Source organism: Hemiscyllium ocellatum, chromosome 5 (assembly GCF_020745735.1).
Source record: "Hemiscyllium ocellatum isolate sHemOce1 chromosome 5, sHemOce1.pat.X.cur, whole genome shotgun sequence".
NCBI classification, from domain to species: domain Eukaryota; kingdom Metazoa; phylum Chordata; class Chondrichthyes; order Orectolobiformes; family Hemiscylliidae; genus Hemiscyllium; species Hemiscyllium ocellatum.
In genome coordinates, this window is record NC_083405.1 from 39,435,658 (window position 1) to 39,502,280 (window position 66,623).

The window sequence follows — 66,623 nt, forward strand, 5'->3', positions numbered from 1 at the left end:
TGACAGCCCACAAGAAACATGGCTGTTAAAGTGGATGTAGTGCCTGGGGACTGGGCCAATAAAAGCCCAGGTATGGGGTGAAATTGACAGGGGGCAAAAAGTGGCCGATAAAAGCCAGGGGAAGTTGTGGCTGATGCAGGTGAACTAGTATCTGAAAAGAACAGACAAATTACTCATTCAGGTGCAGAGTCTGCTTCAAAACACTACTTTCCCTTTTACCTTTGGATATTTTTCTCCAATTTTCCCATTATTCCTTCCCCATAACTTCTTCAGCTGTAGGAGAGATAATTTCTTATTGCTATTAACCACCAGGGATTTGCCTCTGATTGAATGTGAATAACAGTACAGGCCCAAAGATTAAACTCCTTTCTAAAAACTGCAACCTGGCAATATTTTTGGCACATTTGTTTGTCCTGAAGATATTTATGCCAACCAATATTATCATGGTAAAAATGCTTTAAAAAATCTGTTCTTCAGAAATAACTGTGCAGACATTGCTAAGCAATGGACACGTTTCATTTCCAAGATGTTTATTTGTAGGAGGATGACAATTTTTAAAGGTACATATATTCATGAAGTTCACTATAACCATTTTCAAGTCATAAACTGATGACAATGAAAGTTTGAAATGTCAGGTGCAAGTAGAATGGTGTAGTGACATCAATAATTTATCTGATGGACTTGATAAATGGAAAGACATTTAAATACATGTATGTTCTTTGGACTTTCAGTGTTTTGGCGGTCTTGATGGTTTTGGCACTTGTGAAGTTTCACCTTTAGACGCAGGAATTTTTTTCTGTCCCTTAGCAGCAGCCTTTTCCATCTTAAGCTAAAATAAAATATTGTGTGTTAACTATCATAATAAATGTTTTATTTCAAAAACTGTGTTAAATTAATGTGCATGAATGTAATAAGATCACTACTGTAACACAGACAATTAATGAAAATCTAATCATATGCTTGATTGCTAACTACTTTGAGGTCAATAAAGGATCACAGAATTGTTATGGTGCAAACGAAGACGAATTGATTGTGTACCACCTCTCTGATTGAATATTTTGACTCAGTGCTATTCTCCTGCCTTTTCCTTATAACCCGGAATATTGTTTCTATTTATATATTCAGTTAATGCCCCCTTGAACATCTCAGTTGACTGGGTTTCCACTACACTTTCAGGCAGTGTGTTCCTGACCTGGACCACTTGCTGTGTGAAATGTTTTTATCATGCTACATTTGTTTCTTTTACAGATGTCACTTCAAATCTGTGTCTTCTTGTTCTCAATCCTATTATGGCAAGGAACAATTTTTCCCTATCTATCTAGACCCTTAATGATTTTGAAAAATTCAATAAAATCTCCTCTTAGCCTTGTCTTCTTAAAGGAAAACGGTCCCAATTTCTCCTATCTGTCTCAATTATTGAAGTTTTGCATATAACCCCACCTATTAACCTCTTCCTTCCCAAAGTGTGATAACCAGAAATGTACACAGCACCTCAGCTAAAGTCTAACTAGTAGTTTATACAAGTTTAGCATAACTTGCTTGCTTCTTTACTCTATGGCAGTGTTATTAAAGCTTCAGATACTGTATGCTTTATGAAGTGCTCACTCTGCCTGGCCTGCCATCTTCAGGGAATCAAGCATATATAGATATATATGCAGATCTCTGTTTCTGCACATCCTTTAACATTACACTGTGTATCCATATTCTTTCTCCCAAAATGTAAGACCTCACACTTCTCTGCATTGAAAGTTATGTGCCCCCTGTCCATCAATTTGTTCATGTCCTTCCATAATTTTACACAGGCTTTCTCACGATTTACAATGCTTCTTAGTTTTGTACCATCTGAAAACTTGGAAATTGTCCCCTGCACACCAAGATACAGATGGTGACCATACATCAAGATAAGCAAGGATCCCAAAACCGAACCTTGGAGAACTCCATTAGAAATACTCCTTTAGTCAGAAAAATATCCAACCATCCATCAGCCAATTTTGAATCCAAATTTATTCCACGAACTATCATGTTCTCTGAAGTCTCTTCTGTGGCACTGTAGTGAATACCATTTCTTACACAAAATATTCATGAACACCTCAGCTACGCTTCCTGCCTCCATGTATAGATCGCCCTTATTATTCCTACTCAGCTCTCTCCTCTTTTAACACGTTTTACTGATAATGCACCTATAGAATTCCCTTTTTGTTATCTTCTGGTTCGTACTCCCTTTTTACTACACTAACTGGTGTTTTCACCACCCGCCTTCTGAATTCAGCTTTTTTCACAATTATATTTTCTACCTGACATCTGCCATAGGCTTACTATTCTTTATTTGCTTTAATCTTTATCTCCTTTTTTCGAGAGGAAACCCTGGGTTTATTTGCCCTATTTTTACACTTTGAGGAAATATATCTTAACTACGCCCAAACGATCTAATCTGAGGCAGCGCAGATGCTGTTTTTCTCAAGTCTTTTTTTCCAGTCCATCCTGCATACCTGTGCTCTTGCCCTACAGGAGTCAGCTCTCCTCATTTAATTATTCTTACTGCAAGGTTTGTAGCTCAGGTTGAGATTTAAGGTGTAGGTTTGCTCGCTGAGCTGTAGGTTTGATATCCAGATGTTTCATTACCTGGCTAGGTAACATCATCAGTGGCGACCTCCAAGTGAAGCAAAGCTGTTGTCTCCTACTTTCTATTTATATCTTTCTCCTGGATGGGGTTCCTGGGGTTTGTGGTGATGTCATTTCCTGTTCATTTTCTGAGGGGTTGATAGATGGCATCTAGATCTATGTGTTTGTTTATGACGTTGTGGTTGGAGTGCCAGGCCTCTAGGAATTCTCTGGCATGTCTTTACTTAGTCTGTCCCAGGATAGATGTGTTGTCCCAGTCGAAATGGTGGGTTTTTTTTCATCCGTGTGTAGGACTACGAGGGAGAGAGGGTCGTGTCTTTTTGTGGCTAGCTGGTGTTCGTGTATCCCGGTGGCTAACTTTCTTCCTGTTTGTCCTACATAGTGTTTGTGGCAGTCCTTGCATGGAATTTTGTACAACACCAGCTAGCCACAAAAAGACACAACCCTCTCTCCCTCGTAGCTCTACACATGGATGAAAAAACCCACCATTTCGACTGGGACAACACATCTATCCTGGGACAGGCTAAGCAAAGACATGCCAGAGAATTCCTAGAGGCCTGGCACTCCAACCACAACGTCATAAACAAACACATAGATCTAGATGCCATTTATCAACCCCTCAGAAAACGAACAGGAAATGACATCACCACAAACCCCAGGAACCCCATCCAGGAGAAAGATATAAATAGAAAGTAGGAGACAATAGCTTCACTTCACTTGGAGGTCGCCACTGATGATGTTACCTAGCCAGGTAATGAAACATTTGGATATCAAACCTACAGCTCAGGAAGCAAACCTACACCCTAATCCTCAACCTGAGCTACAAACCTTCACAAACCTTGCAAAAACCTATGAGCGCAACATGCTACAACTTGCCCAAAGATGGGAAAGGAATGCCATCCGAGAGAGTTCCACCTGCAAACAACTGTATTTCCTGCATGAATGTTTAAGAAAACAGGTACTGCCAAAATGTCTCCAATATAAACCGCTGATAAAAACAACTCAAGCCAGAAGTTTAACAGAACAAAATGGCCGCAGAATGCTCCGAGAACTAATCAATGACGTCCACCACAGACTCTGAAAATACAACCGGGAAATTGCTCGCCAAAAACCGTTATTTGAACAAGCAACAAATCAAGAATGGACAGACGCAGTAGAATGAGCCATAAACACCAAACAACGACAAACACAGATAAAGAAAAATCGGGACCTGAAGAAAAATCTTGACAAACTCACAAAAAAGACAAAACCGATAATACAGAGGCATGAATATAGAACTTATCAGACCGGACCCTATCAGACACAGAAAAAGTGGTACTAGTAAAAGGATTAAATTTCAGTTACTGAGACACTGACAAGAAGGATTTCCTAGCGGCATTAGAAACCACATTGAAGGACAACAATCTCACGGAAGAAACACAACAAACGATCAGACAGACAGTTGCACCTACTCTGAGCTGAAAGAGGGAAGGAAACAAGCTGAACACAAGAAAAGAAAGCCCTAGAAAACCTCAAAAAAGACAAAAACATTATTATATTACCTACAGACAAAGATCAGCTCACAGTCATCCTGAATCAGAAGGGACTACATAGAGAAAGCCAATGCACTACTCGCAGACACCAACACATACCAACAGGTGGTGCTAGAACCAACTCCACAACTAGGAAACAAAATTACATATCTCCTAAGAAAATTACACAATTCCGGACAATTAAACAAGACGGAATTCCAGAAAATGAAACCTGACGGGACCAACACCCCACGATTCTATGGACTACCAAAAATCCATAAACCAGGAGCCCCCCTCAGACCTATAGTCTCACTACCCGGAACACCAACTTACAGACTGGCCAAAGAACTACACACAAGACTGAAATACCTAGTAGAAGAGTCACAGCACTCCATCCACTCCACCCGGGAATTCCTAAAAATCATCAAAAACACCAAAATAGAGAAAGACGAAGCAGTGATCTCATTCAACGTAACAGTACTCTTCACCTCCATCAGCATTGACCTAACAAAGGAAATACTTGCCACACTTTTGGAAGAGACCATCACACACACACACACCAACCACCATCAATCACATTATCAACAAAAACATCATGAAGCTAGTGGACCTGTGCCTCACCACCCACTTCACTTTCAACAACATAATCTACAAACAAACCAACGGCACACCCATGGGATCTCCGCTATCAGGATTCATAGCAGAAGCGGTAATGCAAAGACTAGAATAATCAGCCCGACCAACCATCAAACCAAAAATCTTGGTCTGCTATGTAGATGACACCTTTGTCATCACAAAACGAAACAAGATAGAAGAGACATTTAACATCATCAACAACACCCTCACAGGCATAACGTTCACCAAGGAGGAAGAAACCGACAACAAGCTCACATTTCTGGACGTCACAGTCGAAAGAAAGGACAACGGAGAACTACAAACCTGCGTATACAGAAAACCGACAAACACTGACTGAATACTTAACTCCGCAAAGACCGTTCCCTCCGTGACTACCTGGTCAGGTCCACGCCCCCCTACGACCCACCCTCCCATCCTGGCACTGTCCCCTGCCGCCGCAGGAACTGTAAAACCTATGCCCACACCTCCTCCCTCACCTCTATCCAAGGCCCTAAAGGAGCCTTCCACATCCATCAAAGTTTTACTTGCACATCCACTAATATCATTTATTGTATCCGTTGCGCCCGATGCGGTCTCCTCTACATTGGGGAGACTGGACGCCTCCTAGCAGAGCGCTTTAGGGAACATCTCCGAGATACCCGCACCAATCAACCACACCGCCCCATGGCCCAACATTTCAACTCCCCCTCCCACTCTGCCGAGGACATGGAGGTCCTGGGCCTCCTTCACCGCCGCTCCCTCGCCACCAGACGCCTGGAGGAAGAACGCCTCATCTTCCGCCTCGGAACACTTCAACCCTAGGGCATCAATGTGGACTTCAACAGCTGCCTCATTTCCCCTTCCCCCACCTCATCCTAGTTTCAAACTTCCAGTTCAGCACTCTCCCCATGAACTGTCCGGACTTGTCCGACCTGCTTCTCTTCTTTTCCACCTATCCACTCCACCCTCTCCTCCCTGACCTATCACCGTCATCTCCTCCCCCACTCACCCATTGTACTCTATGCTACTCTCTCCCCACCCCACCCTCCTCTAGCTTATCTCTCCATGCTTCCAGCTCACTGCCTTTATTCCTGATGAAGGTCTTTTGCCCGAAACGTCGATTTCGCTGCTTGTTGGATGCTGCCTGAACTGCTGTGCTCTTCCAGCACCACTGATCCAGAATCTGGTTTCCAGCATCTGCAGTCATTGTTTTTACAGAATATTTAATTACACCAGCAACCGTCCCAACACACACAAACAAAGCTGCATCAGAACACTATTCCAACGAGCCACCACACACTGCAGCACAGACGAACTTCGGAAAACAGAGGAGAACCACCTATACAATGTATTCAAGAAGAACGGATACTCAAAAAAATACAATGCGCAGATTCCTCAAGAACAAACCACAACAAGCAGATCAAACACAGCCAGAAACCCTAACCACCTTACCATACACCAAAGAGGTTTCAGAAATGACAACCAGACTACTAAGACCCCTCAAATCCTAGTAGCACACAAACCCACCAACACTCTCAAACAGAAACTAACAAACTTAAAAGACCCAGTATAGCCCATGGACAAAACCAACGTCATCTACAAAATTCCATGCAAGGACTGCCACAAACACTACGTAGGACAAACAGGAAGAAAGTTAGCCACCAGGATACACTAACACCAGCTAGCCACAAAAAGACACGACCCTCTCTCCCTCGTAGCCCTACACATGGATGAAAAAAAAAACACTATTACGACTGGAACAACACATCTATCCTGGGACAGGCTAAGCAAAGACATGCCAGAGAATTCCTAGAGGCCTGGCACTCCAACCACAACGTTATAAACAAACACATAGATCTAGATGCCATCTATCAACCCCTCAGAAAATGAACAGGAAATGACATCACCACAAACCCCAGGAACCCCATCCAGGAGAAAGATATAAATAGAAAGCAGGAGACAACAGCTTCACTTCACTTGGAGGTCGCCACTGATGAGGTTACCTAGCCAGTTAATGAAACGTCTGGATATCAAACCTTCAGCTCAGCGAGCAAACCTACACCCTAATTATTCTTACTCTGAATTATCCATTATCCTTTTCACTGTTATCTTAAACCTTATGAAACAATGGTCACTGTTGCCTAAGTGTTTTCCAAGTGACACTTGCTCCACTTGGCAAACTTTGTTTCCAAGAATCAGGTCTTGTAGTGCCTCCTTTTCTGTTGGACTGCACATATACTGCTGTAGAAAATTCTCCTGAACACAATTTACAAATGCTTGCCCCTTGCTACTGTTTATTCTACCAATATCCCAGTCTATATCCAGGTGATTGAAGTATCCTATTATAAATATTCTAAGAGATTTACACCCCTCCATAATTTCTCTCCAGATTTGTTCCTCTACATCCTGCCAATATTTGATGGTCTGTAGACTACACCAAACAATGTAATTGCACCCATTTTGGCCTTAGTTCTAGCTAAATCAACTGTCCTTCAACTTTCTGGATAGCTTCTTTCTGCAGCACTAAAATGCTCTGCTTAACAAATACTGCCATCTCTCCTTTGTTCCTTTCCTATCTTTCTTGAACACCATTTTACCAGCAATATTTAACATCCTGCCTGGTCTTTCTTTGAGTAAGACTCTGTTACAGCCACAACATCATAATTCCATATGGCAATCTGCACCTGTAATTCACCAATCTTACTGATTAAACTCATTGCATTCACATATATGCAGTGAATCTCCTAATTAGAGTCATAGAGATGTACAGCATGGAAACAGATCCTTCGGCCCAACTTGTCCATGCTGACCAGATATCCCAATATAATCTAGTCCCACCCGCCAGCATTTGGCCCTTATTGCGCCAAACCCTTGCTATTCATATACCCATCCAGATACCTTTAAATTTTGCAATTGTGCTAGCCTCCACCATTTCCTCTGCCACTCATTCCAAACATGTACTAGCCTCTGCATGAAAACGTTGGTGTCATCTGCAAACTAACTAACTATAACTCTCACGGTCACATCCAAATCATTTATATGAATGATGAAAAGTAGTAGATGCAGCACCGATCCTTGTGGCACTCCACTGGTCACAGGCCTCCAGTCTGAAAAACAACCCTCTACGACTGCCCTCTTCTTGAACTGCTGCAGTCTATGTGCTGGAGGTTGAACCATAACGCCATTACGAAGAGAATTCCAGAATTCTGACCAGCAACAGTGAAGGAACAGTGGTATATTTCCAAGTCAGGATGGTGAGTGATTGGAAGGGAACTAGCAAGTAATGATATTCCCATGTAACTGCAGCCCTGTCCTTCTAGATGGAAGTGATTATTGGTTTGGAAGGTGCAGTCTAAGGATCAGTGATGAATGTCTACAGTGCATCTTGTTATTACTACCACAAAACACTTTTGAAATATTGTTAAATTATTTGCAAGTTTTCTTTCAAATGTCCTGTTTTGTAACTTGGTTTGTCAATGTTACCTACACTTTATCTCAAGAAAATCTTTTAATTTTAGAAAAGTTAAGAGTTAAAAAAAATTGCTGCTCCATGAAATATTTCATAGCTTATTTTCACATTTGCTGCACTAAGGTTACCATACCCGTTCTTGATACTGGCTTTCAAAGTAAGCCATGTCTCGCTCTTCAGCTGTGGGAAGGTGAGCAAATCGACTTAAACCATAAACATCTGCAGAGATATCATGGAATTTATTAAATAGTTATTCATCCACATACTCTACAATAGGAATAGTTAATTTAACTTATACAAATTTCATATTGGGTATATATATTTAAATATTTTCCAATGGTGCAGAATAATATGAATTTGAAAACCACATATATCTTCCAATAATCAGAAAATTTGTATTTCAGAGGAAAAAAGTGACTCAATTATAGCTGTTCAGAAATGTTTGCTTCAGATTATTACCATGTGTGGCATGGTAATTTCTTATTGAGAGAACCAGGAATTTGCAGTTAATTGAGTGATAGAAATTGACTAACTTTTTTTCTAAGAAAATATCTTTGATTTTTTTTTACAGATAAATATTTATATTGACATCTTTCTAATATTACCCATGTGCTTTTATTATCATATACCTTCAAGAACACCAGTGCAACACTTGTCTACATTCCAGCTGTTTGAAAAACTATATCATACAGTTATTACACTTAACTAGCCAATAATTAGAGAACTGAAAAGTATAGGAATTAGAGGAAACAATACTATGAAATTTAGGATAAAAAATGGTAGACTAACGCCATGGCCTGAATATTAACAGCTGTGTCGAGAGGGTGGTGCTGGAAAAGCACAGCAGGTCAGGCAGCATTCGAGGAATAGGAGAATCCATGTTTTGGGCATAAGCCCTTCATCAGGAATGAGGATTGTGGGCTGGGGGTCTGACAGATAAATGGGACGAAGGTGGGGTCGGGGGGCGTGGGGATAGCTGAGAATACCATAGGTAAATGATGGTGAGGGAGAAGGTGATAGGTCGGAGGGTGGAGCAGATAGATGGGAAAGGTGATGGACAGGTCAGGAGGGTGGTGCCAAGTTAGAGCCTTGAGACTGGGATAATGTGGTAGAGGGGAAATCCACATTGATCCCGGGTGGTTGCAGAGTCCCAAAGCAGAATATGAGGTGTTTTTCCACCAGGCTTCGGGTGGTAAGGGTTTGGCGATGCAGGCCCAGGACCTACATGTTAGATTAGATTCCCAACTTCAGCCCAACCAGTCCATACCGACCCTCTGAAGAGTAACCCACCCAGACCCATTTCCCTCTGACTAAAGCACCTCACACTTTGGGCAATTTAGCACAGCCAGTTCACCTAACATGTATATTTTTGGACTGTGGGAGGAAACCGGAGCACCCGGAGGAAACCCATGCAGACATGGGGAGAATGTATAAATTTCACACAGACAGTTGCCCGAAGCCGGAATCGAACCTGGGACCCTGGTGCTGTGAGGCAGCTGTGCTAACCACTGAGACATCCTGCAAAACTAAAAGATACATTTGGATTAATTCTTGCTCACTTGTACATATGAATTCCTATAAGTGTGTAACGCAAAGATTATTTTGTGTAACTCAATAGAAAGAATGCAATGGTCTATAATTAGAATAATTTGAAGTGCTACAATTATGCCTTTTAATTTATTTCTTACCATCTGGAGAGTGTCCAGCATTTATTGCATCCATTTGTGGTCCATAAGCTCTCAGAAAAGGATGATCCATTGAAGTAGAAGGTGCATCAAGAATTTCATCGCTTGGTGCCCCTGAAATAAATAATAAATCCTTTTGTGGATAAAGACTCCAATACATATTCGGAGGGTCAATTGGGTAAGACCTGAAAACTGTTTCTGGAGTCACAATGTGGAATTAACCAACTGTGTAAAGCAGTATATTAAATTTATACTTCCCAATGTTTTATATGATCGCTGCATGTCAACAAATGGACAATGATTTGCTGTCAACAAATGGACAATGATTTTCCTGGTTGCTTGGATCAGCAAAGGTCTGATATTATGAGCAAATAACACTACTTAAATGCAGCCTGCACCTTTGAAAGAGACAGGGTAGGATGCTTGCATAAAGAGTTGAAAGCGGTGCTGGAAAAGCACATCTGGTCAGGTAGCATTCAAGGAGCAGGAGAATCAACATTTTAGGCATAAGCCCTTCATCCCGATTCGCGATTCTCCTGACGTTTAAACGATATTTGGATAGATACATAAATTGCAAAGGTTTGGAGGGATAGGGGCCAGGAGCAGGTAGGTGGGATTAGTTTAATTTGGGATTATGTTCAGCATGGATTGGTTGGACCGAATGGTCTATTTCCATGCTGTATGACTCTATGACACTCTAGCAGGCACTACTAGCTTAATGTTAGCCCACACACTTGTGTCTGATGAATGCAAAGTTTGTACATAACAATTAGCTGTAATAAATATCCGTTGAATTCTGTAACATTACAATACCCACAATCAGTTTCTTTTTATCTTACAGGCACATTAGATAGAATACTCTGCTGGAAATAAGTGATAGACATCTAAAAAATGCAAGAATATCTTTGTGGCAAATATTTGGAAAACTAATTCTGGGAAACAAACCAGACAAGAGCTTTGGACAAAGTAACAGCTTCTTACCTCTCAAGTGCATTGATTGTTTTGAGAACAGAAAGCTGTACAGATTTGTAGATAGGGCATGAACTACCAATAAAACAAAGCTAATTTCTGTTGATTGTAATTTATGTTCTTTGATGATAATATAACTTTTTAAAAAGTTATATTAATTTAAGGAAGGGAAGAAAAGGATACATTATTGAACAACACCACAAAGTCAGTGCAATGCCATACAGAAGGTGGAGGCTAATACAATTGGTTCCAAGCATTTGACACATAAGTTAACCTTCTTAGAACAGCAGCAGCTACAAAGGCTTCGCCTTAAAGAAGAAGCAAGTTTCTAATCACAGTGATAGATAATTACGAATGTAAGGCTTAAAGGGTTGCAGTTAAGGCAGAAAGAACAATGGACTGCAGAAACCTCATTGTGGATTGGACAATATCCAGTAATACCCTTGCTGAATTACACCTGTTCAAATGACTATTCATTTCTAGACGTCAAACAATAAACGATCCTGAAAAAAATCTCTAAACATCTTGCACACTACTGGCAAGGAGAAGTTTCAAGGAATTAACACATCCAGTCCTTTTGTGGATGATCAGAAAAATCCATAAAATATCTGGAGAGTTCTTGAAGACCAACTCAAAATAAGAATTGACCTCAAGATTAAAGCCTTCAGGTGTTATAGTCAGACAGCAACTCCTAGAGTCGATTGATCAGTCTGTCAGAAGATGTTGCTGCAAATCACAAAATGTATCTTTTCTGACTGTTAGAGAGGCTCATTGAGTTAGTTATTTTACTTCTACATCAAATAAAACATTTAGGAAGGAATAATCTTTTGGGTGAGAAAAACAGCCAAATCATTGATGCATTGCTTGAAGATAGATTTAACCATAAAGCAATAGTAGCAGATGAATAACAATTACGTTGGGTATAGCCAACACTATTGCTACAAAGTGCACCCAAGATAACAAAATCTATAACAAATGTGATATGTTGTTTCTACCTAAAAGCTGTGCTGAATATCGTAAAAGGCAAGTTGGACCCCACAACAAGACGCTACATCAGCACAACACTGACAGCAAGGAAAATGTTATGAAAGTGCACAAGTGCAAACACATCAGTGAGATTCAGAGGGAAATAAAAGAATGGCAAATTTCAGAAGATGACCAAGGTTTCAACACAGTCAATTTTGAACACTATGCCGCACACATTTTTATACAGCAATCATAAGTTTTTAACAATATAATACAGTACCATATGTCCTGAAAGGTCAATACACACTAAGAACTAAACTGGTGCAAGAGCTGACAACAAATTACAACAACACATCCTGAAGGACATGCTCATCAGTAAAGGGTGCTTCTTAGTGGTACAGCATATGAGAGATCATATAACAGCATATAATGAATCAACAACTCCATGCATTGGTAGAATCACATTGCAATGCCAGTACACAAACTTATCTCGGTTTCCTGAAATTTTCTATCAACTGTTCAACAGCGGACAGACTAATATGTACAGATCTTAGTCAGTCAGAGATGCACAACACATAAACAGACCCTTCGGTCCAACTTGTCCATGCCGACCAGATATCCGAACCTAATCCAGTCCCATTTGCCAGCACTTGGCTCAAAGCCCTTTTAACCCTTCCTATTCATATACACATCCAGATGCCTTTTTAAATGTTTAATTGCGTTAGCTTCCACCACTTCCTCTAGCAGCTCATTCCATCCACACACCACTCTCTGCGTGAAAATGTTGCCCCTTAGGTCCCTTTTATATCTTTTACCTGGTCACCCTGAAACTATGCCCTCCAGCTCTGGACTCCCCCATCCCAGGGAAAAGACTTTGTTTGTTTATCTTATCCATGCCCCTCATGATTTTATAAACATCTATAAGGTCACCCCTCAGCCTCTGACACTCCAAGGAAAACAGCCCCAGCCTATTCAGCTTCTTCCCACAGCTCAAATCCTCCAACCCTGGCAACATCCTTGTAAATCTTTTCTGAACTCTTTCAAGTTTGACAACATTCTTCTGACAGGAGGGAGACCAGAATTGAACACAATATTCCAAAAGTGGCCTAACCAATGTCTTGTACCATCGCAAATGACCTCTCATCTCCTATACCTAATGCACTGATCAGGAAAGCATACCAAACACGTTCTTCACTATCCTATCAAACTGTGACTCCACTTACAAGGAACTATGAACCTGCACTCCATGGTCCTTTGTTCAGCAACACTCCCCAGGACCTTACCATAAAGTGCATAGGTCCTGCCCTGATTTACCTTTCCAAAATGCAGCACTTCAAATTTATCTAAATTAAACTCCATCTACCACTCCACAGCCCATTGGCCCATCTGATCAAGATCCCGTTATTCTGAGGTAACCTCTTTGCAGTCCACTCCACCCCCAATTTTGGTGTCATTTGCAAACTTACAAACTATACCTCCTACATTCACATCCAAATCATTTATATAAAGGACGAAAAGCAGTGGATCAAGCACAGATCCTTATGGCACACCAATGGTCATAGGCCTCCAGTCTAAAAAGCAATCCTTTACCACAACCCTCTGTCTTCTACCTTCAAGTAAGTTCTGTATTCAAATGGTTAGTTCTCCCTGTGTTTCATGAGATCTAACCTTACTAAACAGCCGTCCGTGAGAAACCTTGTTGACCGCCTTAAAGAAATTCATATTGATCATCTCCACTGCTCTGCCCTCATCAATCCTCTTTGTTATTTCTTCAAAAAACTCAGTCAAATCAATGAGACATGATTTCCCAAATCAGTCTGTGCCTTTCCAAATACATGAAAATCCTGTCCCTCAGGATTCCTTCCAACAATTTGCCCACCACCAATGTCAGGTTCACCAATCTATAATTCCCTGGTGTTTCCATACCACCTTTCTTAAATAGTGGTACCACATTAGCCAATCTCTAGCCTTCTTCACCTCACCTGTGACTATCAATCAACGATACAAATACCAACCAAGGAGCCCAGCAATCACTTCCCAAGCTTCCCACTGAGGTCTAGGGTACAGCAGATCAGGTCTTGGGGATTTATATCCTTTAAGATATCCGGCACCACCTCCTCTATTTTTCCCCACATTCTATATCTTCCAAGCCTTTGTCCGCAGTGAATACTCTTGCAAAATATTAATTTAGTATCTTTCCATCTCTTCTGGTTCCACACATAGACTGCCTTGCTGATCTTTAAGGGGCTCTATTCCCTCCCGAGTTACTCTTTTATCCTTAATGTAAAGATAAAATCCCTTCGGAAATCTTTTTAACCTAATTTACCAAGGTTACCACATGTCCCCTTTTTGACCTCCTGATTTTCCTTTTAAGTATAATCCTACTGCCTTTAGATTAGATTAGATTACATTACATTAGACTCCCTACAGTGTGGAAACAGTCCCTTCAGCCCAACCAGTCCACACCGACCCTCCAAAAAGTGACCCATTTCCCTCTGACTAATGCACCTAACACTATGGTCAATTTAGCATAGCCAATTCACCTGGCCTGCACATCTTTGGACTGTGGGAGAAAACCAGAACACCCAGAGGAAAACCACACAGACTCTAAGGATTCACTCGATCTCTGATGTCTGTACCTGACAAATGCTTCCTTATTTTATTGACCAAAACCTGAATTTCTCTAGTCATCCAGCATTCCCTAAACCGACCAACCTTGCCTTTCAGCCTAACAGAAACATACTGTCTCTGGACTCTCATTATCTCATTTTCCAGCCCTTCTCTTACCTGTGAACATCCACACCCAATCAACTGTTGAAAGTTCTTGCCTAATACTGTCAAAAAATCGCCTTCCTCTAATTTAGAACTTCAACTTTTAGATGAGGTTTACTCTTTTCCATCACTACTTTAAAACTAATAGAAGTATGGTCGCTTGCCACAAAGTGCTCCTCCACTGACACCACCTGCCCTACCTTATTCTCCAAGATTGGGTCAAGTTTTACACCTTCTCTAGTAGGTATATCCACATACTGAATCAGAAAATTTTCTTGTGCACATTTAACAAGTTCCTCTCCAGCTAAATCCTTAACAATATGATAGTCCCAGTCTATGTGCACTGGGCAGAGAATACAATTTAGAAATTCAAATCCTAATACCTGAATACCAGCAAAGATTTCTAAAATATGCATCCAGCACATACAATGTCATTGTTGATCATTGTGCCTGAATAGAAGCCAGAAATTAAAGCTAGGTCAATCCAATGTAGAGCACTCCAATCATGTTTGAAGAGAGTGAGGAAGAACATACCAATGTGATGATTGTGTGGCAATGTTAAGTAATAATAACTAGCAGAAAGGCAACCAAGTTTTCATGCAAATGCAACAGAGAACAATGCCACATATCTCCAGATGGGTACATGGTTACCAGATCAAGATGAGTTGTTAAACCTCCAAGAGCTGAAGTTAGAAATGTTAGCCTTTTAAACTTTGTTTTACCTGTTAGTATAACGACTGATTTGACAGGACAAGCCAATGGTATGATCATATATGTCTTTTTGCGATTAAGTTTTTAACTTGGGATAAATGGGATGTTGCGTTATGTTTGATGACGCAGTCATGCACCTTTGAAGTAAATGCTCTTGATATCATCACTGTGTCATAACATGTGACTTTTAAGTATAAAGTCTCATACCTCATCTTGTCCTGGATCAGGTGAGGCCATTGCACTCTGCTGGACACATGCTGCCCTGTTGTAAATGGCAAAATTAATGATATGTGCTGCTGGAAAAAGCACAGTAGATCAGGCAGCATCTGAGGCGCAAGAGTGATGACGTTTCGGGCATAATCCTTCATCAGGGTTATGCTCGAAACATCGACTCTCTTACTCCTCAGATGCTGCCTGACCTGCTGTGCATTTTCCAGCACCACACTTTATCAACTCTGAGTTCTCCAGCAACTGCAATTCTCAATAGCTCCTAAAATTAATGCTGTCCAGACACTATGTGCCTGATGAATGTAATGTCTTTTCAATTCTTTATGATATCTACACACAGTTTCTTGTGTTATGGGAGATAACAAATATGCTGTATCAGGTAAAACACCCTGCTGGAGGCAAAATCACACTACTTAGATGGGGATGAAATACGTGAAGAAGGTTAAATGATATCATGTGAGTTGTCAAGTTGGATGAGTTCATCTTTCAATGGTTCTGCTGCATACTAGGCCAGCATTTATTAACCAGCCCTTGTTGGTCTTGAGAAGGTGGTAAGCTGTCTTCTTGAGCCACTGCTGTTCATGTCTTGTAAGTATGCCTACAATGCCATGAAGGTGGGAATTCCAGAATGACCATATATTTCCAAATCAAGAAACTGCTGAGGAGGTGCACAAAGGCATGAAGTTAGGTAGTATCATTGACTTCAGAGCAGACTCCTGTCCCTATGTTTTCAATGTTCTATATTCCTTAGGGTATAGAAGACAAACATTTTCACTTCCTGTGGACAAGGTGAAAACAAGTACAGAAAGGAAGGTTGAAACCTTTTTGTTTAAGTTTCTCACAGCATTATTTTTGTCACTTTGCACCCAGGTATGATAAACACTCAACTAACTACATGCAGCCATCTCTCAACATTTATCCTCATTCAGCTTGCATCTTTGCTTTAATTGATGAAATGATTTCTACACAAAAAAGTATCACTATTCTTAACCTCATATCATGCAACAAAGGCTCTAAGTCTGTGCAGTTTGCTTTCCCCACTGCTTTTGTCACAAATATTTTAAAATGTTAATTGCTACACTAATACAATGCTTCTTAGCTACCATACCCTGTACTGTAGATGGTGAAATGAGAACAGCACACTTCTTCAATAACCAGCAACAGCTCTGAAGTAGTTGCTGGCTTCCCCAAAAGCATATCACCCTTCACTGCAAACCTATTCAATGCATGGAACTGATAGGGATTTACTTTACAAAATTCAGCAAGTCCAGTGTTCCCTGTTGATAGTGCAGTTAAGCCCAGATCACTAACCAACAGTCCTAATTTTGCCAGACACACTATGTTGAGGTAAAAACAATGACTGCAGATGCTGGAAACCAGATTCTGGATTAGTGGGGCTGGAAGAGCACAGCAGTTCAGGCAGCATCCGAGGAGCAGTAAAATTGACGTTTCGGGCAAAAGCCCTTCATCAGGAATAAAGGCAGAGAGCCTGAAGGGTGGAGAGATAAGCTAGAGGAGGGTGGGGGTGGGGAGAAAGTAGCATAGAGTACAATAGGTGAGTGGGGGAGGGGATGAAGGTGATAGGTCAGGGGGGAGATTGGAGTGGATAGGTGGAAAGGAAGATAGGCAGTTAGGACAAGTCATGGGGACAGTGCTGAGCTGGAAGTTTGGAACTAGGGTGAGGTGGGGGAAAGGGAAATGAGGAAACTGTTGAAGTCCACATTGATGTCCTGGGATTGAAGTGTTCTGAGGCGGAAGATGAGGCGTTCTTTCCCCAGGTGTATGGTGGTGAGGGAGCAGTGGTGAAGGAGGCCCAGGACCTCCATGTCCTCGGCAGAGTGGGAGGGGGAGTTGAAATGTTGGGCCACGGGGCGGTGTGGTTGATTGGTGCAAGTGTCCAGGAGATGTTCCCTAAAGCGCTCTGCTAGGAGGAGTCCAGTCTCCCCAATGTAAAGGAGACCGCATCGGGAACAATGGATACAATAAATGATATTGGTGGATGTGCAGGTAAAACTTTGATGGATGTGAAAGGCTCCTTTAGGGCCTTGGGTGGAGGTGAGGGAGGAGGTGTGGACGCAGGTTTTGCAATTCCTGCGGTGGCAGGGGAAGGTGCCAGGATGGGAGGGTGGGTTGTAGGGGGGCGTGGACCTGACCAGGTAGTCACGGAGGGAACGGTCTTTGCGAAAGGCGGAAAGGGGTGGGGAGGGAAATATATCCCTGGTGGTGGGATCTTTTTGGAGGCGGCAGAAATGTTGGCGGATGATTTGGTTTATGCGAAGTTGGTAGGGTGGAAGGTGAGCACCAGGGGCGTTCTGTCCTTGTTACGGTTGGAGGGGTGAGGTCTGAGGGCGGAGTTGTGGGATGTGGACGAGATGCGTTGGAGGGCATCTTTAACCACGTGGGAAGGGAAATTGCGGTCTCTAAAGAAGGAGGCCATCTGGTGTGTTCTGTGGTGGAAGTGGTCCTCCTAGGAGCAGATACAGTGGAGGCGGAGGATTGGGAATACGGGATGGCATTTTTGCAAGAGGTAGGGTGGGAAGAGGTGTAATCCAGGTCCCTGTGGGAGTTGGTGGGTTTGTAAAAAATATCAATGTCAAGTCAGTCATCATTAATGAAGATGGAGAGGTCCAGGAAGGGGAGGAAGGTTATAATTCCAATTTGCCTTGTAATCTTTTCTAAAAAAACATTACTAAAGAGTATAACAGTATGGCCTTGACACATTGCTTTGTAGATTTCAAACTGATTTCTTATTTTAAAAAAAACACATCCGGGGGGGATCCAAGATGGCGGCGACCCAGCAAGACTGAGTCCACAGTGCTCTACCCAAAACTTGGGAAAAGTGGGCTATCCACCCCCACCACACTCACTAAACCATTTATAATAGTTGTTAACCTTAAATAGTTACCTATTAGTACATTTAAATAGTCTAATACTAGCTGGAAAATGAGTAAAGGGAAGGGAACAGGCGGCTCTAAGAAAGCAGGGACCCCTCCCCCACCCTCTCCCTCTTCAGCTGCAACAAAGGTGACTTCAGCTACTCCAGGAGATTTACCAATGAAGATGAGCTTTGAGGAGATGTTTGCCAGGTGGGAGGCGAAGATTGATGCTTTTATCGATGAGTCTCGGCAGAGCAGAGAAGCACTATCAGCCGAGCTGCAGAAGCAGGGCAGAGACATTCAGGAATTGGAGTGCCGAGTCAGAGAGGTGGAGTCGAAGGCCGCAGCCTCAGAGACTGGGATAAAATCAACAGCCGACCACATCCGTTTTCTCGAGAATCGAGTCCAGAACCTAGAAAACCACATTGATGACCTCGAAAATCGATGTCGTAGAAAAAATATTCGGTTGGTGGGCCTGCCCGAGCAGGAAGAGGGAGGTCAGCTGACAGCATTCTTAGAGCATTGGCTGCCACAACTTTTAAATCTGCATAATGGATCAGGCCAGGTAAGGATAGAATGGGCCTACCGGGTCACAGTACGTGGGCCCGGCTCAACCTAGCGCCCACGCCCGGTCCTGTTCCAGCTGCAGAGCTAAAGGGAGAGGCAGATGCTCCTGGAAGCCTCAAGAAATCTGGGAAAAGATCCCCAAGCTATGACCCACAAAGGATCCAGGATCATGCTGTTCCAGGACTTCTCCCCAGCTTTGGTCCGAAAGAGGAAGGCATTCGATGAGGCGAAGAAGCGTTTAAGGGACTTAAATATCCAGTACTCCTTACGATATCCAGCGACGCTACGCCTTAGCCACGAAGGATCCATATATAACTTCGGATCACCGGAGAAGGCTAAGGAATTCTTGGACTCTCTTAAATAAACTGTAAGAGATTGTGGACGCTGGTCTGCCTTTCCCATTATTTTGGTTTACATCCCTTCATCTTTTCTTATCTTTCCCCCTATGTGTGTATGTATATATATATATGTTGGGGCGTTTGGTTAATGTTGATGGGGAGAGGTGGTTACCTTATTCTATTTTACTTCTGTTTTTAGGAGCGGGGTTGTTTTTCTTTCCCCTGTTATTTTGTGGTATTATATTTAAGTATTACATGTTGAGATTGTAATCTTATAGTTATATATGGTATTAATATTCCCAAATATATTTAGATGTGGGTGTGGGTGGGGGTGGGGTGTTCACTGTTAACTCTAGCTTTATATTATATTTGAATTCTCCTCATTTTATTGAGGAACACCTGGGTCAAGGGTGGGGCACTGGTTGGAAGAGGGTAAGATGGACTGTGGGAGAGGAAGTGACGCTCCCTGGGAACAAGGGAGAAAATCTCCAATTCGGAATGTTTTATATTTTTTATACTTAGAAAGAGTTTTTTGTTATATTGTTTTGAGTGTATCAGAGAGTCTTTACTTTTGTAAATCTTGTATGCTCCATGCTCGGGATGTTCTAGATAGGGTTTCCCCTCCCGAGGGGTCTCGGATCTGTCCAGATGATTATGGCTGAACAGTCGGTTAAGTGGTGCACCTGGAATGTCAGGGGGAGTAATTCGCCAGTTAAAAGGAAGAAAATATTATCAAATCTTAAGAAGGAGAGAGTTGATATAGCTCTCCTACAGGAGACACACCTGTCGGATAAAGAACACTTAAAATTACGACAGGGCGGATTTGATCAGGCCTTTTTTTCCTCTTTTAATTCAAAAAGCAGGGGAGTCGTTATCCTTGTCCGGAAGAACTTCCCTTTGAAAATTCTAAATCAGATAAAAGACGAATCTGGACGATATATTTTGATTAAAGCCCTCATAAATGGAGAGGAATATGGGATCTTAAATGTATACTGCCCCCCGGCACACCCCTTTAAATTCATAACGGAAGCTTTTTCAAAACTGATGGCCTTTGGTGCCCGTCATACAATTATAGGGGGAGACTTTAATTGTATTATGGATCCGGAAATAGACAGGATTCCCAAGAGTGCCGCTGGAGTATCTCCCAGATCTAGACAACTGGCGGACCTGAATAAAGAATTAGGATTGGTAGATGTATGGAGATGTCTCCATCCACAGGGTAGAGATTTTTCTTTCTACTCTAATCCACATAAATGTCACACAAGAATTGATATGTTTTTTGCCCCATCGATTTTTCTAAACTCTATAGCAACCTGTAAAATAGGTACTATAGCAATCTCTGACCATGCCGCTGTATACATGGAAACTAAGGTAAAGAACAATGGGACATCTGCTCGGCATTGGCGTATGGACCCCTTCCTGATAAAAGATAGCAAATTTTTAAAGTACTTCTCCCAAGAACTTAAAACTTTTTTAGAAATTAATACTGGTACGGCTAGCAATCCGTCAATGATGTGGGAGACCATCAAAGCTTATGCACGAGGTTTGATCATCTCCTATTCAGCGACCCAGAGGAAAATGAAGGGAGAGCAACAGCGTCTGCTCGAAGCTCGCCTAAAAGCAGCCGAAACAGCATACGCTGATAGACCTTCTATCACAAAATTGCAGAGGATTACAGCTCTTAGGACAGCTTTAAACACCGCGCTTACTCAAACGGCTAAAAGGGAAATATTATTTGCGAAACAAAGATTATATGAATATGGCGACAAACCGGGTAGATACTTAGCATTTCTTGCAAAGAAAAAGAAAGCCCCTCAAACTATTCCGACCATCAAGGAAAGTACAGGTACCCTGACTCATGATCATAAAAAGATCAATGCGACCTTTAAAGAATTTTATTCTGAACTATATAGATCGCAGGATTGTGAAGATAGGATTAGGAGGATGCAGTCATTTTTAAAAAATTTGACCTTCCCGGGCCTGACTCCGGAACAGGTGTCGGCCCTAAATACCCCTTTAACAGTCCAAGAAATACTTGAGGCAATTAGGCAACTTCAGAGCGGAAAAGCACCGGGCCCGGATGGTTTTCAAGCTGAATTCTATAAAGAATTTACAGGAATATTGGTTGACCCACTTATGGATATGTATAATTTTGCGCATAGTCAGGTCTGTCTCCCGCCCACGCTGAAAGAAGCAAATATTTCTCTTATCCTCAAAAAAGGAAAAGACCCAGAAGATTGTGCATCTTACAGACCAATATCCTTACTAAATGTAGACTTTAAAATTCTCTCAAAAATGTTAGCACTAAGACTAGAAAGGGTACTGCCATATATTATAAAGGAGGACCAGACGGGATTTATTAAGGGCCGCAGATCATCCAATAATATCAGAAGGGTCTTGAATATGATCCAAGCCTGTCATCAGGGAAAGATACCAGGAGTAGTAATTTCATTGGATGCGGAAAAGGCATTTGATAGGGTTGAATGGTTATATTTATTTTACACATTGGAAAGGTTTGGCGTTGGACAGGTGTTTACCAAATGGGTTTCAACATTGTATAATGACCCCAAAGCAGCTGTTATTACTAATGGGTTAAGATCGGATGGCTTCAGTGTGGGTAGGGGCTGCCGTCAAGGATGTCCTCTCTCACCATTGTTGTTTACACTGATAATCGAACCATTAGCGGAAGCCATCCGGACTGATCCTAATATAACGGCCCCGAGGATTGGTACAGGTAAACACAAAATTACCCTCTATGCAGATGACGTTCTCTTATTCCTCAGTAATCCTTTAATGTCAGTGCCTCGTCTAATTCAAGTTATTAATACATTTAGTGCATTCTCAGGCTATAAAATTAATTTTTCAAAATCGGAAGCCATGCCAATGGGTGGTCTGGCTATGATACCCCACTTAATGGACGGATCCCCTTTTCCCTTCCGTTGGTCCCTGGAGGGCTTCTTATATTTAGGTATTTTTATCACGCCAGTATTTGATCAGCTGTATAGGGCTAATTTTGTACAATTAATGGAAAGGATAAGGCAGGACCTCCAGCGATGGAGAGACCTTCCGACTCCCTGGCTAGGGAGAATAGCATTAATTAAAATGAATGTTCTGCCCCGTCTCTTATATCCTATGAGAATGCTCCCGCTGATGCTGCCAAGGCTAGCCCTACGTAAATTATATGGCTGGTTGGGCTCCTTTATTTGGAACCATAGACGGCCCCTTATTAAGCTGAAGAAGCTACAGCTTCCACAGGCAAGGGGAGGACTGGACTTCCCAGACTTTAGGAAATATCAGTTAAGCTCCCTACTAAGTTACATAGCTGATTGGGTTTCATCTGATCCACAATCAATTTGGCTGGATATCGAAGCCTCCCAAGTAAAATACCCACTTATTAACCTTTTATTTTCAGATAAGAGGAAAATCATTACAGACCACTGTAAAAATCCCATAATATTAAACACAATTAAAGCCTGGAATATAATGCGGCAAAATGAGGGTAACTCACATAAAACATCCCCCCATGCACTAATAGTAGGCTCATGGGGATTCCAACCGGGGATTACAGATGCCACCTTTAAACTCTGGAGATCCAGGGGCATCTCATGCTTAGGGGACCTATTTAAAGATGGGATCCTGATGTCCTTTGAGCAGCTGCGTCTGAAATTCGGAATACCTAATGGGGATCTCTTTCGATACTTCCAAGTTCGAGATTATATACAGAGGAAGACTACATTAATAGATAGTCTTTATAAATCAGACAGAGAACGTAATGTCTTACGACCAGCGGGGGCATCCTCCGTTAGTACTATATACCATTTGCTACATGATGGAGTCTCAGGAGACATGGATGACCTGCTTAAAACATGGGAGCAGGACTTGGGGCTAGAAATCTCTGAGGATATGTGGAATGACATTTGGGAAAATGCTAGAAGAATTGCTATCTGTAACAGAACTCAGGCTATCCAACTAAAGATACTTCATACGGCCCATATAGCTCCGGCTCGACTGGCAAAATTTAAGGCAGGAGCATCTCCAATGTGTCCCAAATGCAAAATAGAGGTGGGTACTCTTGCACATTGTCTGTGGACTTGTCAGAAAATCTGCAGATACTGGACTAAAGTGGCAAATACCCTGACAGAAATTTTAGGAATGGAAATTAGGGTGGACCCTGTATCTCTCCTTTTGGGCTTTTCGAACCTCTCATCTCTGGATATGCATGGGAAGAGACTATTTTCTATTCTCTCTTTCTGTGCAAGGAAAAATATTTTGGTGAACTGGGTGGCTGAGGGCCCCCCTGGACTTTCAAATTGGCACAGATTAATTATGGAATATATCCCCCTTGACTTCCTCACAAATATGGTGCACCGAAAGACTGAATTATTTTATAAAATATGGCAGCCCTTTTTGAATTATATAAATGCAGATATTTCGGCTATCCTAACAAGGGCTTTTATTTAGTGAAGATTTCAGACCAGGCTGCTCCGGGGCCCCTTGGGAGAGGAATCCTGCGCAAATACGGGTTTATTATATTTGATGTTTATACATTCCGAGCATGTAAGAGACTTAGGTATACACTCTGGTTAGTTATAGGTTAGATTAGTAGAAAGTTGAGTTTTTTTTTCTTTCTTTTTTCGTTTCTTTTTTTTCTTTTTTGTTTTCTTTCTTTCTCTTTTCTTTGTTAAATTATGACTATTGTATATATGATTTAATTGTACATCAATGTTTGTATTTGAGAGTTTTGTTTATTTTTGTAAATTTGCAAAAAAGTTAAATTTCAATAAAAATATCTACAAAAAAAAAACACATCCATCGTTACTTGCAAAATGTAGAATATTTGTGGAAATATGATTTGTGACATGGACAATTTCCCTTTCTTACATGAAAACAGATACTGCAGCACTAATCAATGTAATTGGATCAATATTTTACTTTGCCCTGTATTTGATAAGCAAATACTTCTGGAGAAAACAAACCTCTATTATTATTATTGATCTTGTCAGCAGGTGGAAATTTCATTTTCTTCTTAATTTTCTATTATTGTAATTTTGTACGGAGTTTTTCTTGTCTTTATCAGTTATCCAATCGTTTGGACTTATAGAGGTTCTGAATGTATTTTAAAAGTCAGTTGCTTATCTTCATTTTTTTTTAACATAACTTCTAATTACATTGGCTCCATTGCCATTTTTACAAATTTGTCATTGATACTTGATTAAAGGATTCCTGGCAGTACCTTAAATCATTCATAGTCTACCAATGTAGATTATCAAACCATTGTAGTATTGCAATGAGGTCGTACAAAACCCTTCCTTCGAAGCTTACTCTTTTTTTCTATTTATGCACCTGTGTACTTTATCCATACTGTCCTGAGCAGTTAATTTAAAATGTTACTTTGATTATCACTCCATTATATGTGCTTTATTCAACATGCTTAAAGATCAGATTGAGAATAACCTCCAATCACATAGATGGCTTAACAGCTGAGTTAGTTAGCATCTACCAAACATATGTTATTCCATCAGATTTCTATCTCCTCCTTTCTCAGTCAACATGTGGCTAACTCAAATCCTCTAAAACATTGTTATCACATTTTTACAGCCTTCCCTTACTATCTATAATAACATTCAACGAATGATTTATTTTCCTGATCTCAATCTAAATTGTATTTGTTGCGATCACCAAGGTGGTTGGTTTATTTTTTCCTGAGGATGCAGTATCCTGGTTCAGAAAAGTTTCAGTTATTCAGCTTTACTTGGCACCTTTCCTGCAAGTTTCCAATTCTGCAAATGTGTTTTACTGTTCCTAAGATGTAATCAAAACTCTAAACATCCATCTTTTGTATTTAGAAAATTCAACCGAATAAGCCATTTCAAATTTAGCTACTATATATTTAAGGTAGTTATTCATAAATTGGTAGATAAAATGGAATTTTATCAAGCAAATCACAGTTAGCAACAAACAAGTAAAATAAAATACCGCATTGTATCTTTTAAACCATAAAATATCACTTAACTGAAGTGGTATTATAAACCACTAGACGTATCTGTCAAGTTGACAGAAATTTTTAAATGACCTCAGAATTGAGACCAATACAATTTGCTCTTAGCAAAGTCCTAGTTGCAATTGATAATACATTCTGAATTATTTTAATTTTGTTTAAAAACATTATGTTCAACATATTCCGGGAAAAGCATTCATTAACCTGATGTTATTAGGTTTGGAAGCTTAGGTTAGATCTATATATTTGCAGAAAAAAAATACAGGTTTGGTGCTGACAGCCAGCTTCAGTTTGCAAAAAAGCATTTAAAAAATGCTTAGAAATCCTTTGAAAACTGCCAGAATGCTAACAGAAGTTACTGAACTGTGGAACAGTACAGTGAAGGATGAGTGCCCTGGCAATTGGCACTCAGAGGGCTGCTAGAGACCAGGCACTTGCTTAGTTCCCAGTAGGATCTCAGCTTTGTCAACATACACAGGGAGAAGTAGGAGCTGCAGCAGGAATATGGGACACAATGGGCCTAAATGCCCAAAAGCTGCAGCAATGCAATGAATCATGTGACTGTTTCCACAGACTGCTTGGAGGCTGACATGGATAGACAAGTCCAGCTCTCTGCTCTGACCTGCATTCTATCACTTATGTGGGAGGCTGCCCGCGACTAAATGTGTTGGACACCCTGACTGGTGGGTGCCTCCATGACTTCATCAAGGATACTTCTGTAAGACACTGGGATAAGGCCAACACTTGCTGCAGGTGCTATTTGTTTAGCATGAAATCTGACACATCATACAAATGTGGTATTGATGTGGCACACTGCCATAAGATAACATGTATGTGTCCTTATCTGAGAATGACTAAGCCACGGCTGCTGCGTTATTGTGAGACTGCACCAACTTGCAAGGTGCAGCGCAGCAAGGAATACAATCTGTAAGTATGATACTATGTGCTGAATGAATGAATGCTCAAACAGTAATCGAGCAGTCCTAATAGGAGGCCTGGCCCAAGACTTGGGCAGGGTTCCTATCCATGCAGTAACTGTACCCAATACAGAACTGCTGGCGATGCCTGGGCTTTCAGGGTGCACTGCCACTATATTAGATAGGTGCCAGGTGGGTGGCAAGTATTCCACATTCCTGATGAAGAGCTCATGCTCAAAACATCGACTCTCCTGCTCTTTGGACGCTCCTGACTTGCTGTGCTTTTCCAGTACCACACATTTCACTCTAAGTCCAGCATTTGCAGTGCTCACTTTCTCCTAGTAAAATATCAAATATCCGTCGAGAAAGGGTATATGTGGCTAGTGTCACCTATTGACTTGTTTTGAGCTTTCATTTCTTCCTACAAGTTGTTCTGCTACAACATGTGTTTCATTAACACAAATTTGCTCAAACATGGTTGATGAATTGGAGAGACTGTTTCTAAAGTGCAAAGTTTTAGAGCGTGCATTGGTTAGAATGTGATTCCGGCCCCATTAGTTTAAATGATGCTGCCATTACACAATTTTTTTATAACATGGGATTGCACCAGAATGGATCTACCACTTTATAGCATTGCTCCTCACCTCTTTTCTGAAAGCCTTTCCTTATTATGTTGAAATACAGCTTGACATATGTCAATATCATAGATTGCAATCTATGGTGGTATTACTCCATTATAGCTTGCTTCAAAGTAATCCTAATCTTGTCCTATACAGAGCTACATGAAAGTTTTCTTACTAATGAGTAAGATAAGATTCTTAACTCGAACAGATTATTTCCCTTGTTAGTGTAGGACTGCTATAGTTGATCTGTGCATGTTAATGATTATTTCAGCTAACCAAGAACAGATTCAGCATCAAACTGAGACTTCTCTGTACAGCATCACACATTGTGCAATGCAATTAGCAAGTAGATAATCATGTACGTGCAGTGTTAACCATCACTGCATACAACACCCTAAGAATCAGTCAGTCAAAATACAATCTTGCAGTTTTCTCCATTTATAGTAACCACTATTCTATTTTTACTATATGCAAAGCACTGAAACCACGAACCTATTCCACTTGAATCTAGTCGCATATATCCTTCTGCCAATGCATTAAATCCAGTGAGCCCTCCCATAGCAGCATAGGGAACATCTGGTCCTACTGATCGTCCTCTAGCCAAGCGTTCTTCTTTGGTCTCGACAATCATTGTATGAGCATATGTTGGGTGGGTACACCCACAGGTAAAGGAGCTGTGAAACCCAGCACATCCTATACCTACAGGAAAGAAATGATAGGTTTTGCATGCAATATAAAGTATAAAAGTACATGTGAAGAGGACAAGAACTTTTAAAATAGTACAGCTACACAAATTTTGTATTAAAAATAAATAACTGCATTGAATTTCAACCATTATCCTGCCACACTGCATATTACATCGGGTAAAGGGACACACAAATGATCAAACTAAAACAAGATAGGAAGCAATCAACATGTAGGTATAGTAACAAAGTTATTACGTTTGTTTTAGGCTTGTGAATTGCATTGCATCAAGTTTCTAATTTCAACCAACCATCATGGAAGATATTATTGGAGATTCCTTCCAGGTGCAACAACAGAAAATCTGTTATTTACATTTTCTGCCTCAGTTACTCAATATCAGCAATGCAGACTTAGCAACAGGTCATTAGTCTGACCTAACAGCGTGTGGAAAAGTAAAATTAATTAGAATACATAGTTATTATAAATGGAATACGTGGCTTTTATAGTCGACTGAATCTGGTTTTTTCAGCTCTGTGACAACACTGAAAATGTATTGCTTGCTGGTTAATTAATTATTTTCTATTTATACCAAATGTAAGGATACACTAAAACTGACATTGGGTAGTAGTAATATTGTGGCAACATCAGACAAAGAGATCATAAAGGCAAAGGCTGACAGTCCCAAGGAATTGCTTCTAATCCACAGTAGTTACTTTGCTGGTAGTGTTACGGAACTCAAATAAATGATAAATCCCCAGGGCCTGAGTCTACATCCCACACCACTTAAGAAACAGCCCTGAAAATAGTGATCATCTTTCAAGATTTTTTAGACTATGGAACTGTTCCTACAGATTGGAGGGTAGCTAACGTAATCCTATTAAATGAAAAGGGAGGTAGCGAGAAACCAAGGAATTATGAACCTGTGAGTATGATGTCTGTAGTGGGGAAGATGTGAGAGTCCATTACTAAAAGCATTTAGAAAACAGAGCATTTATGGCAAAGCATTTAGAAAACAGTGGTAGAATCAGAAATTGCTCTTGTGGCTAAATGGAACAAGGGATAGGCAGGAGGGCAAGGTTAGGGTGTTGTGCTTGATGATCAGGGGTGGCACAGTGGCTCAGTGGTTAGCACTGCCTCCTCACAGTACCAGGGACCCGGGTCCAATTCCTGCCTCAGGTGACTGTCTGTGTGGAGTTTGAACATTCTTCCTATGTCTGTGTAGGTTTCCTCTGGGTGCTCTGGTTTCCTCCCACAGTTCAAAGATGTGCAGGTTAGGTGAATTGGCCAAGCTAAATTGACTGCAGTGTCTAGGGATGTGTAGGTTAGGTGGATTAGCCATAGGAAATGCTAAGGTACAGGAATAGGGTAGGCAGGTGAGTTTGGTTGGGATGCTTTTCCGACAGTCGATGTGGATTTGTTCGGCCATCCATACATTTTATATTAAATGTGGTTTTCTATCAGTTCTGATCATGTGAATGGTAGAGCAGCCTTCTATCTTCTACATTACTATGTTAATCATAATTCCAGTCATACAAAAGTAAAATTTATTGAAATGCTTCAAGGATTCAGGGGAGTGGCATCGAGGACTGGATGTGGTTTATTTGGACTTCCACAAGTACCACATAAAAGATTCATGCGTAAAAATTAATTTGTAAACAAAGCTTAAGAGTGCATTGTGCTGGAAAGAAAATTGGTTATCAGACAGGAAACAGAATTGGAATAAATTGATCTTTTTCTGAATGGCTGGCAATAAGTAGTGGGATACCATAGGGATCAGTATTAGAAAGCTAGCTATTCACAATATATGTCAATGATTTAGATGAGGGAATCAAATATAAGGTCTCGACATTTGCAGATGCCACAAAACTGGGTAGAAGGGTGAGCTGTGAGGAGGATGCAGGGATATTGCAGTGTGATTTAGACAAGCTAAGTGAGTGGGCGAATGCATGACAGATGCAGTGTAATATAGATAAACAGGAGGTTGTCCACTTTGGTAGCAAAAATACGAAGGCAGATTGTTATTTAAATGTCTGTAAATTGACAGAGGGAAATATTCAATGAGACTTTAGTGTTGTCTTGCACCAATCGCTGAAAGTAAGTATGCAGGTGAAGTAAGTCATAAGGAAGGCAAACTGCATTTTGGCTTTCATGGTGAGAGAGTTTGAATACAGGAACAATGATATGTTGCTGCAATTATACAGGGAATTAGTGAGGCCACACTTGGAACATTGCATGTGGTTTTGGTCTCCTTATCTGAGGGAGGATGTTCTTGCAATTGAGGGAGCTCAGCAAAGGTTTACTGAATTGATTCCTGGAATGGCAGGACTAATAAATGAGGAGAGATTGAGTCAGTTAGGATTGTATTCACTGGAATTTACAAGAATAAGGGGATCTTGCAGAAGTCAATAAATTTCTAACAGGATTAGACAGGTTTGATGTCGGAAGGATTCATGAAGTGGGGGAGCCCAGAACTAGGGTTCATAGTTTAAGAGTTTAATAGGGTAAACCTATTAGGTCTGAGAGGAGAAATTTCTTCACCCAGAGAATAGTGAGCCTATGGAGTTCACTACCACAGAAAATAGTTGAGTCCAAAACACTATTTCAAGGAGGCATATTTAGCTCTTGTGGCTAAATTGATTAAGGGGTATGGGGAGGGTGGGGTTAGGGCATTGAGCTCAATGTCCAGCCATGATCATATGTGAATGACAAAGTAGGCTCCTAACTTCTACGTTTCCATGTCAATCATAATTCCAGTCATACTATTGTGGTACAGCTGGAGCAACTGTGGGAAATCCAGCATCTTTATGACTACTGAATGGGATTGCTGGGTACAATGTGTGGCTTAAATCCTGATCCCTCAACACCTCTCCACAATCTGCAACTTTGGTTGGTATGTTACACAATAAATGCCAGGATGGATATTGAACCTAGGAGCTCAGACACTACTTAAGTGGTTTGCTTTCTCTCAATTGGTGTTGAGTTTTACAGAAATTGCATCAATTGGGCAATTGGACAAGTGGGCATTTTATCACATTCTGACTTAGCTGGGATTTTACTGCCTCCAAGAAGCATGCTTGAATCTGATAGAAAGGGGATGTAAAATTGAATGGGATGGCATGGTGGTGATATGTTTGCCACCTTTGCATCAATGCTGTCATTTTAAACAACCACACACCTTTAGGCCAATTGTGCTCCTTGTGACATTACCACTATGTCACTGCCTCCCACAAAGTAGTGCATGGACGGAAAGCTGGCATCTTGCGGTCTAAGTAATTTGGGCAAACATTGAATCTCCTTCACCAATTAGATTGAACAATTAAGAGTCCAAGGGTTAAGAAGGAAGTGTAAATTAGAGTGTGTGAATTCAATATTAAATCAAGCACAGAAGGAAAATAAAGTGAAGGAAAGAACTATTAAACTAAAGAAGGGACTAAAAAGTAAAACGTTTAAAAATAACATTATAAACTTTACATCTTTCAAATATTTGACAATTAATTCCCAAAGGAATGACAGTCCATATTTGAGGGGATCAATTTTGAATGTCAGGGGCTGGTTGGCAATAAATAAGCCTTATCACATTAATGAAAGGGCACTTGCACTGGAATGTAATTTTCAAAAGCAAGTTTAGATCATAACCACAATCCTCATCAATTTCCCAATCTTACATATTTGCCTCTGAAAAATCTAATCCCAATTCATTTATAACTGCACTTTCAAAACCTTAAAAATCCAGTCTCATGTCCATCATTCACTCTAACATTTCTGCAGCTAAAATTTGTTCAACTTCTCCCTCACTTCATCTTTGATACCAGAGCTCCCATTATTCTTTCTTCCAACCTGGCCATTACTCTCATTGCTTTTGCTTCAAGTTCAAGGGACATAGAATGGAACAGATATGACAGACACTAGTTTAGCCCTCACCACCAGACCCACTTTGACCATATAAAGCATTATTAGGCCCTGTTCCTATATGCTAGAACTGTTTAAATATTCCAAGATCATCCTTAAATGCAGAGATGATCCCTAAGCTTCTTTGTTTCTGTAGCATACTGACCCGTCTTCCCTGTCATATCCAATCTTGCTTCCAACAATAAGTGTAAAGACTTCATGGACATCTTTATGCTAAGAATGAAAACAATTCACTAGTTGGTTCACTCCCTTTCCCTCGTCCACTGGATTAAGGTTTTGCTAAATCTTCCCATTATCCTGTCCCAGAGATCCTAACTCCCTCTACATCCTTTTTATCAACACCCCCATACCTTCCTGGAACTCAACCTCTCTATAAGGCTCGCCTCTACTCTCCTGGTATTATTCACATAAAACTAATGACCATCCAACTTCCCTTCCTGGTATCCATGTTAATTGACATCATTCTGTCTTAACATGATCAACAAGTTTCTCAAAAACCAAAACCCTCAATCAACCATCCTTGCCAACTACATCCCAAAGTACCTTTCTCTCCAAAGCCATATGTTGCTACTTCCCAAATCCAAATCCTTTGTAAAACTCCATGTAAAAATTCTTCTCATCAAGTTTTTGCCTGAATCGCAGTACTGAAATGGCCCTTTACAATGTCACAAATGACATTCTATTTGACTGGTGCAAAAGTATCTTATTACTCTTTGTACTTCTCTCCCTCTGCAGGTTTTGACATAGTTGATCATCTCATGTTCCTCCAATAGCTCTCTACCATCATCCAGCTGGGTGAGATTGCATTCACCTCATTCCATTCACATCTATCCAACCAGAGTAATATCTGCAATAATTTTACCTTTATCTCTAATATATTTGCTTCTAATATTCCTCAAGGATCTATTCTTGACCCTTACTATTTCTTAGCTCTCTATTGCCCTTCAGTGACATATTCAAAATAATTTACCTCAAAAGACAAGATTATAATTAAAGAAGAAATAAGAATTGAAGGAAACTTAGAATAGCTTTAACCAGATACAAAATTATTTTTAATATAGAACTATAATACAAACACTCACATTTTTGGCATTTATATGGTGTCATTTCATTATGATCATCTGCAAAGTGTTTGCACCTGCAACGAATTGGCTGAGTTCCATTCAGTGGTACATAATTGTAGGAGATACACCGGCAACCTGTTACTCTGCAGGGGAGCAAGATTGGACGCTCTGTTGGAATTTCTTTGAAATCTGTCTTGTGCTGTTTATATCTGTTGGAACCAAATGGGGCATATTTCAAAAAAGATGTTTATGTGCACATTTATAAGACGAATATATTCTATAAAGTTTCATTACATGGTTTCAGAATTATTTGGTTTAAAAATTTGGATTACACAGCTCAGTTCTACACTTACTGCAACATACTTCCTATGTTCACATGTCCAACCATTTACCAACATAACTAAAGAAATCTTGGATCTGTGCACATTTTTTTGTCAATTCTACCATAATAAATGCAGATATAGTAAGTGGATGTAGGTTTGCTCACTGAGCTGTAAGGTTCATTTTCAGACATTTTGTCACCATACTAGGAGACACCCTGAAAATGTTACCCAGTATGGTGACGAAACCTCTGAAAATGAACCTACTAGCTCAGTGAGCAAACCTACATCCAGAACCTCAACCTGAGCTGCAAATCTTCTCAAAACTCGCAAACATAGTAAGTTCTTATAGAAACTGTTCACGAAGTCTTGCCATTCTATACTTTCACCATTCTGAATGTGCAGTACTGGCTATTATGGGAAAATGTGGATGTAAAATAATTAAAGCAGCACAGGCATTATCCAATAGAACAGTGGATATAACATCTCCTGGGAAGCCCTGTTTCATAAAAACTAGGAGCACGAGTAGGCCATCTGGACCTTCAATAAGATCATGGCGGATCTTTTCAAGGCCCAGCTCCACTCACCCGCCCTCTCACCATAACCTTTAATTCTTTTATTGTTCAAAAGTTTATCTATCTTAGCTTGAAAACATTTACTGAGGAAGCCTGACCCACTTCACTGAGCAGGAAATTCCATAAATTCACTACCTTCTGGGTGAAGAAGTTATTTCCAATTCAGTTGCAACTCTGCTCCTCCTAATTTTGAGGCTATGCCCTCCTGTCCTGTTTCACCCACCACTGGAAACATCCTCTCTATGTCTATCTTATCTATTCCCTATATAATTTTATATGCTTCCCTAAGACCACCCTCCTCACTCTTCTAAATTCCAATGAATATAATCCCAGTCTACTCAGTCTCTCCTCGTAACCAACCCCCTCGTAACCAACCCCCTCAACTCTGAAATCAACCTAGTGAACCCCGTAGACATCCCTCTAGTGCCAGTACATCCTTTCTCAAGTAAGGAGACCAAATCTGCATGCAGTACTCTAGGTGTGGCCTCACCAACACCTTATACAGCTACAACATAACCTCTTTGCTTTTAAACTCAATCCCTTTAGCAATGAAGGACAAAATTCGATTTGTCTTCTTAATTACCCATTGCACTTAGAGACTAACCTTCTGTGATTTATGCACCAAGTCACTCAGGTCCTTTTGCACAGCAGCATGCTGCAATCTCTTTCCAATGCCTCCACTTCCTCCAAACCAAAGGGGTAGCCATGGTCACCCGCATGAGACCCAGCTATGCCTGTCTCTTTGTATGTTGAACAGTCCATTGTCCATAGTTACACTGGCACCATCCCCAACCTGTTCCTCCACTATATCGATGACTGTATCGGCGCCACCTTAAACATCCACAAGGAGATCGAATAATTCATCAACCCAACATCTTTTACCCAGACCTCAAATTCACCTGGACCATCTCAGACACCTCCCTCCCCTTCCTGGATCTCTCCATCAACATCTCCGGCAACTGATTAACCACGGACATCTACTACAAACCCACCGACATCAACATAGAGTAAACATCCTCCCACCCTACCTCCTGTAAAAACGCCCTCCCTTATTCCCAATTCATCCGCCTCTGCCTCATCTGTTCCCAGGCTGACCAATCTCACCTTAGAAAATCCCAGATGGCCTCCTTCTTCCAAGATCGCAATTTCCCCTCCCCTGTGGTTGACGATGCCCTCCAGCCCATCTCCTCCACTTTCTGCATCACTGCCCTTGAACCCTACCCCTCCCAACACAAGGACAGAACACCCCTGGTCCTCACCTTCCATCCCATCAACCTCCGCATTCATCACATCATCCTCGGCCACTTCCGCCACCTCCAATACAGATACCACCACCAGAGATATATTTCCCTCTCCATCCCATCAACGTTCCGGAGAGAACATTCCCTCTGCAACTCCTTCATCAGGTCAATGTCCCCCACCAGTCCACATCCCACTCCTGGCACCTTTCCCTGCCACCACAGGAAGTGCAAAACCTGCACCCACACCACTTCCATCATCTCCGTCCAAGGCCACAAAGGATCCTTCCACATTCGACAGAAATTTACCTGTACCTCAATCAATGTCATCTACTATATCCGTTACATCCGGCGTAGTCTCCTCTACACCGAGGAGGCAGAATGCCTTCCTGTGGATCATTTCAGAGAACATCTCTGGGACACCCGCACCCACCAATCCTACCACTCAGTAGCTGAACACTTCAACACCCCCTCCTACTCTGTCAAGGACATGCAGGTCCTGGGCTTCCTCCACCGCCAAACCCTGACCACCCAACAGCTGAAGGAAGAGCACCTCATATTCCGCCTAGGGACACTGCAACAACAAAAAATCAACGTGGATTTCAACAGTTTTCTAATTTCCACTCTCCCCACATTATGCTAGCCCCAAACCTCCAACTCGGCACCCCCTCCTGACCTGTCCAAACCTTTCCCATCTATCTGCTCCACTGCCTCCCCCTCCCCACCCCCGACCTATCACCTTCTCCCTCACCTTCATCTACCTATCGCTTTCTCAGCTACCTCCCCACAAACCCCACCCTTCCTCCCATTTAACTCTAAGCCCCCCAGCTCATAAGCCTCATTCCTGATGAAGGGCTTTTGCCCGACATGTCGATTCTCCTGCTCTTTGGATGCTGCCTGACCGGCTGTGCTCTTCCAGCACCTCACTTTCAACTCTGATCTCCAGAATCTGCAGTCCTCGCTTTCTCCTGTGCAATTTCTTATCATTCAAGGAATAGCCCTTTTTAATGCTATTCCTAGCGAAATGGAAGACTTCACATTTATTAACATGGTATTCCATGTTATTAACATGGCATTCCATTTGTTCTACACTTACCTTAGTGCCACCCACAAACTCCGACTCACTATACGTGGTTCCCAATTCCAAATAATCTAAGTAAGTTGTGAATAATTGTGATCTCAACATTGATCCCTGAAGCACACCATTAGTTACTGATTTCCAATTAGAATAGCACTCACTTATTCCCACTGTTTGCTTTGTGGTTAGTTAACCAATCTTCTATCCGTGCTATTACATTTCTCCTAACGCCTTGCATCTTTATATTATGCAGCAGCTTTTTGTGCGGCATCTTGTGTGCCTTTTGGAAATCTAGATACACATCTACTAGGTCTCCGTTGTTTATCATGTTTGTAATGTCTTCATAGAATTCCAAAAGATTAGCTAAGCATGACCTGCCCATCATGCTGTGTCTGCCCAATGGGACAATTTTTATGTTAGAGGGCTTGCTATTTGTTCCTTGATAATAGACTCAAGCAACTTCCCCACCGCAGATGTTAAGCTAACTGGTCTATAATTTCCCATGTTTTGTCTACCTCCCTTTTTGAAACAGTGGTGTCACATTTGCTGTCTTCCAATCTGCTGGAACTGCTCTAGAGTCCAGCGAATTTTGGAAAATTACAAGTGCATTTGCTATTTCTCCTGCCAACTCTTTTATCCCTGGGATGAATTCCATCAGAGCCAGGAGACTGGTCTACCCTTGGCTCCATTAGCCTGCCCAACATTATTTATTTTGTGATAATGATTGTTTCCAGGTCCTCATCTACTTTTGTTTCTTTTTCAGTTATTGGCATGTTATTTGTATCCTCCACTGTACAGACTGACACAAAATACCTATTCAATGCCTTGATTAAGATAATATTTTCATAAGGAGAACATGATGATTATAGATGCTGGAGATCAGAGTCAGAAAGTGTGGTGCTGGAAAAGCACAGCCTGTCAGGCAGCATCTGAGGAGGAGAGTTGACATTTCGAGCAAAAGTTTGTTACAGGAATATCAGTCGTCATTCCTGAAGAAGAGCGTATGCTCGAAATGTCAACTCTCCTGCTCCTCAGAGGATGCCTGACCAACTGTACTTTTCCAGCACCACACTTTCTGACAATAATACTTTACAAGTTGATTTAAATTTATAAACACTGAACTTTTTATGTGTAAAATTCAATGTGGCACTTCAATAATTAAGTAATTCAATGCTACTTTCTTGCCATGACATTTGATTTTGGAGCTTTCTCCACTCTCGCTCAGCAACTGAAAGTCACCACCTTTCTTCCCACCCCATCCACCTGCTCAAAATTTCTTATTCTGGGATCACAGAAGTCTGAGATTTGAAATGGGATCACACTGGAAAAATATTTGAGAAACACATTCTTGTGACTTTGAGACATTCTAAAATGCTTAATGACCAATGTTTTAAAAGTATAGCCATTGTTATATAGATAAATTGGGAAGAGACTAATTTAGGATTGCTCTTTATTTGTCTTTATACAAGAGTGATCAATTACTTTAGGCAATAAAATTTAGTCATTTTAGAAATATATAAGACATGGGGGTTAGAAAGGACAAGAGTTGAGGAGTTGAGGAAGACAATAAAATATAGGAACAGAATAAGGCCATTCAGCCCATTGGAGAAAGTGAGGACTGCAGATGCTGGAGATCAGAGCTGAAAATGTGTTGCTGGAAAGGCGCAGCAGGTCAGGCAGCATCCAAGGAGCAGGAGAATCGACGTTTCGAGCATGAGCCCTTCTTCAGGAATTATCAATGTTTCTGGCATGAGCCCTTCTTCAGGACTTATTCCTGAAGAAGGGCTCATGCCCGAAACGTCGATTCGCCTGCTCCTTGGATGCTGCCTGACCTGCTGTGCCTTTCCAGCAACACATTTTCAGCATTCAGCCCATTGAGTTTACTCTATCAATTGATCATGGCTTATATGTTACTCAATCCTATTCTCCTGCCTTTTCCCTGTAACCGTTTATCTTCTGACTAATCATGAACCTATGTACCTCTGTCTTAAATGCACTCAATGACTTGGCCTCAGCAGCCTTGTGCAGCAATAAGTTCCACATTTTCATCATTCTCTGGCTAAAGAAATACTCCATCAATTACAGATCCAGATTCCTCCACTGGTCCTCATGTAACAAGCCTTTTATCTCTGGGATTGTTCTTGTAGAACGCCTCTCGACCCCCTCCAATGCCAATACACCTACTGTCAACAGGGGGCCCAAAACTTCTCACAATCTTCCAAATGGCTGATCAGAGCCTAACAGATCCCAACAGTACATCTCTGCTGTTATATTCTAGCCCTCTTGAAATGAATGCTAACATTGCGTTTGATTTCCTAACTGCCAAATGAACATGCAAATTAACCTTAAGAGATCCTGAGCTAGAACACTAGTATATAAACATTTCCATCCTCCATTATGGCAGAGTTCAGCATGTGAAAGCAAAAGACACAACTGAAGCATTTGCAATCATTTTCAACCAGAATTACCATGTCAACAATCACATTTGGCCTCCTGCTGAGAGCCCAAACATAACAGAAGCTAGACTTCAGAAAATTTTGTTTACTGCAAATGATATCAAGAAAAGGCTAAGTGTACTCAATGTTTGGCACAAGCCTTGCCAACAATCTGGCTATAGTGATGAAAGCATGATCACCCAACCAAGCTGTTCCAGCATAATTGCAATGCTGACATCTACCTCAGAATGTCAGCAATTTCCCAGGTTTGTCTTCTCTACAAAAAACAGGACAAATCCAAACTGTCCGATCACTGCCCTGTCATTATCTGCAAAGTGCTGGAAGAATGACATTGCAAGAGTTAAGCGGCATTTACGCAGCAACAATCTATTTACTGATAAGCAGTTTGGGTTCCACAGGTCCACTTAACTTATGACCTCAGGACAACCTTGAACCAACCACAGGTAACAGGGGCAGAATTCCAGAGGCATGGTGACAGTGATTGCCTTTGACATAAAGGCAACATCTAATGGAGTGTGGCATTAAGGAGTGTGGCAAAATTGAATTCAATGGGCAATCGGGGGATAATTCGTCATTGACTGGCCCAGCTGGATGGAAGATAGTTGCATTTGTTGAAGACCAATCATGTCCGATTTAGGACACGGCTGCAGGAGTTTCTCAGGGCAGACATGTTTTTACATACCTCTGGAGCAAGTGGTACCTGATTCAGAGGTAGGGACACTGCTACCGCATCACAAGTGTCCTGAGTTCCTAACGGCACATTACCCTGACTTGGAAAACTATTGTAATTCCTTCATCAGCATTAGTTCAAAGCACAGAAACCCTCAACTCCTTGTAAAACAGTAGTTGGGGAGTACCTTCAAAATACAAATTGCAACAGCACAAGTAGTCTGCTCACAATCACTTTCTCAAGAGCAATTAGGATCTTGCAATACATAATTGCTGGCCTTTCCAGTAATACATATATGCCATGATAAAAAAAATACGGAGTGCTTTAATAACATGGCATACAGATCAACGAGCAGTCTTATTTGTCAAAATATATCACCTATTGTGAACCACCACTGCGGTTCAACCAACAAAATCACAGTCATCAATAGTTCAAACATTTGCCAAGCAGCAAATGTTGCAGTAATACAGTAGCTAAGAAATAATAATGTACAAGGCTGCATAGAATATTCAAATAAAAACTAATCCATTTCCAATCCATCTACCTTATCTCAGTCTCAGTGTGTCTTTGTTCCTTTTCTCTCCTGAAAATAGCTATGTTATCTACCTTAGCCACATCCTGTTATTTGTGAGTTCCACAATCTAAATATTCCCTCAGTCACAATATCCCTCATTTCCCTATCACATCCACTGCTTTTTGTCATTTATATAAATGATTTGAATGTGAACATAGCAGGTACGGTTACTAAGGTTGCAGCTGACACCAAATTTGGAGGTGTAGTGGACAGTGAAGAAGGTTACCTCAGGAGTGTAATGGGATCATGGGCCAATGGGCTGAGAAGTAGCAGATGGAGTCTAATTTAGATAAATGTGAGGTGCTGCATTTTGGCACGGCAAACCAAGGTAGGACTTTTACATTTAATGGTAAGCTCCGAGGGAGTGTTGCTGAACAAAAGAGACCTTGGGAGTGCAGGTTCATAGTTCCTTGAAAGTTGAGTCACAAGTGGAATAGAATCCCTACAGTGTGAAAACAGGCAATTTGGCCCAACAAGTCCACACTGACCCTCCAAAGAACATCCCACCCAGACCTACCCCCTACAATATCCCTGGACACAATGGGCAATTTAGCATGGCCAATCCACCTAACACACAGATCTTTGGACTGTGGGAGGAAACCCATTCAGACACAGGGAGAATGTTTGTGTAGACTTTGCACAGTCATTCAAGGCTTGTATTGAATCCGGGTCCCTGGTGCTGTGAGGCAGCAGTGCCAACTACTCCAGACAGAATAGTGCTTGGTTCAGAATAACAGTAGTAGTGTAGGATCAATTCCTATTGCAACTGAAGTAGACTTGGGACTGCCTACTTGTCCTACTGCTATAAATAGAAAGTGATGTCAAATCACCACTGATAAAAACAGACAGGATAGGATGAAGTAGTAATAGAGTCACAGAGTCATACAGTTTGGAAACAGGTCCATGCTGAACATAATCCCAAACTAAACTAGTCCCACCTGCCCCATATCCCATCTAACCTTTACCATTCTTGTACCTATTTAAATGTCTTAGAAGATGATGAGGTAAGAAATTGTATTCAGGAAGTGCACATATGAATGAAGTAATGATTTTTAAATTGGCATTAAACTGACTAGTTTATGGAATAACATCTGGGAATTATATCTACAGGAATAAGATCATCAGTAATCTCAAGAAAAATATGCGAGCATGTCTGTTTAAGGATTTTAATTCCATTCTCTTTAAAATTTAAAAACAAATAGTTGATATCAGTAAACATGGCTATGAAACGGCCAGATCGTTGTTAAAAAGCCAATTGACTTAAAAATGAGGAGGAAACCTGCCATCTTTACCTGATCTAATCAATATTTGACTTCAGTCTTACCCAGTTCATGCAGCATCTGAGGAGCAGGAGAATCGAGATTTCAAGTATAAGCCCTTCATCAAGAAGGGTTGGGGTTGGGGGGGGCGGGGGTGATGCGGGTGCTGCTGCTTAGTGATAAATAGGAGGGTGTGGGTGGAGGTGGGACTTGAGGGGTGAAGGTATAGCTGAGAACGCGATAGGTAGATGCAGGTGTGTAGTGATGATGATAGAATGGATTGGAGGATGAAGCAGATAGGTGGAAGGAAGATGGACAGGTAGGACTTATTCCACATGGACTCAAGACTAAATTAAGATCATCACAACTTGGACCTGACCAGGACAACCACTACTTACAGAAATATAAAGTCTCCAAAACAATTCTCCCTCCAGCTCCTCTGTATCATGCTCACAGCCATGCACTGTCACCTCCTGTCCCAGTTCAGGGCCATACTCTCCCAAACCTGCAAAGGACCTCTGCTGTTCTTTATCCTAAGCAGGATCCACACACTCAACAAATGCTTTTTCTCCAGCTTGTCAAACATCAAGGTATGCAAGTACACCGAACTCTTATGTACTTAACTCCAAGCCTGGGATTCCTCGATCACTCCAGTCCTGTGGAACTGGTCAGATGCCATTACCCATGTGGCTGCTACAGCCACCACCACTGCTGCAAATGATGATGTCATGTCCGCCTCTGCTGCCCCAATGGACTGTGCTTGATTATACCACCACCACAGTCACTACCAGGCCCATCACTTCTGCAAACACTGCCAAAACCACCTCTGTGAAGGCCGCCCATCACATCACCTCCACCCCTGCGGTTGCCACCACCTATGCCACTTCCGCCATTACTGATCTCACTTACCAGAATATTACTGACGAACATGGTGCTCCCACTGCTGTTTCCGCTCTCGCTGCTGCCACTGAACTTGCCACTTCCGCCCCCACTGACATCACTTACCCAGCCCCAGCGACCATGTTGCCTTCACAGCTGCCAAAGACACCACGAATGTCACACAGAATGTCACTTCTGCCCCCGCGGAAGCAACCGAACGCATCGCTTCCACAACCCTGACCACTGCGCTTTACGTCACTAATGATACTATGACCACACGCACTGCAGAGACAGTCTCTGCCCCCACTCCAACTCTACACCAGATCCTAGCCCCCAGCCTTTCTGAGTTTTTCCATCCCCCAGATCTCTACCTTACTGAGGATGAACAATCAGTCCTCAGTAAAGGTCTCACCTTCATCTCACTATGCTCCTAGGTCAACGAATTCCATATGTGTTACGACACTGAACTGTTCTTCCGCTGCATCTACGTCTTCCATCAGGACTTCCACACGCCCTCAGAGGACCTTTTCTCCCACCTCCAACATACTTCATCCACTTGGACACCCTGTCCCAGCCTCTTATCTGCTGTCAACTTCTTTATCTCCAACTGCCACCATGACATCAACAGCCTCAACCTGTCCAACCCTCTCACCCTCACAAATTGCAGCTCCCCACTCTCTCCACTCCAATCAGCAGACAAGGGGGGAGCGGGGAGAAACGCAGTGGTAAATTGGCACACTGACCTCTACATCACTGAAACCAGGTGCCAAATCACGGACACCTCCTCTTACTGCCCCCTCGACCATAACCTCACCTTCCATCACCAAACCATCACCTCCCAGACAATCCACAACTACATCCTCTTAAGGGATCTCCCATTCTTAGCCTCCAACCTCATAGTCCCTTAACACCCGGGTGGGTTCTTATCCAAAATTCACAAACCTGACTGCCCTGGTCAACCCATCGTCTGCATCTGCTCCTGCCCCACTGAACCTATCTCCTCATGTCTTGACACTGTCCTGTCTCTCTTGGTCTAGGAACTCTGCACATTTGGGACACCACCCATGCCCTCCACTTCCTCCATGACTTTCGTTTCCCTGGCCCCCAGTGCCTCATTTCACCATGGACATGGGTGTAAATGTCCATCCGCAATGATAAAGATCTCCGAGCCCTCCATTTCTTCCTCTCCTGCTGATCCAACCAGTGCCCCTCCATCAAAACCACTCATTCAATTGGTGGAACTGGTCCTCACCCTCAACAATTTCTCCTTCAATTCTCCCTGCTTCTTCAGACCAAAGGGGTTGCCATGGGTACTTGCATGACCCCCAGTTATGCCTGCCTCTTTGTTGGATACATGGAACAGTTCATCTTCCACAGTTACACCCGGACCATTTCCTATCTTTTCCTCCACTACATTGATGACTGTATCGGCACCACACCGTGTTCTCATGAGGAGATTGAACAGTTCAGCAATTTCAAAAACATCTTCCATCCTTACCTCAAGTTCATGTGGACCATCTCTGGCACCTCCCTGTCCTTAGTGGACCTCTCTGTCTCCATCTCCAGCGACCGACTCAACATCTGCTTCAAACCCACTGACTCCCATAGCTACCTGAACTACACTTCCTCCCAACCCTTCTCCTGTAAAAACCCTAACCCTTACTCCCAATTCCTCTGCCTCCACCGTGTCTGCTCCCAGGAGGAGCAATTTCACTCCAGGACATCCCAGATGTCAAGGACCACAATTTCCCCTCCTAAGAGGTCAACAATGCCCTCCAGTGCATCTCTTCCACTTCCTGAAACTTAGTCCTTGAAGCCCACCCCTCAAACTGCAACAATGATAGAACCGCCTGGTCATCATCTTCCACCCTATTAATCTCCAGATACAGTGCAAGATCCTACACAATTTCCACTACCGACAATCAGAGCCCACCACCAGAGATGAGTTTCCCTCACCACCGCTATTGGCATTCCGCAGAGACCATTTCCTCTGTGACTCCTTCAATATATCCAACGCATCCTCCTCTCTCAGCACCTTCTCTTTCTGCCCTTTAAAACCTGCGTTCACACCTCTCCCTTCATCTCCATTCAAGGCCCCAAATGATCCTTCCACATCTGGCAGAGATTTTCCTGCACATCCAAACACCTCATATACTGTGTCCGCTGCTTTCGATGTTGATTCTTCCACATTGGGGATACGGACGCCAACTCCTGGAACATTTCAGAAAACATCTCTGGGACACATGCACCAAACAATTGCACCATGCTGTGGCTGACCACTTCAATTCCCTCTCCCACTCCACCAAGGACACGTAGGTCCTGGGCCTCCTTCGCCCCAAAAATCTAAGCCACCTGACGCCTGGAGGAATATTGCTTCATCTTCCACCTTGGGACCTTCCAAATACTCAGTATCATCATTGACTTCACCAGTTTCCTCATCCCAGATCCAACCCTCCAACTCTGCACTTCTGGACTATTCTACCAATCCACCTTCCTTACTACCTATCCGCTCCACCCTTCCCTCTGACATTTCACTATCACCCCTATCTTCCTCTACCTTCACCTTCCCAGCTACCTTCACCCCAGCAACCCACCACCCCCTCTGCCTCCACATTCCAGATGAAGGGTTTATATCCATAACCTCGACTCCCCTACTGTTCAGATGCTGCCTGACCTGCCGTGCTTTTCCAGTGCCACACTTTTCGACTCTGATCTTCAGCATCTGCAGTCCTCACTTTCTTCTTGTCTTACCCACCAGAATTGCCCTCTGAAATGGCATAACAAGCTAATGGTGTTTGACTGAAGCCACACGTGCACTGCACTGAATAACAATACTCAGTTTCCTCCCTTAAAGAGCATTAGTGAACCAGTGGATTTTTATAACAACTTGGTGGTACCATGGTCACTTTTACAGTATCTAACCCTTTAGTTCCAGATATTAAAATGAATTCAAATTCTCAAACTTACATTCAAAGCTTCCACATCACTAAACCAGTAGCATAACCATTGAACAATACTGTTCTGTTACAACTCAGGAGAGCAACTCACCACAACCTTCTTCATGGCAATTAGGGATAGGCAGCAGATGTTAGCCTGACCAATGTTGCTCATGTCATATGAAAGAATTCAAAAACACCGCAAAGTAACTCAGTCCATAGACTAGGTAGAAGGGGTGAGTGAAAATAAAGAACAACTGCAAATTTCTTTAAAGAAAGATAAATAAGCAAGCATGTCAAAATGAAAATAATAAAGAGTAAATTAGAACAAATCAAGAAAAAAAACATAAAAATAAAACAATACAAGTGATTATATGTGGCAGCTCAGCCTTTTTTTAAATTACCTGTGGTGCATGGAAGTTTACTTTGAGTGGATAAGTAATATTCATGCCTTTCAAGAGCCAAGCAATGGCCATGTCCAGCAAGAAAGTTAAATCACTACTTTAATAGTAAGTGGCATTACTATCTCTGAATTATCTACCATCTTCAGCTGCTTTACCAACAAACTTCCCTACATCACAAGGTTACAAGGGCACTTACTGATGACTACACAATGTTCAGTATGTGATGATGCTGTTCCTTTAACAAGGTTATAAGCATAGAACACAGAACAATACAGCACAGTACAGGCCCTTCGGCCCTTGAAGTTGTGCTGGCCTTTTATCCTACTCTAAGATCAGACTAACCTATACCCTTCGTTATATTATCCAAGAATCACTTGAAAGTCCCTAAAGTATCTGACTGTACAACCACTGCTGGCAGAGCATTCCACGCACCCACCATTGTGTAAAGAACCTATTTCTGACATCTCCCATAAACCTTCCTCCAATTACCTTGAAATTATGCCCCCTCATGCTGGGCATTTTCGCCATGGGAAAAAGTCTCTGTCTATCCGCTCCATGTCTCTCAATATCTTGGACACTTCTATCAAGTCATCCCTCATCGCTCCATTGAGAAAAGCCCTAGCTCCCTCAACCTTTCTTCATAAGACATGCCCTCCAGTATCCTGATAAATCTGCTCTGCATCCTCTCTAAAGCTTCCATACCTTTCCTCAAATAAGGCAACCAAACCAGAACACAATATTCCAAATGTGGTTCAACCAGGACTCTATACAGAGCTGCAGCATAACTTTGCGACTCTTAAACTCAATACCCCTGCTAATGAAACTCAACACACCATACGCCTTCTTAACACCCCTATCAACCTGGGTAGCAACTTTAAGGGATCTATGGACTTGGATCCCAAGACCCCTCTGTTCCTCCACACTGCCAAGAATCCTGCCTTTAACCCTATATTTTGTATTCAAATTCGACCATCCAAATTGAATGACTTCACACTTTTCCAGGTTGAACTCCATCTGCCACTTATCAACCCAGTTGTGCATCCTGTCAATGTCCTGTTGCAACCTACAACATCCCTTCACATTGTCCATAGCGTCACCAACCTTTGTGTCATCGACAAACTTATTAACCCACTCTTCCACTTCCTCATCTAAGTCATTTATGAAAATCACAAAGTGCAGAGATCCTAGAAGATAGCTTTGATCCAGCAACTACTGGATCCAGCACACTCCCACTGTTGGCATAATGTTGTCCTTGTTCTTTTTCAGGGATGTCATAAGAGACACAGACTCCGAAAAGTCTCAGTTGAAGGGTTTTAGGGCCAATTTGATTACAGCTGATAGAAGCCTTTTGCCTGAGGCAATATCTAAGTTTTAAAAAAAGCACTTGTTCAAGAAGGGGAGTAGAGACAACTCTGGAAAGTATAGACTTGTGAGCCTTACTTTGGTTGTGGGTGAAGTGTTGGAAAGGGTTATAAGAGAAAGGATTTATAATCACCTAGAAACGAATAAGTTGATTAGGGATAGTCAACACGGTTTTGTGAAAGGTAGGTCGTGTGTCACAAACCTCAATGAGTTTTTGAGAAGGTGACCAAACAGGTGGATGAGGGTAAAGCAGTTGCTGTGGTGTATATGGGTTTCAGTAACGCATTTGATAAGGGTCCCCACAATAGGCTATTGCGCAAAATGTGGGGACATGGGATTCAGGGTGATTTAGCAGTTTGGATCAGAAATTGAAATCCAAACTGAAAGAAGACAGAGACGGGTGGTTGCTGGGAAATATTCATCCTGGAGTTCAGTTAATAGTGGGGTACTGCAAGGATCTGTTTTGGGTCCACTGTTGCTATCATTTTTATAAGTGACCTGGATGAAGGTATAGAAGAATGGGTTAGTAAATTTGAGGATGACACTAAGGTCAGTAGAGTTGTGGAGAGTGATGACGTACGTTGTAGGTTACAGAGTCATAGATAAACTGCAGAGATGGGCTGAAAGGTGGCAAATTGAGTTTAATGCAGAAAAGTATGAGGTGGTTCACTTTGGAAGGAGTAACAGGAATGCAAAGTACTGGGCTATTGGTAAGATACTTGGTAGTGCAGATGAGCAGAGAGATCTTGGTGTCCAGCTACATAGATCCTTGAAAGTTGCCACCCAGGTTAATAGGATTGTTAGAAGGCATACGGTGTGTTAGCTTTTATTGGTAGAGGGATTGAATTTCGGAGCCGTGAGATCATATCGCAGCTGTACAAGACTCTGGTGAAGCCACATTTGGAACACTGCATACAATCTGATCACCACATTATAGGAAGGATGTGAAGCTTTGAAAAGGGTTCAGTGGAGAATTACTAGGATGTTGCTTCTTATGAAGGAAAGGCTAAGGGACTTGAGGCCATTTTTGTTGGAGAGATGAAGGTTGAGAGGTGACTTAATTGAGATATATAAGCTAATCAGAGGGTCAGACAGGTTGGACAGCGAGAGCCTTTTTCCTCAGATGGTGATGGCTAGCATGAGGAGACTGGCTTTAAATTGAGGGGTGATAGATATAGGACAGATGTCAGAGGTAGTTACTTCACTCAGAGTAGTAGGGGAATGCACTGCCTGCAGCAGTAGTAGACCCACCGACTTTAAGGGCACGTAAATAGTCATTAGATAAGCATATGGACAAGAATGGAATAGTGTAGGTTAGATGGGCTTGAGAATGTGGCACCAACCTGTGGAACCATCGAAAACCTAAGGGCCTGTACTATGCTGTAATGTTCTATGTTCTACTTGTACAATGAAAGAGGAGTGATCAGTTCTCCCAGCTCAACTTTTCTCTCGTTTGGTTTGGTTTGACTACAGTTGAGTCGAAAAATCTGCAGGAACCCAAAGAAGCATGTCTAAGCTGATCCTCCTCGCTCTCTGGCTTACCTCCTGTGAGAGCTTGGGTTTGATTTTATCTTTTGTGCCAAGGGGTGTTTATGGGGATTGTTACAAGTACTGAGAACAGCATCATTAAACTGGGATAGTCTGTTGGGTTTTCAGATTGGTTAAGTTATTCTGTATTGTGTTCTCTTTTGTTTGTGTTTCATTCAGTAATCTTATAAATAAATGCTGTTTTGTTTAAAATGAAGTGGTTTTGCCAGAGGCATCTCTCTTGGAATATCTGTTTTACACCTGCTTAAAACAACTAGCAAAGTTAAATCTGGGCGACCTTCTTGAAATGTTTTGAGGGGTCTGGCCTGGTTTATAACAAGTATCATTGATGACTCCTCATCTCCACAAGCAGTACATGTACAAATGCAAGAGGGCCTGAACAATATCCAAGTTTAGACTAACAAGTGGCAAATGACATTCATACCACACAAGTACCAGGTAATGACCTTCTTCAACGAGAGAGAATTTAACCATCAACTCCTAATATGCAATGGCATTACCATCACTAAATGCCTAACAATATGATGGGGTTACCAATGAAGAGAAATTGAACTGGGCAAGTCTGTTAAATGCTGTAGCAACAAGAGCAGGTCAGAGGCTAGGAAGTTTGCAGTGAGTAGCTCACCACATGACTCCCAAAAGCCTGTCCAAAAAGCACAAGCCAGAAGTGCAATGGAATATGCCCCATATGCCTGGAGACTGCACCTCCCATGATATTCAGAAGGTTGACACCAGCCAGGACAAAGCAGCTCACTTGATTGGCTCCACAAGCAGAAACATTCACTCCTTCCACCACCGATGTCAGTACAATTTGCAACATGAGCAAGGTAGACGGCAGAAATTGATCAAGGCTCTTAGGCAGCACCTAGCAAACCACAGGCACTACCATCTAGAAGGATGAAGGAAACAGATACATGGGAACATCACCACCTGCAAGTATCTCTCCAAGTCACACCATTTTGTCTAGGACATATGCTCCCCTTCCCTTGTATGGCTGGATCAAAATCTTAGAACTCCCTCCATAATGGCATGGTGAGTCTACCTATGCCAAATGGTCTGCAGTGGCTCAGCTTCACCTTCTCAAAGGCAATGAAAAATGTGCAATAAATGGTGTTTGAGCCAGCAAAGCACTCATCCCATGATGGAACAAAATAAAAAACACTTGAAGGTCACAACTAAGAGTCTTATGCAGGTCTGACATATCAAATTCATGTTAGATGTTGATTTGTCCATTTTTGTTTGACTAGAAAAGTTGGAAGATGTGATCAATGGCTGAACCATACATTTACCAATGGCAAACATGACATACAAAAAGCAGAATATAAGCAACAAAATCAAAAGGTCGACAAATCTACCTGTGTCTGCAAAAACAAAGTGTTTCTGGACCAACTAATTTGCAGTCAATGCCATTGGGTGATGTCCAGCTGACAAACAATCGATTTCGTAATCGCGTTGGCAATACTTCTTTCTTATACCTTTCATACTCCTCCGGTGTGAAGAGGGTGCCGCCATCATCCTCACCAACAATTCTATGATCAAAAATAATTAAAATTAAAGCTACCATCAGCAACTGAATTGTTCCACAAAACGTTGCATAGAAAACAGATTCAAACAGTTTTATGTTTCAAAATAAATTGAAGATACTGTGTTGTTAATTTTGTGGTATTTGGGGAAGTACTTTTGTTTTAAAACTTGACAGGATCTCACATATTTATATAAATTTTATATAGTTGAGCCAGCATAAAAGACCGCAAAGGTTTTTTTTGACTTTTGCCCTAAGAGATTAATTGAAACTTTGATTTCTAAATTCAGCCACCCAAGAAGGTTCAGTTGGGACTGGTGATAAACCTTACTACTTTATTAGTATAATTCAAGCAACTTTCCTCACATGCTGAAGAGTGGAGTTCAGCACTGAGCAGCAGAAAAGGAATGAGAAAGAACATTGGATAATCAATCATGGTTTAAGGCAACCAGACAGTTTTGGTTCCACCAGAACAACTCAGTTCCTGACCTCACTACATTAGTCCAAACATGGACCAAAGAGCTAAATTCCAGGGTTGGAATGAGAGTCAATAGCCATGACATCAAGGCAGCATTTGACTGAGTGTGGCATCAAGGAATCCTAGCAAAACATGAAGATAATGGAAAGAAGGAGGAAAACATTCAACTGCTTGCAGTCATGCCTTGCAAATGGAAGATGATAGTGATTGGTTAAGGTCAATCATCTCAGTCCTAGGACATCACCGTAGGAGTTCCTCATGGTTGAACCTTAGGCCCAACATGTTACAGCTACTTCATCAATGAATTTCTCTCCATCATATGGTCATAAGTGGGGATGTTTGTTGATGATTCAGCATTCCTCAGATATTGATGAAATCTGTGTCCATATACAGCAAGATCAGGACAACATCCAGGCTTGGGCTAATAAGTGACACAGAAGTAAGAGACAATGACCATCTCAAACAAGAGAGAATCTGAGAATCTCCTCTTGACATTCAATGGCACTACCATCACTGAATTTCCCACTATCAACATCACAGGGGTTATCATTGACCAGAATCTGAACTGGACCAGCCATAACAATAAGCCCAAAAGATCAGGTCAAAGGCTAGGAATTCTGTGGTGAGTAACCATCTGACTCCCTCGCACCTATTCACCCTCTACAAGGCAAAAGTCAGAGGTTTGATGGAGTACTCGCTTGGTTGGATGTATCTTCAACTACACTGAGGAAGCTTGACACCATCCAGGTCAAAGCAGCTTGCTTGACCTTTCATCCACACCTTCACCACTGACACAGAGTGAGAGCCATGCGTAATATCTATTAGATTCACTGCAACAACTCACCACAACTCCTTTGACGGCATCTTCCAAACCCGCAAACACCTAGAAGAATAAGGGAAACTGATGAATGGGACATTACCACGTGTATGCCTAAACCCCAAAAACTGTGGCAATTCAAGAAGGTAGCTCACCATTATCTCCCAAGAACAATAAGAAATGGGTGATAAATCCTGGCCTAGCTAATGATGCCCACAACTCAAGACAACTTCCTGATCATCGACTAATAGGTACTAACCCAAAGGGATGTTAGAGAATAACAGTTGTTGATCTGTGATTGGCAAAGTGCAGTTGTGCTGTACAGGTGAATTGCAACCTAGCTTTTATTTGATCCACAAAACAATCGTAATGATAGCGGAAACAGAGTTTAATCTGTTCTTCCCTAGTATTCACTGTTTTCATGAAAACAAAAATTATTAAGTTAACTCATTTACACAGGAAATTATTTGAAATACATTGGAATATACTGAAGCATTGTTGACTACATTTGAATGTGTTCGGAATGATTTTTAAATGCAACTGTTAATGATTGCACTCATACTCGATAATATATTTCCACAGGAAAGGCAGGGGTAAAATATATCACCAAAGAGAAATAAATCAAAATATTAAACCAGCAGCAACAGGAGAAAACAGCTTTTTTGAAAACTTGGAATAGAGAGTTCATATGGCAGCTCCAAACTGGTCCTTCTATAATCTTACTTAATCCACTGTTGGAGCGTGTATTAGAGACTGAAGCAAAACTCCAGAATAGTCATTTAACCCAATCTTCATGTTTAAATAAAAGCATGATGCTGCAGCTATGAACCAGAAACATAAAATACTCAAGAAACTCAGGAAGTCTAGCAGTATCTGTAGAGAGGGAAACAGATGGTGAGGGTGCCCAGAGCAAAGGATTAAGAAAGTACAAGTGTTAATGCTAATGGTTACTTGCCACATATTAGATGTAAAATTTATTTTCATGCAGATCTAACTGCTCTCCCCACTCATTTGTTTTGCCAGTACCATAAAAGATGCAACAGTAATTGTTTACTTATTCCCTGTGGAATAGCATTCTTTATTAATGTGTAAGAAAATGTATTGTCACTTTGCCCACGATCTCAGACATTATTTAAAATTAACAACACCTCATTAATTCCTGTCTAAAAACAGATTATCCTTACTCATGTGCAAAACCTTCCTACTTTGAAAAGATTTCATGAAATCTATTCTTAGCTACCTCTGTTTGGGGAAAATAATTCCACTGGCTGCTGTCTCAACAGAACTAATTTTCTATTTTGTCCTGATGATACAATGTTATGGACTGAAATGTGACCATGTCCCAACAGCCAACAGAATGAAGCTAACTAAGATTCAGGCCAGACCAATGGGACTATTGCACTAAACAGAGCTTAGTCACAAATAACCTCGTTCCCAGGTAGATCCCAATCTTTGTCAGACTCCAGCTTCAAATAAGGAGAGAGTAAGGACTGCAGATGCTGGAGATCAGAGTTGAAAATTGTGGTGCTGGAAAAGCACAGCAAGTAAGGCAGATTCTAAGAAGCAGGAGAATCGATGTTTTGGGCAAAAGTCCCTCATCAGGAATGTGAGGGGTGGGAAGGGGGCTGACAGATAAATGTGATGGGGGGGGGGGGCGCAGGTATGGCAGGGGGGAAAGGTACCTGGGAAGGCAATAGGTGGATGCGTGGGGGGGGTGATGTTGATGGGTTAGAGCAGAGTGTGGAGCAGATAGGTGGGAAGGAAGATGGGCAGGTGGGACAGTTCAAGAAGTTGGTGACGACTTGGAGTGTTGGATCTGGGAGGTGTGGGGAGGGGAGTCAAGGAAACTGGTGAAATCAATGTTGATGCCATGTGGTTGGAGGGTCCCAACACATATGATGAGGCGTTCTTCCTCCAGGCATTGGATGGCTAGAATTTTGTGGTGAAGGTGGCCCAGGACTTTCATGTTCTTAGCAAAGAAGGGGAGTTGAAGTGGTCGGCCACAGGGTAATGGGGTTTTCTCAGCGTGTTTCAGAGATGTTCTCTAACATTCCGCAAGTTGGCATCCTGTCTCCCCATTATAGAGGAAACCACATCAAGAACAACAGATTCAGTAGATGAGGTGTTTGTTTGTGCAAAAATCTCTGCTGCACGTGAGAGGACCCTTTGGCACCCTGGATGGACGTTGGGGGGGGGGGGGGGAGGAGGAGTTTTGTAGACAAAATTTTTATATCTCTTGCAGCGGCAAGGGAAGGTGCCAGGAGTGGAAGATTGGTTGGGGGGGGGTAGGTGTTGCTGAAGGGCACTGTTGACCATATAAGAGGGAAATTGCAGTTGTTGAAGTAGGAGGCACCTGGGATCTTCTAGAGTGGAATTGCACCTCCTGGAAACAGATATGGCAGAGACAGAGGAATTGGGAGTAAGGTATAGCATTTTTACAGGAGGGGGTTGGGAGGAGATCTAGTCCACATAGCTATGGGATTCAGTGAGTTTTGGGTAAGAGGTAGAAACAGGCGGTGCGGGGTTTGCAGGGTTGAAGGCTGTGATGGGAGATTCCGTGAGGTGTTGAGGTGGTGGACAGTCTGGAAGATGATGGTTTGGTGGTGGGAGGTGAGGTCATGGTCAAGGGACAGTGGGAGGAGGTGTTCATGAGTTGGCGGCTGGCTACACTGGCGTAGAAGACAGCGTGCCAAACTACCTCTGCCCTTGAATCCCACTCCCCCCAATCACAACAAGGATAGAATCCTCCATTCCTCACCTTCCACCCCAATCAATCTCTGGATACAGTGCATCATCCTCCACTATTTCCATGAGATATATTTCCCTCTTCACCCCTATCTGCATTCTACAGAGACCATTCCTTCCATGCCGCACACCAATCCACCATCCACTCCCAGCACCATCCCTTGTCACTGCAAGAGGTGTAATAACTGTGTCCACACCTCCCCCGTCACATCCTTCCAAAGCCCCAAAGGGTCCTTCCACATCTGGCAGAGAGTTTCCTGCACATCCAAAAACCTTATGTCCTGTGTCTGTTGCTCTTGATGTGGTCTCCTCTACATTGGGGAGACAGAACACCAACTCGCAGAGCATCTCAGAGAACGTCTCTGGGATACCTAACAACCCACCGCCGTGTGGTCAACCACTTCAAATCCCCCTCCCAGTCCGCCAAGGACATGCAGGTCCTGGGCCTCCTCCACTGGCAAATCCTGGAGGAAGAACGCCTCATCTTCTGCATTGGGACCTTCCAACTACAGGGCATCAATGTCAATTTCAACAGTTTCATCATCTCCCCTTCCCCCACTTCATCCCAGCCGAGTTGGATCCAACCATCCACCTCAGCACCGCCCTCTTGAACTGTCCCACCTGTCGACCTTCCTTCCCACCAATCTGATCCACCCTATCAACATCACCCCCCATCTGCAACCGCCTTCCCAGCTACCACCCACTCAGTCCCACCCTGCTATTTATCTCTCAGCCCTCTCCCACACCCCCAACATTCCTGATGGTCTTATGCCTGAAATGTCGTTTCTCCTGCTCCTCGGATGCTGCCTGACTTCTTGTGCTTTTCCAGCTTTTTAACTTCAGTTTCAGATAAACCCAAGTACCAGACAGACCCTGACCCCAGACAAAGGTCAGTCCTAGTCAGACCCTAATCACTGGGCAGATCCCAATTCCAGTAAAACCCAAATACCAAACAAACCAAAGTACCAGGAAGAACAACTTTCCAGACAAACTTCAATCCAAGGCAGACTTCATTGCCGAGACAAGGCGAAAGTGAGTACTTCAGAAGCTGGAGATTAGAGACAAAAGCATGGTGCTGGAAAAGCACAGCAGTTAGGCAACATCCGAAGAACAGGACAATCGACGTTTCGGCCAAAATCCTTTCATCAGGAATCTTTGCAGAGATATTCTGAATTTAGCCAAATCAAAGTCCCAAACCCATCCCAATTCCACAAATATCTCCATCCAAGACACCCCATTTTTAGACACCTAAATTCTAGATAGATCCTAATGCCAATCCCAGAGACTCAGAAACCATTCCCAGACAAACTCCAGTCCCAGAGACACCCCAATGTCAGATATGGCCTAATCCCAGACTGATCCCAATTTCAGACATCCCAATCCCAATCAGGCACCCTAATCCCAGACTGACTTTAATCCCAGAGAGACACCCCAAATCCCAGACAGCCATCCCAATCCCGGATACTCTCTGATCCGCGACAGACCCCAGTACCAGACAGACAGACTCCGGGCAGGTAAACCTCGGCCGTGGGAGTATGTTTGCTCACAGCCAGCTCCACAGGATGACGCTGTGTCAGCAGCAGACCTCCTGCCAGCGGTATCGCCCTGTGTGCCGGCGCAGAGCTGGGCCCTCTAAGCCCGGTGACTGCGGGGCGCGCTCTCCGCCTTCGCTCAGGCCAGGAGCGGACACGGCGCAGGGTTGGGTCCACACTCGCACACATCTGCGGACGGAGGCATGGGGAAGCGGGCTCTCACCTCCGATAATCGACATAAGCGTCGACAGCGGCCGCCGCGTCCTTGTCCAAACTGATCCGCTCCATCCGCCCGTTGCTAAGGAACGGATCGCCCAGCAACCAGAGGTGCACGAGGGTGAAGAGAGTACACAGTATGTCAACACATACTGGATATAGTGCACTGAGTGTACGATAGAGTGCAGGTACGACATTAGACACAACGTATAAAAATTCACTGTGTGTGATATACAATACCTATGCACAACTTATATCACGCCATAGGAACATGAGAAATAGGACCAGGAGTAGGCCCTCTGGCCCTTCGAGCCTGCTCTGCCAGTCAATAAGATCATGGCTGATCTTTTCTTGGCCTCAGCTGCACTGACTTTAGCTCTTAAATCCTTTAGTGTTCAAAATAAATCTATCTTAGCTTAAAAACATTTACTGAAGTAGTATTAACTACTTGACTGGGCAGGGAATTCCATTGATTCACAACCCTCTGGGTGAAGGGGTTCCTCCTCAGTTCTGATCTAAATCTGCTCCCCTTAGTTTTGAGGCTATGACCTCTTGTCCTAGTTTCACCTTCCAGTGGAACCATGTCTATCTTATCTATTCCCTTCTTAACTTTATATGTTTCGAGAAGATCACCCTCTCATTCTTCTTAATCCCAGTCTACTTAGTCTCTCCTCATAAGTCAACCCCCTCAACTCTGGAATCAAACTAGTGAACCTCACTTGCACCCCTTCCAGAGCTAGGACATCCTTTCCCTAGTAAGCAGGACAAAACTACACACAGTACTTCAGGTGTGGCTTCACCAGCACCCTATACAGCTGCAAAATAACCTCCCTGCTTTAAACTCAATCCCTTTAACAATGAAGGACAAAATTCCATTTGCCTTCCTAATTACCCATTGCACCTGCAAACCAACCTTCTGCAATTCATGCAAAAGGACACCCAGGTTCCTTTGCATAGCTGCATGCAAGCAATAGTACTTTTACTGTTACTACTACCAAAATGTATAACTTCACATTTATTAACGTTGTATTGCATCTGCCAGACCTTTGCCCATTCACTTAAACTATGTTCCTCTGTAAAATTTCATGTCCTCTGCATACATTGCTCTGCCACTCACCTTAGTGTCATCTGCATACTTTGATACACTACGTGGTCCCCAACTCTAAACTGTGAATAATTGCGGTCCCAACATTGCTCTCTGAGGCACACCATTAGTACTGATTGCCAACCAGAGTAGCACCGAATTATAGAACGTAGAATATAGAACATACAAACGTACAGTACAGAACAGGCCCTTCGGCCCATGATGTTGTGCTGAGGATTATTCCTAATCTCAATTAAAATAACCTAACCTACGCACCCCTCAATTCTCTGCTGTCCATGTGCATATCCAGCAGTCGCTTAAATGTCCCTAATGTCTCTGCTTCCACTGCTGGCAATGCATTCCATGCATTCACAACTGTCTACGTAAAGAACTTACCTCTGATGTCTCCTCTATACCTTCCTCCAAATATCTTAAAGCGATGACCCCTTGTGCCAGTCAATCCTGCCCTGGGGAAAAGTCTCTGGCTATTAACTCTATCCAAGCCTCTCATTACCTTGTATATCTCGATCAGGTCCCCTCTCTTCTCCTTCTCTCCAGAGAGAAAAGTCCGAGCCTAGTCAACCTCTCTTCATAAGACAAACCCTCCAGTCCCAGGCAGCAAGCTGATAAACCTTCTTTGCACCCTCCAAAGCCTCCATATCTTTCCTATAATAGGGCAACCAGAACTGGACACAATATTCCAAGTGTGGTCTCACCAGGGTCTTGTAGAGATGCAGCAAAACCTTTCTACTCTTAAATTTGATCCCCCATTAATGAAAGCCAAAACATCATATGCTTTCTTGACCATCCTATCCACTTGGGTGGCAACTTTGAGGGATCTATGCACTTGAACACCAAGATCCCCCTGTTCCTACACACCACCAAGAATTCTATCTTTTATCCTGTATTCAGCATTCAAGTTCGACCTTCCAAAATGCATCACTGTGCATTTATCCAGGTTGAACTCCATCTGCCATTTGTCAGCCCAGCTCTGCATCCTGTCTATGTCGTGCTACAGCCTTCAATAGCCCTCGATACTTATTAATGGCACCTCCAACCTTTGTGTCATCGGCAAATTTACTAACCCTCCTCTCATCCTCCTCATCCAAGTCATTTATAAAAACTACAAAGAACAGATCCCTGTGAGACACCAGTCACCACTGACCTCCAGGCAGAATTCTTTCCATCTACAACCACTCTCTTCCTTCTGTCAGCCAACCAATTCTGAATCCAGACAGCCAAATCTCCCTATATTCCATACCCCCTTACTTTATGAATGAGCCTACCATGGGGAACCTTATCAAATGCCTTGCTGAAGTCCATATACATCGCATCCACTGCTTGACCTTTGTCAACATGTCTTGTCACCCCCTCAAATAACTCAATAAGATTTATGAAGCACGACCTGCCCCTCACAAAGTCACGCTGACTGCCTTTAATCACTCAATGCTTTTCCAAGTAGTCAGAAATCCAATCCCTCAGAATTATTTCCAAAACCTTGCTGACCACAGACGTAAGACTAACTGGTCTGTAATTGCCAGGGATTTCCTTATTCCCCTTCTTGAAAAGAAGAACAACATTTACCTCCCTCCAATCCTCCAGTCCAACTCCTGTGGAGAGTGAGGAAGTAAAGATCTTTGCCAGTGGCTTAGCAACCTCCTTTCTTCAGGTTCCTGGAGCAACCTGGGATAAATCTGGTCTGGTTCCTGGAGACTTATCAATCTTAACGATTGCCAAAATTTCCAGCCCATCACCTTCATCAATCTTGATCTGTTCACGCCTGTTTCCCAGCTCCTCAAAGTTCTCATTCACAACAAGGTCCCTTTCCTTAGTGAAAACCAAAGCAAAAATCTCATTTAGGACTTCCCCTATTTGCTCAGACTCCACATACAAGTTCCCTACGCTGTCCCTGACTGGCCCTACCTTCTCCCTGATCATTCTCTTATTACTCACATATCTCCACTCCTTGCTTCCTGTTCATCAACCAATCCTCTATCCATGGCACCTTGTTGAAGACCTTTTGGAAATCTAGGTACACCACATCTACTGGGTTCCTGTTGTCCACCATGCTTGTAATGTCTTCATAGAATTCCAAAAAATCAGTAAAGATGAAATGCCCTTCATGAACCCATGCTGTGTCTGCGCAATGGGACAATTTCTATGTAGATGCCTTGTTATTTCTTCTTTGATAATAGACTCAAGCAATGTCCCCACTACAGAAGTTAAGGTAAATGGTCTATAATTTCCCATTTTTTGTTTACCACCCTTTTTAAACAGTGGAGTCACATTTGTTAGAAACCTTTGCTATCTGTCTTTATATTCTGTGCTAGTTTTTTTCTTATGATCTATATTTTCTTTTGTGGCTTTTTGTTGACCTTTAAAGCTGTCCCAATCATTTAGTTTCCCGCTGATCTTGGCCACTTTGTATGCCTTCTCTTTCAATTTGATAGCCTCCCTATTTCACCCATGGCAGAATACTTCTTATCGTGTTTCCTTTTCACTGGAATATACTTTTGCTGACCACTTTGAAAAATTGCTTTGAAAGTCCTCCACTGCTCGTCAACTGTCCCAGCATAAGGTCTTTGTTTCCAGTCTACTTTAGCCAACTCCTACCTCATCATATTGTGGTCTCTGTTGTTTGCCAGGACCCTAGCATTGAATTTTATCTTCACACTCTCCATCTGTATTCTAAATTCAACCATACTGTGATTGCTCCTTCAAACAGGATCCTAACTATGAAGTAATTAATTATTCCTGTCTCATTACACAAGACAAGATCTAGGATAGCTTGCTCCCTCAGTTCCATTACATACTGTTCAAGAAAACTATCGCAGACACACTCAATGATCTCCTCGTCAAGGTTACCCTGATTGAGCTGGTTTGACCAATCGACATGTAGACTAAAATCCTCCATGATAATTGCCATACCATTTTTATAGGCATGAGTTATTTCTTTGTGTCGTGCCTACCACAATGTGATGTTATTATTTGGTGGCCTATAGACTACACCTATCAGTGACATTTTTTTCTTATTAGAATTTCTAATTTTCACCTAAAAGGATTCAATCTTATTCTCCAGAGAAACTGTATCACCTCTCAGCACTGCCATGATGTCATCCTTGAATATCAGAGCCACACCACTTCCCTTACCTTCCTGTCTGTCCTTCTGCATCGTCTGATACCCCTGGATATTTAACTCCCAGTCATGACCATCCTGTTGCCACGTCTCCATAATGGCTACTAAATCATATTCGTTCGTGATGATTTGTGCCGTTAACTCATCGACCTTGTTACGAATGCTGTGAGCATTCAGGTAAAGTGCCGTTATGTTAATTTTCATATCCTCATGATTTCCAGTATCTCTAATAATAACTCCTATGTTATTCTTCTTTTTTACTTTTTTCATAGTCTGCCTCGTACTTAAACCCACCTGCACACATACTAACCTGCTGCTTACCTTTTCATTTATCATCATACTTCCTGTCATTTTCTCCTTCCCTTCCCCCTGACTCACTAATTGTTTTTGCTGGAACACTGGTTCTAGATCAGTTCAGGTGGAGACTATCCCATCGGTACAGATCCTCCTGTTCCAAAACTGATGCCAATGCCCCATGAAATGGAACCCGTCTTTCTGACACCACTCCCTTAGCCATGTGTTTACTTCCCTAAATTTCTCTTCCCTAAGCCAATTTACATGTGGCTCAGGTAGTAATCCAGAGATTATGACCCTTGAGGACCTACTCTTAGTTATGTTCCTAGTGCCTGATAATCCCCAAACCGGTCCTCTTTCCTAGCCTTCCCTATATTTTTTGTCCCAACGGGACCACAACAATTGGATCCGCCCCTTCCTGCTGCAATATCTTTTCAAGCCAATCAGAGAGATCTTGCACCCTGGCACTGGACAAGCACCGCACCATGCAGGACTCCCGATCTGACGTTCAAAGGATATTATCTATCCCATTAATTATAGAATTCTCTATAACTACCATTTGTCTTTTTGCTCTCCCATCTTGAAAGGCTTCCTGCACTATGGTGCCGTGGCCAGCTGGCTCATCCTCCCCACAGCCTTTTTCCTAATCCACACAAGGAGCAAGTACCTTGCCTGTTGGACAAGGTCAGAGCTGAGGCTCCTCCATTTCTGAACTCAGGAATCCCCTACCTGCCTCACTTGCAATCACACCCTGCTGTCCCTGATCAGTGACCGAAATTGAATTACATAATCTACCTCCTGAAACAAAGCATCCAGGTAACTTACTCCCTCCCGGTTGTGCCACAGTGTTTGAAGCTCAGATCCAGCTCATCACTTCTGAGCCGGAATTCCTTCAGCAACCAATACTTGCTGCAGATGAGGTCACTACAGTTCACAATGGGATCAGCCAATTATCACGTCATACAGCTACAGCATATCACCTGCCCAGCCATCATTACTTAGTTTGTTACTTTATTAATTTATATAAATTTATGAGTTAATTTCTAATACTTCTCTGCTAATTCTTCTTTTTCAAACTTGCTGCAGATTTCCTACCAGCCAATCAGGTCACAGCTTCCCTGTGACATCCCTCCAGTATTTTTCACAGCGACAGCGAGTTTTATTCTCACTCTGTGTTACTGGTTCACCTGATCCTCCCTCCGACTGCTCCCTGCAGATTAGGCTGTGTTCCCTGAGCTCAATGAGTTTTTTACTCACTCCATGCTGTTGTTGTTTCTCTCTCCGACCGCTCCCTGCAGAGTAGGCTGCGTTCTTCAAGCTCAGTGTGTTTTGTATTCGCTCCATGCTGCTGACCGCTCTCCACAAACTAAGCCGCGTTCCACGAGCTCAGTGAGTTTTATACTCACTTATGTTCTTATGTACTGCCTCACAGCACAAGGGTCCCAGGTTTGATTCTACCCTCAGGTGACTGTGTGGAGTTTGCACTTTATGTTTGGGTTTCCTCCCATCATCCAAAGGTATACAGGTAAGGTGGATTGGCTATGCTAAATTGCCCACACTATCTAGGTATGCTGGCTTGATGGATTAGCCATGGGAAATGCAGGGTTACATGAAAGTGTATGGAGCTGGGTCTGAGTGGGATGCCCCTCAGAGGGTAAGTGTAGACTCAAGGTGCTGAATGGCCTTCACATACAGTAGGGATTCTATGATCTTGCAGACAATCAAATACCAAAACAGGTATTTAAACATTATTGCATATAGTAACCAAAATACATTGGAGAAGGTAAGCCCTGCAGATGATGGAGACCAGAGTTGAAGAGTGTGGTGGTGAGCTGGAAAAGCACAGCTGGTCAGGTAGTATCCAAAGATTAGGACAATTGACATTTCGAGCATAGGCCCTTCATCAGGAATGAGGGGATAGGCCAAGGGGGCTGAGAGATAAATGATAAGGGAGTGGGGGTCAGGGTGAAGGTAGCTGAGAATGTGATAGGTAGATGAAGTTGGGGATGAAATTGATAGGTCAGAGAGGAGAGTGGTACAGATAGGTGGGAAGGAAGATGGACAGGTAGGACAGGTCAAGAGGGCGGTGCTGGGTTGGATGTGGGATAAGGTGTGAGTAGGGGAAATGAGGAAACTGGTGAAATCCACATTGACCCCAAGTTGGTAGAGGGTCCCAAGGTGGAAGATGAGTCGTTCATCCTCCAGGCGCTGGGTGGTTAGGGTTTGGCGATGGAGGAGGCCCAGGACCTGCATCCTTGGTGGAATGAGGGGGATGTTTGGCCACAGGACGGTGGGGTTGGTTAATGCAGGTGTCCCAGAGATGTTCTCTGAAGTGTTCCACCAGTAGGCATCCTGTCTCCCCAGGGTAGGGGAGACCAAATCGGTAGCAATGGATACAGTAGATGGCATGTGTGGAAGTGCAGATAAATATCTGTCAGATGTGGAAGGCTCCTTGGAGGTCTTCCATGAAGGTAACGGGGGAGGTGTGGGCACAGGTTTTGCAATTCTTGCGGTGGCAGGGGAAGGAGTTGGATAGGGAGCATGGTTTGGTGGGGAGGCGTAGACCGAATAAGGAAGTCATGGAGGTAATGGTCTTTACGGAATGCAGATAAGGATGGGGAGGGAAATATATCCATAATGGTGGGATCTGTTTTAGGTGGCAGAAATGGCAGAGGCTAATGCAATGTATCCAGAGGTTGGTGGGGTGGGAGGTAAGGACTAGGTGAGTTTTAACCTTGTTGCGGTTGGGGGGGGTGGGATTTGAGGGTGTAGGTGTGGGGAGTGGATGAGAAGCGCTGGAGGGCATCACCGACCACGTGGGAGGGGAAATTGCCGTAATTGAGGAAGGCCATCTGGTATGATCTGTGGTGGAATTGATCCTCCTTGGAGCAGATGGGGCAGAAACGGAGGAATTGGGAATAAGGGATAGTGTTTTTACAGGAAGTAGGGTGGGAGGAGGTGTAGTTCAGGTAGCTGTGGAAGTCAGTGGGTTTGTAGTAGATATCCATTTTGAGTCGGTCACCGTTAATGGAGGTCCAGGAAGGGGAGGAAGGTTCTTAGATGGTCCAGGTGAACTTAATGTCAGGGAGGAATGTGTTAGTATTGTTGATGAACTGTTCAGCCTCCTTAACGGAGCACGAGGTGGCACCAATACAGTCATTGATGTAACGGGGGAAGAGGTGGGGAATGGCATGCCATTGTAGCTCCAGACGTTGGACTGTTGCACATATCCAACGAAGAGACAGGCATAACTGGAGCCCGTGTGGGTGCCCTTGGCTACCCCGTTGGTCTGGAGGAAGTGGGAGGATTCAAAGGAGAAATTATTAAGGGTGAGGACCAGCTGCCAAATGAATGCGTGAAAGGGTAGTGGTGGAGTAGATGCGAGAGGAAGAAATGGAGGGCTTCATCATGGCAGATAGATGTTGTGGAGGGACTGAATGTCTATGGTGAAGATGAGGCATTGGAGGCTGGAGAAATGAAAGTCTTGGAGGAGGTGAAGGGCATGGGCGGTGTCCTGAACGTAGGTGGGAGTTCCTGGACCGGAGGGATAGGATGGTGTCAAGAATGTAGAGATGAGGCCAAGACGATAGGTCGACCGGGACAGTCAGGTTTGTGAATTTTGGGTAGGAGGTAGAACCGGATGGTGTGGAGTTCCTAGACTATGAGGTTGGAGGCTTTCAGTGAGAGCTCCCTTGAGGTGATGAGGTTGTGTATGGTCTGGAAGATGATGCTTTGGTGATGGGTAGTGAAGTTGTGGTCAAGGGGCGGTAGGAGGAGATGTCCGTGAATTGGCGCCTGGCTTCAGAGGTGTAGAGGTTGGTGTGACAAACTACCACTGCTCCACCTTGTCCATTGGTTTGATGATGATGTTGGGGTTTGGTCTCCTCTACATTGGGAAGACAGGATACCTGCTGGTGGAACACTTCAGAGAACATCTCTGGGGCATACACAAGAAACAACCTTACCGCCCCGTGGCTGAACTCTTTAACTCCCCCTCCCACTCCTCCAAGAACATGCAAGTCCTGGGCCTCCTCTACCAAACCCTTACCACCCGACGCCTGGAGGAAGAACGCCTCATCTTCTGCCTTGGGACCCTCCAACCACATGAGATCAATGTGGATTTCTCCAGTTTCTTCATTTTCCCTCCCCACACCTTATCCCACATCCAACCTTCCAACCCTGCACCATCCTCTTGACCTGTCCTACCTGTCCATCTTCCTTCCCACTTATCCGCACCACCCTCCTCTCTGACCTATCACCATTACCCTCACCTTCATCTACCTATCGCATTCTCAGCTGCCATCGCCCCCCAGTCCCACGCCCCTCCCATTTACCTCTCAATGCCCTTGGGCCACTCCCTCATTCCTAATGAAGAGCTTATGTTGGAAACATTGTTTCTATTGCTCTTTGGATGCTGCCTAATTGGCTGTGCTTTTCCAGCACCATACTCTTTGTAGCAACTGAAATACAACCAATCAAGAAAGTAACTTAAACGTCACCACTCAACTGAGTTAATACCTGATTAATTGTGGAATTTAACTACGATTCCAACCAACAGTGTCTGTCTTGTGTACAGGGTTAGATCTTTGCATAGTGTTATTTCTTGAAGTTCTTCTGCTAAAGAATCATGGAGTTAAATTCTTATGGTATTTTCTGTTCTTCAAGTTCAGGGTGTGACATTATTGATGATCCTTTAGATTCTTTTGTTATGACACGGGGTAAATCCTCCTGCTTAATTTAAACCAGTAACACAGAAAAGATTTATCCCGTGCAGTAATCTGTGAAAATTCGAGAGGCCAAGAACTATGTAAAGCGAAAATTAACAATTTTTTTCTTAAAGTATAACAGAGAATAATTAACTAACAATTATTTACAACTCCTTCCTCTACCTATCTTTTACCTTCCCTTCTATAATAATAGTCCAATTAACCACAACCCCCCACCCTGCTTAAGATTTACTAAAAATTCAAGTTTTCAAAACCAGCCAGATATCAAATCTTCTCTTCATATCATCCTCAGTCTTCTTTGCTTCTTCTTGGGTATTCTGATTCACTGGTTACTGCTCAATAAAGATACCTTTAAGCAAGTTATTTTTTGGGTAGTCTCCAAATGCTGGTAGTGTGGCAGATCTCCTCTCAACTGTTCAATTTTCTCCGGTCTTAAATCCCCAAAGCATCAGATTGTGTCATAGGCTTTTAAGATTGCTAATATACAAAAATCAAACTTGATTAGAATTTGGTATTTTTCAGGGTCTAATTTAAACTGACTGGCCTAATTCAATTCTGTTTTTTGTCTCCAGGCAACCGGCTACTCTAGCTTTCAACCCAGTGTTACATTGTTACCTTATTCAGAACACTTGGTGCTGTCAGTTAGTTTGCTAGCATTTAACTCTCTTAAAGGTACAGTACACCCACATCTTCATAACATTTTCATCTACAATATTGATTACTTCTCTGGAACCATCAAGTTTGCTGCTTTTGATTTGATTTGGTTTGATTTATTCTTGTCACATGTACCTAGATATAGTGAAAGTTTTGTTTTGCATGCAGTTCAAGCAGATCATACTATACAAAGATCATAAATTGATAGATGAGAGCAGTGAATACAAAGTCACGGCTGCAAAGAAGGTTCACAAAAAGCAAGATCAACATTAGATTTGAAATTTGAGAGGTCCATGCAGAAGTCTAATAGCAGTGGGGAAGAAGCTTTTCTTGAACCTGTTGACATGTGTGTTAAGCTTTTTATCTTCTGCCTGATGGAAGAGATAAGAGATTATAACTGGGGGATTCATTGATGATGTTGGCTGCCTTTCTGAGACAGCAAGAAGTGCAGTTGGAATCAATGGATGGGAACAAATGAGGACTGCCGATGCTGGAGATCAGAGCCTCGAATGTGGTGCTGGAAAAGCACAACCGGTCAGGCAGCATCCGAGGAGCAGGAGAATCGAGTTTCAGGCAAAAGGAAACATGATAAAAGGCTTATGCCCGAAACGTCGATTCTCCTACCCTTTGGATGCTGCCTGACCAGCTGTGCTTTTCCAGCACCACACTCCCGACTCAATGGATGGCTTGTGTGATAGACTGGGTTGTGTTCACAACTCTCTGTAATTTCTTACGATCTTGGGCCGAGCAGTTGCTGGACCAAGCCAAGATGCATCCAGATAGAATGCTTTCTACAGTGCATCTATGAAAGTTGTTTTCTTATAAGTACTTACCCCATTCCTTGTTAGATTTCACACTGACTGTCTATTTGAAGACACAACTTTCCTGCAGTTTGCTCCTTAAGTTCTTCTACAGGATAATCATTTATCCTTGTGAATAAGGCTACCATTTATCAAGTGGTTGTTAAAACAATTTTGTTTAAGGAGCTTCAACTTCTTCTTTTCCCAGACATTGCTAACTGCTACCAATTCCCATTTGTCCTTGTCACTTCCAGACAGACTTAATGCTGCTCCCTTCAATTTAGAACCAATTATTAAAGTTCTGAAGTTTACACTATCACATATCTTAAAAGAAGCTTTAAGTTGAAATTGATGTTCAGTCAAAAAGTTAACTGAATTAATTACTGCAGTTCCAAATAAACTTGCCCAAAACCTGGATGTCCCTGTGAAGGAGCACGCGGTGTCCACCAACACTCTTGAGCTGTTCAGGGAGAGGTGGACACCACAGGGGGTAGAGTGTTTTATTTCCCCCTCCAACTCTATTTTGATTTAATCCCTGCTCTCCCCTTCATTTTTTTTGATCACACAGCATTGTCCTTAGATGAGAAGTGCACTGCGTGTCACTGGCCACCTTGGTGTTTCCTTTCTTCCGAGTGGTGGTAAATGAATAAAGATTTGTACACCTGTTTTCTTGCACTGTGTCTCACACCTTCACACATACAACATGGGTGCTGGGGACAATATAAGCGCGATTGCTGTTTGGCTGGTTTTATAAAAGAAAAGAAAAAAACATATAACCAGGAGACTTAGAATATC

General features: G+C 42.5%; 1 protein-coding gene across 1 annotated transcript; it reads right to left on the reverse strand.

Moving 5' to 3' along the window:
• Nucleotides 1-637: 637 nt before the first annotated feature.
• Nucleotides 638-55,205, reverse strand: fam221a (family with sequence similarity 221 member A). Its single transcript, XM_060825406.1, has 7 exons — nucleotides 55,141-55,205; nucleotides 49,179-49,352; nucleotides 32,543-32,733; nucleotides 27,360-27,566; nucleotides 9,906-10,016; nucleotides 8,351-8,436; nucleotides 638-829 (listed from the first exon to the last, which is right to left on the reverse strand). Exons 1-7 carry the CDS (start codon nucleotides 55,203-55,205, stop codon nucleotides 728-730), a joined length of 936 nt encoding a protein of 311 aa, XP_060681389.1. The 3' UTR covers nucleotides 638-727.
• Between the last annotated feature and the right edge of the window lie 11,418 nt (nucleotides 55,206-66,623).

Coding starts and splice junctions, on each gene's coding strand:
- fam221a (XM_060825406.1), bottom strand. CDS start 55,205: ATGGAGCGGATCAGTTTGGACAAGGACGCGGCGGCCGCTGTCGACGCT. Junction 49,353..55,140: donor GCTTATGTCGATTATCGGAG/GTGAGAGCCCGC, acceptor TTTTGATCATAG/AATTGTTGGTGAGGATGATG. Junction 830..8,350: donor AAAGCCAGTATCAAGAACGG/GTATGGTAACCT, acceptor ATTTTATTTTAG/CTTAAGATGGAAAAGGCTGC.